Source organism: Ciconia boyciana, chromosome 8, assembly GCF_034638445.1.
Source record: "Ciconia boyciana chromosome 8, ASM3463844v1, whole genome shotgun sequence".
Lineage (NCBI taxonomy): Eukaryota > Metazoa > Chordata > Aves > Ciconiiformes > Ciconiidae > Ciconia > Ciconia boyciana.
In genome coordinates this window covers 32,797,603-32,869,691 of record NC_132941.1, presented here as the reverse complement: position 1 = coordinate 32,869,691, position 72,089 = coordinate 32,797,603, and the positions used below count along the sequence as shown (strand labels likewise).

Below are 72,089 nucleotides of genomic sequence, written 5' to 3'. Positions count from 1 at the left end.
GTTCTGAGCTGACTACACTTGAGTAGTTCTGCGACTCCATGCCCTTCTTACTCCTTCCTTTCCAGGGTACAATGCTGAGTTGTGAGCTGCGTAAACACTGCAGCTGCAGTCAGCCCTTCACAGAGAAGGCAAGCACTGATATGCTCCGATACAAGCTTCAAGATTTCTCAGGAGTGTGGGGAAAATATAGGTCTACTAATGGCTGGACATGGAAGGGAAGAGCTTGGGAATCTGTAGGGGCTGACCCAGAGTGGAAATGGGTGAGTTAGTAGCTTGCACTTACAGTGCCCATTCCTGTTCTAGCTAACTTCAGCGACGAGGTTAACCATCTCTTCCATGCCTCTCCCGCCTCTTCCCTTTTTTCTCCTGATGCCCCCACAAGCTTGTCATATCATCTTGTCCTTTGTTACTGGAGTTAAAAAGTCACAAACACTTCAACTCTTCTCCTCCCTCCTGCCTTCCCTCTCCTCTTTTTCTCCTTTGAGTCTCGCTGTACTTCCTCCTGTTTCTGAATCCTTGAAAATCTTTGGAGGTTAAACTAAGGCAAAAATGTACCATGCATCCATTTTAACACCCCTTTATGGCCCCCCAACAATGTCTAATATTCTTGTTCTTATTAGGAAATCTGTTGATTTTCCTATCTTAGTTTTGACTACCAAGCAAAAGAAAACCTTCTCAGTGAAGCCTAGGCCAGGCGGGGGGGAACACAGGAGGCAATAACAGATCTGCAGAGTGTACCACCGTGTACATGCATTTTAGTTGCCTAATGGCGCCACTGAGAAATTGTGTATCTAGACCCCACCTCCTCATCGGCCAAACTTTAAATTCACTTTTGGATTTGCTCTATGTTTCTTATTCTTGCCAGGGTCTTGGATGTGGTCTTGGTGGTGGTATCTGAACCCTTCTTTCTGCCATTTCTGCTGACTTTGATATTGTGGCTCGCTTTTGCTTTCCCCTTATTGTCTAGTCTCGGTTTCTATTACTATCTCCGTACTGCAGTGTAGAGATTATGTGCATTAGCTATGTATTTTTTTAAAACATGAGTACTATAACTGCAAAGGCTTTTACCCAGGAAATATTTGGATCATTTCACAGCGGATATCTGAATCCTATTAGTGGGTAGTGAAGGTTACAAAATTCTCATACTCTCTCCTAAAAATATTTGGAAGAATTTTATGCGTGTCTCTGCAAAACCGTTTAATTCTGCATTCTGACTATCTGGTTATAAAGTTGATTGTATATTAGATTTGGTTTATGAAAAAGAGACAGCGAAATTCAATGGATTGAATTAAAATCCTGAATAGGAAATGAGATATAAAGACATTCCTCCTGGATATATTGAGTTGTGAGTTCTGTGACTGAATATTATTTTCTATTTATATTTAGTGAATTATTTATTCCAAACAGGTTAATTACAAAGATGACTCTGAAAACAAAACAAGATCTCTCAACATATAGTTGCTTGATTTGGGAGGGGGGGGGTGGTGTTGGTGGGTATTTTGATTACCTAACCTACTGAGAGAATCCATGAATCTTTATTATACTCCTTAATGGCCTGGAAACACATTACAACAGCATAGGAGCTTATTTATAGCTATATAAAGTTAAATTACTTTTAATGAGACATTTGCATACAATTATTGCAATCACACTGAAATGGAACAGCTACCTCAGCACATTTTTGAGACTTTGAAGGATCTGAGGATTTCCCTTTGCAGCTGCTGGAAAAAGTAAAGTTCTGACCCATTCTTCAGGAGGCAGAACATGCACTACCACTGTTTCTGGAAGGAGGGAGCCCGTGTTGTTCCAAATTAAACTGTAAACACCGATTCCCCTGAGAAGTCCAATAGGCTCGGTGCAAAATATGAGTAACTAATGTTTTCATGGATGTCAGCTCTCATAGTAAGTCTGTTTTCTATTTCAATTAATATTTTGCATAAATCAGTGTCTCAGTAAAATAAGCAATACCAGACTGAAAAGAACACAAGGCAACTGTAATTAAGCCACATGTTTAGTAATGTGCTGAACAAACAATGGAAAAAATTACTCTTTGGTTACTAAATCAATTGTAATCAACCTCATTCCGCCCACTCATCCACCTCTATGAGGGGATAATACAGCTGTAGATATCAGGAACAAATCCAGCAACTAAATTAATAAAACAAAATTGGTGGTTCAGCTACACGTGTTGGCATGAATGTATTACTCCCTACAGCTTTATCTCTACAAACATCTTTTTGCTCCCAGAGGGCACTTTAAAATACATACTATTAAAATAAATGTAAAGAAATTACTCAGCCTTATAATTATAGCATCTTTTAAGAGTTTCTCTGCCTGTTGCCAAATAGTTTGAAATATGATGGATTATTGCTAACAAACAATTTATCTCCAATAGTCAAATATAACCTATGAGTTTATATTGCTTTAATCTATATGAAGTGAATAAGGCTTTCAGAATGTCTGGTGTCAGTTTGCTGTCAGGCAGTTTGTCAAGCTCAAAATGGTCGCATAAGATAGGGGATTCTGTGACACAGTGACTACCATCAAATGGTATGGAATAACAAGTCAGTATGATTCTGCCACTTTGATGTAAAAACAAGATAGTACAGGGTCATCATTCATCAAACCTTCCCTAATAGATGTGGCAGAGGAAAGGCATTTCCTGCCTACCAGAGTGAGGGGGAAGATGCAAAGGGGCAGGTTTAACATCTTCTGTAGCCTGAAGCCAAAAATTACATTCTTGTTAGCTACATGGAAGGCTTGGCAACTAGTCATGGCTGCTGGCTGTTCTGCTGTGGTGTATCGCTTGTTCCTGCCAAAAAGGAGTGGTGCTGATAACTAGAAAAGCATAAAAAAAGTGACTGCTCCATGTCCATGTGTTTGCAATAAGGAGCAAGGCAGCATCCTTGCTGTAGGAGAGGGAAGTCATTATCTAAGGCACTGGTACTCAAGTACCCAAGGCAGCTCTGCTGCGCCTGTCCAGAAGCTAGTGTGAATAGAACTGGACCACAGACCTGAACCCTGACATTACATTTAAAATGTGTCATAACACACAAACATTGGTGGAATACATACACAAGCTTTTATAACCCTTGCTAACTGCAACAAGGGAAAGTCAGCTGAGTCACCAATGACTGTAGATGGTTATCTGGCAAACTGCAGTATTCACGTATGGTATGAAGTGTTTGGGAATTCATCCCAGGTGAAAAGCACGCAGAAAGTGTGCTTAATGCTTTTATCTTATTAATCTGTAACTATTAGTCAGTGAACTGTTCAAAGAGCTAAGTACTATTTAAAAATAAAGGGCATCCCCTTGCCAGCTATTTGGTAGTCTTCAAAGAGTAGAGATGGCTTATGGGCATGAAAGAGAATGAAAGAAAGAAGCAAAAGTTTCTAATTCCTGGGTTGAAATTCCCTGGAGGTGCTTGTCCAAAGAGGGAAAATCCAGATCCCCGGAGCCTATTCCTAAAGAGAATACAAAACTGCATTACTTTTCTATATTTCTTATGTAAGAGTCTACTAATCAGGATTTCCTGGATAAATTAATGTCAGCTAAATCTTAATTTTTGCAGGCTTTCCACAGAGTAGCGATTATTAAATCCAATAAATACCTCCTACAAATATATATATGCAATGCTAAAAGAGTAATTCTTATTGTAGGAAAAAAGCTTTGCAGCTTTACTTGTGGTTTATAAATATTAGTGAAATAATTTTTAGTAGACCCTTGTGAACTTAGAAGATATCTAGAAAATGTATGCAATTATTACATAATGAAATCAAGAATTTGAAGGAAGTGGAGACAAATCTTGAAAGAAAATTTAAGTTTGCATGAAAGGTTGAGAGACACACCTTCGGTGATTTTCAGAAACACTCTGAGGTCAAAGTTACATTAATTCCTTGATGCTTTCGAAAATCTTGGGTGCCTATTTTTATATTGAAATCACTTTTTAAAACTCTGTTAGTGGCTTGACCAAAACCACAAAAATGAGTGAGAAGCAAAGTTAAGAGCCAGAAATGAAAGTCCTCATTTTCATTTTTAAGATCATTCTGCCATAACCAACCTCTGTGTGTATTGGACTGATTTTGTTCCAGCTTTCTTGATTCCAAAGACCTACAAATGTTGCCCATCTAACTGTCCTGAGGTGCCAGTAGGTTCAGCTTTGAATATTCAGCAAAATGATGCCATAAGTTCTGTGGATGACGATGAGTCACCAGGCACAGACATCACCGGACCTTGTGATTATATGCAACCAAGTCAGCTGAAGTGCCAACTCCAGCAGCAAGCTTGTGCTCTTGTGCACCTGCTTTGAACGTTTGGTGACAGAGGCTACAGTAACAGCTAGACAAAGAAAACATTAAACTACAGAGAAAGCATAATAGTGTGGAAGAGTTGTCAGTGCCTGTGGCTGTGTTTGCAGATCTTCAGTGGGAAGTGGAATAGGACAGGTGCCCTACAAGCCTATTTATTTCTTTCAATGTTGCTGTCTCATAAGGTAGTCAGAGTAATATAGAGCATGCAAATAATCCTGGCATTGGAATGCAAAGCTACTCCCTTGGCATAGGATTGCTCTTCTAGGGAGGGAGTTGGATGCAACAATGCAGATGCTGCTGCACTAAGGAGAGGCAGGTTTACTGATGAGAAGCAGCTGGCCAAGGCAGGAGCCCAGATAAGTACATCTTTCTGTACTGTATAGGCATTAAAGGCAAAGGGTTAATAATAAGCCCAAGTATTCTCACCAAACCTGAAGTCATTCCAGAGTGAGTAGCAGCCTACCCCTTCTTTCAGTCCACCTTTTCTTTACTGGCAAATGGAGAGTATGTGAAATAAATATTGTGACCATATGAAATAAATCCAGGTGAACCTGTATCTACAAACTTACCATATGGCAACTTGTTTGAGACGTCAGTTCTGTGAGTTGGTAGAAGCGGCCACATTTGGTTTGGTGTCATCAGCTGGCAAGGGGCCAAATGTACTGCTAGCAATCATTTACTGTTACATTCACAAAAGCAATGCCAAGAAGTGCTCATGCAACTGAAGGATGGGAGGCTGAACGGGATGTGAGTCAGACCCTGAGTCAGCTATCCTCCAAACAGCCAAAAGCTGCTTTATCATGTATTACTGCCAATGCACTTGAGAAGTGCATACCGCTCTAGAGGGACACTGGTTACTGCTGGGGAGGGGGATCCTGGAGGAGCTGTTACACCTTGTTCCCTGGCACCCTGCTAGTGGGTGGCTGTCGGCCCACTGTGCCACAGCCACAGCTCCTCTCGGCTTTCTCAAGCTGTGCTTCAACCCATTTAAAATCTTTGTGTCTTATGGTGGTACAGGCACCGTGGAGTGAGGGATGCTCAGGGGAGCGTCTGAGTCTCTCCCAGCTGGACTGGTGGGCTGAGATGTGGGGTATCAGCTACCTCCTAGCAGTGGAAACGTCCTACTGAAATCACACAAAGCTCAGTGGTCTTACAGTGTGTTTATATGCGTTTTAAGTAGTGAATCAAATGGAAGTAAAGGATAAAAAGAACAAATGTTGACTTCATCAAGATTTATAACATGTCAAAACCCAGGAGAAAAATTTGCAGTAATGATAAAGCAGATGAAAATAAGTTGCTTTGCATTACTAATGGACAGTTTACATTACAAAGCCACTATCCCATATTACACAATATGCATACATTATACAATGTCCTTCCTATCTCGAGTGGATAAATAACATTAGCACAAAGCCAAGAAGATTTATGGCAAGAATGTATCTCTCTCTATTACTCTTTTCTGACTACGTTTCTGTAAGTATTTCTATCGCGTATGAACTACTTCACTGGCCAAGCTAATTCCTGGAGTAACTCCCTTGGCTCCAGTGGAAGCACTCCAAAGATGATTTTGTAGCTGTACACTAAAATAGGTCATACACCGAATAGATGGATGTTATAAAACAAAGTACTCATGCTAATTGGCAATGACATCATCCCATCACCCCAGAGCAAGTGGATTGCTTCTAGCCTCCATTACAGCTATTTCTATCAAAGGCCAGTCATTTCTTTTCTTTTTCTATTTTTTGTATTCTAAAGCACTTAGCTCCTTAAGAACTATTTTTCCTTTCATCTGGAGACAGATTCTACTTCTGCTTATGTTTTTGTGTTACTAGAAGCCAATGTGACGTGACTTGTTCTGATAGAAGCATACCATTGTACTTATAATGCCTGTCACCTTGCAACTGAAGATCTCAAAGCACATCACCAATCTTATGCCTCATAACACTCAGAAAGTAAATAGGTACTTTTATAGATATTTAATAGACAAGAGAATTTAAAACTCTGTCTCGCCTTGAAAATTCTAATGAGTTTGGAGTGCTTGCATGTTGGGAATAGTCCTTGTACATTCACATACCAGTTGTTCCTTCTGGTAGAAATCTGAACATTCCTTGGTGGACTGTGCATCTAAACGGACTTCATGTTGTGGGCGGAGGTTACATCAGCACACTGACAGTTTGAGTATGGTCCTGGATCTGCTGCAACAAGCTGTTACATTTCTTCCTAACACGTGTTTCAGATCACTGCAGAATTATCACATCATCATACAAATGATCAATGCTGTTTTGAATTCAGGAGGGAACCAAATATAAAAGGAAACTGTGCATACACACAAGTTCAGAATTTTAAATGGGAGCTGCTGCTAAAAGACTCATAGGAAAATCCTGCTACATACTGAGGTGAGAAAAACGTCCTTATAGTTTTAAAATTTCAGATCAAATTTTTCCAGAGAGCTCAGCAGCATTAATCAAGATTTTAAAAACCCCCCAAAGTTGTGTTAATTATGCATGTACAAAAATCCAGGAAGTGTGGGAAATCTTGAAATTATGAGAGAAGAGTTTGATGTTCTATTTAATATTTAATTTCATTGACACACGCCCATAACTAACAAAGCTAAATTGTTCCTGAACTTTTTAAAATGCATATGGACTGACACTAAGTATGAACATTTTCAATCGTAAAGGAATAAAATTGAGAAAATGGCAAGCAATCAGAAACAAAAGTTACATTACATGCCCAACTATTGTATCTATAGTGGCCACTACTACTCCTATTATAATCCACAAGAGAATTTGAAAGCATTTAGATTTGCTTTTTCAGCTGACAATCTGCTGCAGGTGCTGCGCTATTATAAATAACTATTCAGCTGTTATGCATTATTGTCTAAATCACCATTTTGAACCTGAAGTATAAGCTGTACAACCCATAGATCAAATCTAAGAAATTGGCTCTTGTTTACAATGTAGTCATTTTAAAGGAAGAAAATACCCAGGAAATCAAACTCGCAAAGAATTTTAATTATGCTACTTGTTCCTAGGAGCAGTATTACAGTTTTACATTCCAACACTGTGTGCATGGGAAATGAAATACACAACACCTGTTAACAATAAGTACTCTGATGAATGCTTGGCTAAAAATTGGTTCCTGATTTTTTTTTTTAATTATATAGGGTGGGGAGAAAGAAGATTGAGTCCATTTTTTTCCATAACCAGACAAATATTATCAACTTAGTGTAATGATTTACATTTTATTAACATCAGATGAAATCATATAGAGAATTTTTTTTGACTGATACAGAAATAATTATGATTACCGTTATTACATGAGTGATAATGGGATTCATGAATAGCAGCAAAAGGTGTAGGTAAGACTGGAAAAATGATTTCCATTAAAATCCCCTACTTGCAGCCTCTGATTTTTAGTTCTCATTTGGCATCAAAAATTTACATGGCTGAGTTCAACTTAAAAAATGCTTTATTTGGCTTGCATTCTATTCCTCTATATTTTCAACAAAATAACTTTTCACTGTGGCTATGAGAAAAAATATTTCTCTTACATGTATATAAAACATCCAGTTACAGTTTATACTTTAAAATGCGGCAGAGGCAGTTAAAATTTAAATAGTCATTCATCAAGAGTAATGTCTTTGTTGGCTTGGGTAACATGGAAAAGGTAGTTACCAAAAAGTAATGCGTGATCTGTGTGATACTGTAAAAGCAAGAGGTAGAAGAAAAATTAGATTGTGCTTGATAGACCCAGGAGATAAAACTTTAAGTCAGTTTTGTGTAGGAAAGTCTATAATCATCTTTTGAAGCTAAATCTGGTTTTGGAGCTTGATCTTCTTTACATCAAAGGGAGTTTCAAAATTTACATCAGAGGAAGTAAAAAGGAAGAAATCACAGTTGAAAGAGCATCCTTGATCCTCCATTTTTGGGACTTCCCATTTTTACTGCATTCAAGTTCTAATTGCTAATTTTATAAATAAGTAGTGGCTCAGTCCTACCATCCTTGTGTAGGCTGAACTCCTCTGGATTTTGCTGTAAATTGAGAGCTGCTCAGGTGGCTGCAACGCTGAGTTAGGGGAGCCCTGACTAGGGATGACAACGGGCAGGTGCATTGCTGGTTCTGAGCAAACTCAAAGGTTGAGGAGAGCAACTGGAAATATTACTCATGCAGCCTAACAAAGACCTGTGCTTCTGAAGACAAATGCTTTCACTGTAGGGTTCCCAGGGAACAAAGGAAGTCGTGGCCTTTACAAAGTACACAAACGGAAGAAATACTTGTGTACAAAGTCTGACTCACAGCTCATGTAAAGAATATGACAAACTTCTTAGTCTAATTCATTAACTCTAAATAATGCCCTTTCAAATGCCATCCCCAGAAGCAGTTTCTATCGGAGCTATTTTTTCTCCTTTTGCCACAGATTGTTTGTAAAGAATTATGGGAAATGACAACAGTAGAACCAAAGTTCGATTTTTTTTCACAGATGAAACTACAAAATGCATGGAGTAATGTAATCCAGTCAGACAGGTGAGTAAATTACATCTTGGTTCCAACAATGCACCACTTGCTGAATATCAATAAGGATATGTTCCCTTCTTTACAGTAAAAATAGTATTTGCTGTTAATGTAAATGGTTCTGAATGTCCATGGCAGTATATGCACAGATGCCAAACAGCATTAAAACTTGAGCAGAATCTCATACGTTTCATTTGTGAGGAAGACTGTGTTCACAGATGTTAAAACAAGGAGAATGATTCATTTACATTGCTTTACAATAATGAAACTCCATTCACTTCTATTATCTTCCTTCAAATTTCTTCTCAAGTAAATGAGAAAAGCATAAGCTCACGTTCAAGGAACTTTGTCAAACAGTACACCGAGGTTTTCATTCTGCTTCTAAATTTCCCAGGAAATTCCAAAATATGCCATTGTTCTTCATAACTCAACAGTCACAAGTATCAACGGAGTATGTCTGGGTGCTCAAGCTGAGGGAAAGACTGGCTGATGTGAGCTGTGCCCCACCTTTGTCTTCCTTTGAATTTTGAGTCCAAGATACTGAAGAACTCAAGAATGGGTTAGACTGGGTTAGACTAATTAGATTTTCATCTCCAAGAGGCTAATTTTAGATTCTGCCTCAACTAAATCAATAAATTACTTTAATAAATATCTTATGGAAGCATTTGACCCCAGTTCTAGAAGAAATCTATGAATGTTCTGTATGACATCACAGGCAGAGCTGGTGTGCAGTTAAAGTGATATTCTTAGCACAAATATATGTGCTGGCCTCAGGTCCTCCGCTCAATGAGTTTTATTTTTACTAGGAGTAATATACTTAAGCTCTCTAGAGCTCTGCAGATTCATTTTTTACATGCAACTACATAATCTTTTTGGAGTGAATATGGACATGAACTCCTCCTTGCAGCGCTCTATAAACATCTGCTTGCACAGCAGATATTTCAAATTCAGAATCCAGGAAGGAAAGTGCTCCCAGGACTGATTACTGAGTTATATACCCTTTTATTTTAATGTACTCTGCCAAGATGAGTCCATAACCTCAAATGAGTCAGGGAAGAAAAGGGGAAGGGCAATAACAAACAGCTTCATCGTAATTTTAACCATATTGCCTAGTGATCACAGAATAACCTTTATGCTTAGGTATTTAAGGAGACTACATGGACACATTCTTCCTGAGTGTGCTCATCCACTCATTGGGATTTGTACTCTGTGATTCCAAGTACACAAGGAGAAGACACATGTGCCATCTACTCCAATTTTGTTACTTGGTTCTGTTGGCAGGGACACTTAGGATTTTTTGCTAGACTGCATAGTGACAAATTTCACTCTCTTGAATAGACCTCACTGTAAAGTGGAGATACACTTGCCATACTGACCCTCCAGGTATAGCTTCTATACTTGCGATCCTGCTCCAAGACATCACTTAAACATTAAGTTATGTCCCAGTAATTCAGGCTCGCCAGTCCATATTAAATAAGTAAAGAAATATCGAGACACCTTGGAAGCTGTTTGTGTAGTCCAACAAGCAAACTGTTCACAAATGTACAAAGAAAAAACTCAGTCAATTTAAACTGGAAACAGTGACAAGCTTGAAGTTGCACACAGATCCAGGCTGGCATAAAAGTCACAGGGCATTTTTTTTCAAAAGATGGTTTCGTAAGCTCCAGTATACAAGCCAACTTGTGTCTTGGGTAATTATAGTCTCTCTATTGAAAATCCCCCTGTAATTTCAGCTGGATGTATTTTTTCACTTACTGCCCTAAATTGTTATATGTTATTCTAAAAGCTGGTTAACATCATATGGAGAAGGTGGCAAAAAATCAATAGAGCTTCACAACAAAGACATGAAAGAAGTAAAATATGAAATCTCTGAAAGAAATGATGTTCCCATTTGGGGGCAAAAGGGCAAGGACAATGGAATCAGTGAATTTATATTCTTTCGCAGGCTTTGCTATGTTATTAAGATGTAATAATAGTTTCAAGCTTTTACTTTACACAGTTGTGCCTTTCTATCTTCTTTGGTCTGCCAACAGAATGAAACAATAGTTCAAACTGAAAAGTCAAGTTTTGACTATCAAAAAGAAATTTGAAGACAGTTTGCCCAAAAGACGAATGCCTTGTCTTTTGCATGGATTTTAATACTCCAGTTCATGCAAACTTGTCACGATTAATGGTAGTTTATATCTTTAGGAAAGACATAGATGAGATGGGAATCTGAGCTCAAAAGGTAGTCTGAAGAAAGAATATATACATATGCATTATATAAAAACAGTGCTTACATATATATGTTTAATATATATATTATCTAATATAAACATATGTAAAATTGTATTTAACAACTTTTATCTCTGTTTGCCATTATAATATATTTTGTTGTTTAATTTGGGTTATTCCTTCCGGTAATTTTCCTTACTACATTAATTGGCATGTTCTGTACTGAACAGCTTGTCCCCCTGAAGAATATAGCTCTTGGTCATTGAAACGATGCTTTCCTATGCGCTCTCAATAAACCCAAAGATCTACATTAAGCTTCTGTTAAATTATTTGTTTGTTCATTGTCACCAGTGTGCTCACAGCTGTATAAGACTTAGAAAATCAATTCCTGTCCCGAGGGGCTTAGAGTCACTCAATGGTCAGCGCTGTTCTTTTTTGTCTCTTGTCTTGAATTTGGGAGTTCTTAGGGGATTGTTCTGGTCTGAATGCTGACTGTGAGGAGTCCTTCAGATCTACAGAGATTTTAGTTTTGGTTTAGCGATTGGTGACCTTGGGGGTAGATAGTCTGAAATAGCTGCGCTATAAATTATCCATATTGCTTTATCTTATGCATCAGGTCTCATAGTTGAGATTCTTGAACTAAAAGATACTTGGAAGAAAATCCCAAGCTTTCTTAGTTCATATTGATAGCATACTGCAATGTTATATGCACATTTACATTACTTCTACAGTGTAATACATAGTAAGGGACTGTCTTGAACTACTGGGTTAAATAAATTCATATTTCTTCTTGAAGTTCTTGTTGGCAAGAAAAAGTACAGGTCCCCTGGAGACGGACTACATGTCCTTTTAAGTCTTTTCTATCTAATTTCTAGGATTTCTATGAACCTCAATTCAATTTCTTGGCACTAGATATAGCAGTCTTTTGGCTAAGATCAAGAATAGAATCAATCTAATATTTGCTTTTATCCTTCATTGAGCCACTTCTTTTTACGGGGAGAGGATAATGGAATCATTGATAGAGTACATGTTTTACTTCTTTCGTTTCTCTGTATGCGTATTGTTTTGAATAATTTAAAATTTATGATTTGCTAAATACAACTTGTACTTTCTTATTGCTGGGCCAAGTACTAACGTTATGAGTTTCTCAAAATCACTACCAAGTCACATGGAAATTTTGCCTATGTATTAATTAAATAGACAGGGAGAGATTCTGAGCTAGATTGTACTGAAGAATGGTAGTTCAAAGAAGCAGCATTTCTCCCTAAATAACTCAGGACTCTGTCCATCCTACTGCTGAGACACTGAAGCAGTTATCCTCTTGTACTCATATCTTACTTTAATTGGATATTGCCTGAGAAATGGCAGAATTATCTTTTTGTTTTAAAAACAAGTTTCTCTGACAACCTGGGATTTATGTGTTTCTTTTTCTAGTACATATTCATGCCCTGAATTTTTCTCTGAAGATATATGATATGTAAAACAGAAGAACATTACCTAGAGGGAATACTGTTCCCTGGATAGAGTATCTGTGATGAATGTTATAAAGGAGCCAGGAGAGGATGATTAATTACTATGTTAATGCACCTACATACAATAATGCATGGACTCGTTATTAAGAACCGTGTAGCACTAATGTACTGTTGCTTTCACAAATTATCCATTTGTTACTAAGAGGGTCAAACCCAAATACTGTGTTCAAGTTCTCCATACGTGCCCATGGTTTTTTGATCCTTGTCCCACAGGGCAAGAATTTAAGCAATTTGTTGTCGTGAGGGCTGGCAGCCAGGGGAGCTGTATGTCCATCTGATATTGTTGTAACAAGCAAGGCTCCACTAGGAATTTCCATCTGCTGTTCCTCCTGAATTTGCCTACATATAATTAGTGTGCTTGGTGATGCTTAACTAAAGGTGAAGGGAAACAGGTTTGCAATAGAAGGTTTTCATAGGATCTCTATCAATAGGAGGATGTGTGAATAGACTTTGAGTTTACAAAAACTTTGCATTTTAAAAGAAGACAGCTGAAAAATCATTCATTTTCTTGAATTCACAAACTTCATCTACTGCTGAAATGCAGACCTCTGCAAACGAGTAACAAAATCAGACTGAATCACCTTGGGTATTAAAACCGGAGGACTCAGTGGAATATTTTGGAGCCCTCTTGCAGGTGCTGTTCTTGTTCCAGTTGCAGGTGGCCTACACCTTCAGTGCCCTGTAATGCTTCATGTGCAGCTGTGACCTTCTTTCCCCTTCTAACATGGACTTGGGTGATGCAGGTGAGTATGCTCCCTTCCCAAAAGATGTGATCTAGTGAGGAAGAGAAAAGTATTTCTAGGAAGACAGCAGTGTAGTTTATTGTGCAGGGAGCAGCTTGGAACTGATATATTCAAGGTATAGGACCAGCGCTGTTTAACATCTTTGTTGGTGACATGTACAGTGGGATTGAGTGCACCCTCAGCAAGTTTGCTGACAACACCAAGCTGTGTGGTGCGGTCAACATGCTGGAGGGAAGGGATGTCATCCAGAGGGACCTTGACAGGCTTGAGAGGTTGGCCTGTGCGAACCTCATGAAGTTCAACAAGCCCAAGTGCAAGGTCCTGCACATGGGTTGGGGCAATCCCAAGCACAAATACAGGCTGGGCAGAGAATGGATTGAGAGGAGCTCTGAGGAGAAGGATTTGGGGGTGTTGGTTGATGAGAAGCTCAATATGACCCAGCAATGTGCACTTGCAGCCCAGAAAGCCAACTGTATCCTGGGCTGCATCAAAAGAAGCGTGGACAGCAGGTCGAGGGAGGTGATTCTGCCCCTCTACTCTGCTCTGGTGAGACCCCACCTGGAGTACTGCATCTGGGCCCCCCAGCATAAGAAGGACATGGACCTGTTGGATTGAGTCCAGAGGAGGGCCATGAAGATGATCAGAGGGCTGGAGCACCTCTCCTGTGAAGACAGGCTGAGAGAGTTGCAGTTGTTCAGCCTGGAGAAGAGAAGGCTCTGGTGAGACCTTATAGCAGCCTTCCAGGGGCCTACAAGAAAGCTGGAGAGGGACTGTTTACAAGGGCATGGGGTGACAGGACAAGGGGTAATAGCTTTAAACTGAAAGAGGGCAGATTTAGATTAGATAGAAGGAAGAAATTCTTCACTGTGAGGGTGGTGAGACAGAAAGCCGACCGAAAGGTTGCCTAGAGAAGTTGTGGATGCCCCATCCCTGGAAGTGTTCCCAGGTCAGGCTGGATGGGGCTTTGAGCAACCTGGTCTAGTGGAAGGTGTCCCTGCCCATGGCAGGTAACTAGATGACCTTCAAAGGTCCCTTCCAACCCAAGCTATTCTGTGACTCTTTTATGATGCTTCCCTGCATCATTAGCAAAATGAAAATCTGAGGACCTGATGAAAATTGAGGAGAGCAACCAGCTCTTCACCCAGCCCTTGCCAGGGCCACGTGGTTATCTTTAACGGGCTAGAGGTGGCCCAGGCACCATGAGCTGAAGAGCTTTAATCAAAGACAGAAAGAGGCGGAGGAAGGCGTTCCATCTGACATACATGTGCTGGGTGATACTGGCCTTGGCAAAACAATCTCAGAAACCTGAAGCCTGGTTGCTTCTCAGATAAGTGGAAGAGTACTTATTGTGTAACACTGTGTAAGGCCAGATTTTCAAATACGGTCTGTTTAAATTACACATGCTGGAACCGACACTTTCAGGGAACCTTTGCAGCTAACACAGCTACATCAGTGGAGAAGGAGGAGCTCTATAGCAGGAGCTGCTGTTCTCCTCTGACCTGGAGTGTCTGTGACCATTAGCAATCATAGAAAATCTACTGTGGTTACCTATAGTAAGAAAGGACTAGATCAGAGTTTTAAGATCACTAGTTCTGTGTTGCACTTCGTTCTGCATTTGAAGGAAATTAAAAAGCTGCCTTAAATACTCATGTGTGCATACAAATGTGGGGTTTGTAAACATGAAAGATCCACATGAAATTAGAAGGAATGGCTTAACGCTACTGTTGAATCTTTTTTGTTGGTATTTTTTTTTATATCTAACCTTTGTGACACTGACGATCTAAAAATTTAAATTGAAAAGTAGGAAGTTTAGGAGCTCACTACAGGAAATGTGGGCTGAGCTTCAATCAGTCCTCAGCTTCAATCAACCTGCTCAGTGCGGGTTTTGTGTAAGAAAGAATACAGTCCTTTAATATTGAGTAAGAGCAATGGAATTAGCTCCTTGTAAGGGCTTTGAGCCTCCAAGTCTTTCACATTGAAAACATTCATGGAAGTCAGTGGGCATTTTCAGTACCAGAGGAATGCAGGGTTAAGTCCAAAATCTACTTGTTACCAACTAGGTAACATCAGAATGAATCTATGCAATGTTATATTGCATCCAAATATCACATTTAATTCCCCAGTTTTTACACCTTACTGTGTGCAGTGCTTGCAGCTCTGAATAATGTTCTTATTTGGTTAGATTTATATACACAGTAAAAGGGAAGTAACTGCAGCTGTACTGCTGTCAGCTACAGAGCATGTCACAAATTGTAGGAATTCACAGTGTGGGCTCTACACAGAGCTAAGCAATTCTTTAAAATACTATGAATAGTTCTACAAAACACTGCAGGATCCAGCTCTCTGAACCTCATTCAAACAGATTTCTGACTCCTTTTGGAAGCGCGATTGGTGTACGTGTATCAGTGAGGGTCAGGGTGTTTGAGCAGAAAGAGGAGTTACGTACATGTTGAATCTCAAACTATAAATTGGAATCTTAGTGGGTAAAATGGGCAGGTTCTTGTCTCTTGTGACCCAGCTAAGGCACAGGTACTGTACTTAGTGGTTTGCACATTTTAAGAAACCGATGATGACAACCTTCAGAAAGTGGCAAACTGCTCAGAAACAGCAGCAGACTTTGAAACAGATGCAGAAATCCCAGGAGGCCCTTGCTTTATGTGGGGCACTGCTAAGAAATTGTTTTGTCATACCAGCTCCCTCAGCACATCAATAAACTTTGCCAAATAAGTTAGCTTTTTCTTTGTTCTCATTACTGTTCACTCACCAAATGCTTGCATTTTACTTGATCTTGCAGGTAAGTGCTATTACTCTGAATTGTTGCTGCTGCTGCGAGCCTGCATGCAACAAAAATCTGACAGAGAAAATGTTTCAGCATAGCTTAGTTTATTAGTCTTCCAAGTTTTAAAAAAAAAAAAGAATAGGGCAAGGAGGAGAAACAAGAAATACCGATGTATATCACAGTGAAAATGCAGTTCAGTCTCTAAGTCTTCTTCCATGCACTTGTAAATTATTCCTAAATTGTACATAAAATATGAACATTTAAGTCCAGATCCTTAGCTGGAGTAACTCTGTATCCCTCCATTGGTCCCAACAGACGTGCTGATTTACGCCTGCTGACATCTGAGCTACAGTAATTGGTGTTGACATTTTTGGACTGTATTTAGATTTAGGTATTTAGTTTGAACATGGTTTTCAAGAAGCAAAAAACATTGGAATGTTGTTAGGGTAACCACAGGGATAACTGCATGATGCTATCCTTATAATTGTTATTCAAACAATGCTTACAGTAGTTACTGCCGCTATTTGGATTAGGAAAACAGTAAGATCTAAATTAAAACGGGCATGGAAACACTGCTTCATGGTGTGTGATGTCCCTGTGCCACTGCCTGATAAAGTCTCTCCACACAAGCCTTGAGGCAGTGGTCACTGGATCGGGAAGGCAGACATAGGCATTGGCCCTGAGGCGGCACAGCCCTCGGTGCGCAAGAGTGCCTCACACCTCCTCTGCCACCTTCTCGATGGGGACTGGTCTTCTCACACACCCCATAGCACTGTTTTTAAGTACACCACATCCTTACACTCCTGTGCTCTCCTTACAAACACCACCCGTGGTGTTTGCTCTATGAACCGTGCAGTTCATTGATGCCGGCATGACAGTGACTGGCTGGACACACTGCAAACAACCAAGAGGATCGGATGGAGCCATTAGGCAGACGGATGCCTCCTCACACAGGCTCCTTTCCAAGTGGCACCCCACCGGGCACCCGAGGGACCCGTGAGCTGCGTGGGCAGGGGCTGTGAAGGCAGCTCACCTCGGCCCTGCCTGCCCGAAGCCCCGTGGACAATGCCGGGCTCCTCTGCAGGCATGCGCCACCGAGGCCCGCCAACCGCCCGCTCCCGCGCCGCCGCCGCTGTGACCGTGCTGCACCTGGGCATCCTGAGGGGCGGAACGACCACCCGCACCCCTGCGAGGGCGCGCAGCAGGAAGGCCCCCGAGCAGCCAAGATGGCGCCCGGCCAGGGTGAGGGCAGGCGACCGGGTCCCGGGGGGAGGAGCTTCGCGCCCCGCCAGCGGCCCGGGCCCCGCCCCCGTTCCCTGGGCGACGGCGACGCCGAGCCGCGGGCAACATGGCGGCGGCGGGGCAGGTACTCCTCTCCGCGGTGCTTGTGCCGCGGCGCGCTCGGGCTTCTGCTCGCCCCCCGTGCCTTTCACCGGCGTTGGCTCATCCCGCGGGACCGGGGGGCGGTGTGAGGGGCCGCGGCGCTAGCGCTGCCGAGGCGGCGTGCTGCGGGGGCAGGGCTGGGGCAGCGGTGCCCGCGCCCTCCCCGAGGCGGTGCCCCGGCACCCCGCTGCTTTCGCCCCGCTTTTTTTTTTTTTTTTTTTTAATAATTTATTTTAAGTGTCTTCGCTAAGCTTCAGGGAAGGTAAAAGGGGTGGGGTGTTAAAAATGGAGCGTGGGTATACGTACCGGTGTAACCTTCGTCCCCAAGAGAGACGGCGGGGTGATTCCTCCGCCAGAAAGCCGCGGGGGCCTCGGCTGGCACGGGCCCGGCCGGGGCCCGTCCCGCGCCTGGCCTCGCCTCGCCTCGCCTCGCCTCGTCTCGCCCGCCTGGCTTCTGAACCGCGGCTGGTGAGCTGCTCCTCACCCGCCTTCCGCACCTCCCACCGCGCTCGCCAGTTCTCAGTCGGTTACAGATTCTCGTTTTTAAGCGTATAGCTGTTTCTTGGCTTATTCGTGGTGGTAGGAATCTCCTAACTTCTGATTGCTGAGAGAAAGGCTTGCAGTTTCCTTTCCAAGAAAGAACCCCGAGGGGGTGGAAGCAAGCTCACGCCTTGCTTCCAGCAACATCACGACTGTATTTCTCACCTTTCATTGCTCTAGGTAGCCAGAGCGCTCTAGAGGATTTCACAAATCCACATTGTTCTCCTTAATATTTGCTTTTTTTCTTGTCTTTGGCCTCCTCCATTTTTTTTCTTGTTTTCTTTTTTTTTTGCATTGCAATTTTTGACTTGGTTGGCAGAGGTGTGATTTCTGACAGTCAGGCAACTCATCTCGTGCTGCACGTCAAGAGAAATACAAGAATACAAGTTATTCCTCCCAAGAACGTACGAGGTGTTGCGTCAGCTCAGAATTTCTCCCTCAAGTCTGTCTATATAGTTGTAGCTACTACGAGATAATTTTCTTCCGATTGAACTGCTTTGTTGTCTTAAATGGCCTAGAAGTTACTGTGACTGTTGTGGAAGTGATTAACCGCTTTTAGTCAGTGTAATGGTTGCATCCCTTGGCACAAAGCTACTGTAGCGATTGTCGATACAAAAGCTTAACGTTTAGGTTTTCTTAAATAAATAAATCCTCTTCCATGTGAAATGTGTAATTACATATTCTAAATGCTTTATGAAAAATATATGCATCTCATAGTATTCTCTGTTAGTGTTCTCTGTAAATATTTTGGCAGTTGGAACAGCGTAACACTGAGGTAGTGCAGTCAGATCATAGTAAAAGGATACAAGATGTACTGTATGGGAAACGACAGGCTGTCAAAAATATATTGTACATCCGTTTGAAATGTACCACTGAAATTTTCGTCATTTTTACTTCATGGCTTTATAAAAGGAATCCTTAGAGGAATTCAGTGATTTTTTTTCCCCACATATTTTCTGTTCCTTATGTATTGAACTTTGTTCTACACATGAGAGCTTACGTTTGTGATATTTCTGACTATATGATTTTTTTTTATTGTAAACTCTGTGGAATTGTGTGTTTTTATAAATCAAATTATATAGTCTCCAGTTTTTGCTGAAGCTAGCTTTGCATGGTCTATACGTAAGTTGTGGGGAACACTGTATTCTGCCACTATTTTTGTTACAGTATTTCTTAGATCTTGAGACAATTCCTTTTGATTTAAATTGAATATTTTTATAATTCTTCAGACTTGTAATTACTTTCAGCAGAAAGCATATTAGAAAATCTGAATCCTGATCTTAGCGAGTCTTGCCGCTGGAAAAATTGTTTTTTCCAATAAGTAGTCTGCAGCTGTGGAAACATTAGTAAAGTTTAATGTCATAATACATTTGGTCATCCATAAATCTTGATGTTTGGACTGTATGAAATTTTTGAAACATATTTTGTTATTAAAAGGACACTGTCAGCATCTGTTGTTTATAATGGTCCTCTGAAAGCTTTCCTTCCATATAGGTTTTATCTTTTGCATTTGACATATCTGCATATTTCTCTTTTGAATGTAGCTGAAATTAGTGTTACTATTTTTATTTCCTTATTTGTTTGACAACAAAAGAAATATTATGACTAAAAATAGCAACTATTGATTTTAACTTCCTATTGTGGGAGTGGACAAGTGGGGCTTTTTTAAAACAAACAGGAACAGTGAATGCATTTCTGTTTCTGCCTTAACTATTTATGTAGACAGCTTCCAGATTTTCTGCTTCTGCTGAAGTATTTGACAGCTTGATAACAAAATACGTATAATAATACAAATAACAGCCTGTGTTGCTGGTGTGGGTTTTTTTTTCATTCCCATTTTGATTAAAGTTGTAACTGATACGCAACACTCTTTCAGGGTACATCTGTACTGCTGTCAGCAGTATCGCTCAGACAGAGGTAGCTGAGCTAGCTTTAAATGAACTAGCTCAGGTACTGGAAACTAGCTGTGGCAGCAGAGTTTAGTCCAGTCTAATTTCCCTGATGGAGTCAGGCCAGGAGGATCTTGGGTTCCTTACAACTCAGGTATTGCTATAATTTAAGAGAGATGGTAAGCTATTCCTTTGTGAATATATGTTTGAAAGTCATGATTTTGCAAAGCATGGTGTGGTATTGTCAAACAAATGCAAATAAGTAACGTCTTCAGCCAGTGCAGAGGGCTCATCCCAAAGGACAAGTTTATTTTCTTTCAGGAACACTGGTGCTAATTTCCATTGCTATGTTTCAAGGTTTTGCCACTCTGGAAAGGCCCTCACTGCAGATAGCAGGGCATTTTTTCTAGCCAGGGATGACTCACTTGGGGTTTGGGTTTTTGAGAGACTTTTCTTCCCTACCCCCCCAAACACAGAGGTTTTTTGCAGTTTGCTATTTAACTATATCGCTCTTCTGCTAATATTTTCTCCTTCATGGTGGTTTGTGAACATTGGCCAAGAGATTCAAGGAAGATCTTATTCTTTTGTTTTAGAATATCTGATTTGGTATTTTGATTTGATGCTGTTGACAAGGGGAGCCCAAATCATTTGGAGTAAGGTATTGAGCAGCCAGAAACATATTATAGGTTCAGAACAGCTAAAAATTCTTTGAAGGAAAATAAACCAGCCACAAATAATTCTCTAATGGTAGTCTGTATTTCAATAGGTTAAGTCTACTGCTGGGACTATTTGGAGGATTGGTTTGGTTTTTTTTTCCCCAACACATGGGGATAGTGATACCAGAATTAACTCACCTTGGATTTCCTCGGTCAGTCAGTACAGTTAACAGTAAAATGAGTAGTAAATTCTTTGACATCAGTCAACACATATGTAAAATAACTTCTCTTTGAATTTTCACTGGTGGTTAAAGACAGCAATCAAAAGACAAAACAGTATTCAATCAAAATAATTATAAGCTTTTAGTCATGCGTTTGCATAGGTTCTGCCCAAACAGAAACTTTCCACAAATATGGGGTTGTTCAAATGATTCATGGACTTTCACTACTTTTTTTAAATTACAGAAATATTGATAATTTTAAAAATTAATTTTCTAAATTATGTACTTTTTCTCCCATAGTTCCTCATTGGTCATTTGGAACAGTATTTCTTATTATCCGATACCTGTGCTTGCTGTAGCGGACAGCGGTGCCACAAATCCATCCTTATCATGAGCAGTAACAAAGATAGCAATACACTGGTGAGGAGTGTTGCTGCTGGAAATATCATTACAGACATTAGGTGATGAAACAGTGAAATGGGAAGCGTTCACCTTGCCATGTAAACTGTCGGATTTTGATGTGCAGATTACAGAGCCTTATCTGCAATGCTGAGTTACAACAGCTTGAATATCTCTTAAGTTTAAACTGCAAACTTTAGTTGGTTAAATAATATGTTTCTAATGCTAGAGGACCTTTAAATGTGTCGAAAGATATTATAGGTGACTGAGTGCAAGGCACCTGGAGTTATTTTTAAATAAATTTTTGTAATCTTATATATTGCTATAATACAACACAACATACTAAGACATCAGCAAATTTTCCCAGAGGTCCTTCTTGCTGTTTGTAATTCAGAGAATGAGATGAACCTTAGCATCAGCATGTTAAGTGTGCTGGGCCTGACAATACGGTGTGGGTTAGAAAGTTTCATACTGTAGTAAGCCAAGTATATACTGGAGGCAGGAGAAAATTCCTTTTTTGGACAAGCTTTTTCTGACATGATGGATGTTGCCTGATACCTTTCAAGAAGCAGTGAGGAATTAGTTTGGATAAGATTCTTAGGAGTTCAGGTGAAAAGTTGCTTTCCAGAGTGTTCAACTTTTTGCCTACTAACCTGTTCCTTACAGTATGAGATGTAAGCAGTGAGAGGGAAAAAAAAAGGCTTTTGATGCACCTCTATTTACAAGGCTACTGCTGTGATCTTGAATGGTGGAGGACTGTCATGCAGATAGTTGAGAGTGTTATAGGAGGGTCTTTGTTCTTACTCACACCTGGCCTGTAACCACAGAGGAGAAGCTAGAAGATAGCTTGATGAGAACAAAAATACTATGCCTTGAACTTTCTTATGCTTTTCTTTCTGATACAGTGCTAAATTCCTCATGCTATACTGATAAAGTCCATCTGGGTGATTCCTGTAAAATGTTAACATTTTGCCCTATGAAGAAGTATGGCCAGGAAGGTGTTGACCGACTGACCAGTAAAATGCCATTTATATAATGGTGCAAAAATACATAGTGAAGTATCCTGTGTATGGACATCCTGAGAGAAAGAGATGAACTGATATTAATTCAGTTTCTAAAACATCAATATCAGTTATTCTTTTAATTCAGCTCTCACTACTTGTAAAGAATCTGTTGTTCAACAAGTTTTTAACACCACTGGTCCCTTCAGGAAAGCACTCATATTTTTCCTAATTATTCAAAAATATCTTTCAAAAATATTAGCATGTTGAGCTATTAATTTTTTTTTTCCTAGCTAGAGCATGCAGCTTCAATTATATGAACATTGCTGACTGTAGGAGTACTTCTTTTTATACTGCATGAATTATTGCTAATAAAACCAAAAGCAAACTAATGTCATGCTCCTAACTATGTGAAGGAAGCCTTCGTTTACTTTATTCCTGTTGTTCTGATGAGACCTTGTATCTGAGACTAATTCCTTTAGAGCTGGGAACAATAATTTTTCATATTAAAGTACACGTGAAAGTACTACTTAATTAGAGGAAAAAAACTAGTCTGTCCACTAAATGATCTTTGTTGCTGTCAGTCTTGTTTCATCAGTCTTGAATGTCGTAATTCAGCCGGTCCCAGAGTTTTAAGTATATCTTGCAGTTTGGCAGCAGCAGGGGGAGTAGTGTAGCTTTATTTGGGGGCTCTCCTTGACCAATGCTAGAGGTAGTTGATTGTTAGCCCAGAACAATGCTGTTCAGGCTCAAAAATCAGCTCATGTTAGGAAATCTTCCACTTCTCTCTCTCTCTCTCTAGGTGAGCTAGAAACATTATTCTGCAAGCTTTGCCTTTCTGCACTTCTGTAAAGCCCAGGTGCCACAGATGTAGAAGTGTACCTGCTACGAGTAAATTATGATCAGGTTTTACTCGAACTTTTTTGTGTCCTGATGCAGAGGTGGGTCAGGCCAATTAGACTCACAGTCATGAGGCTGGAAGGGATCTTTGGGACATGAGCTGGTTCAGCTGCCTGCTCAGAGCTGGGCCAGCACTGAATGCAGACCAGGGCTTTGTCCAGTTGGGTCTTGAAAACCTGCAAGGATGGAGATTCTTGCACCTTTCTGGGTAACCTATTCTAATGCTTAATTATCTTCATAGTGAAATATTTTTCCTTATGCTGTCCCATGCTAATGTATTGTAGGTCCCTTCCAAATGAAATATTCTATTCTGTGACCATTGTCCCTTGTTCCCCTGCCATGCACCTCTGTAGAGAGCCTGGCTTATCCCACATTTTATAATGTGCTTTGACACCTCACTTTGTTGCCTACATATTCTATTGCAAAACAGGGGGGGTTTTCCCACTGTTTTATTTATTTCATACATTTCTTACTGAAGTCTGTGGTCGAATGGTTTTGGTCAGTGACACACACTAAATAAAATATCATCAAATGTTCCTATTTTTTGTAAGACCATTGCATTGTTAGTTCATGCTCAGTTTGTTATCCCCTATAACATGTACATCCTTGTATTTCCTATAAGGAACTGCCTTCTGTATTACAAATATACAGACCTTCCCTGAAATCGTAGTGTCAGATCCTTGTATGGTTATCATTGTGTTGCAGCAAACATCTTGGACTTTTTTTTGGTTAGGGAAGGAGTAGTGTAGACAATAAATTTGAAAATGCAATAGAGTACAGGATGGAGAACAAATAGCTTGTTAATGTTTATGTGTACTCATAATATCTTAAGCAGAAACTGATTTTAAAATTTAATTACTGTGCAATCTAGTATCACATTGGTCAAATCTAGATTCATAGATTTTCTTTGCACCTTTATATTTCTACTGTTTTTACTTGCAAGTTTATTTAATCTTGTGCTGCACATAATATGTCACTATATTCCCACATGTATTTAAAATAAAAATATTATTTTCCATCTACCTGCCTAGCTTTTCTCTAGTGAAAATATGTTAGGGTATTGTGTTGCTGCCATATAATTATAGCTGTGTTAGATTTTTGGCATTTGTTGAATGAATCCCTTGCATACTTCCTCAAAATAAAAATGTTATTTAGATAAGTTACTGACATAATAAAATAAACCTTTAAAAATTATATTCCTATATACATATGTGTGTGTAGGAAGAAGACCAAGATCAGGATGCCATAGGTGGAAAGAAGGTTATTAATCGGACGTTTCTTTCTCTTTCCCAAATTACTGCTTTGTCAGAACAAAACGTAGAAGGCGTTCAAAAGTAAGTGGCAATGATAGCGATGCTAGAACCAATATAATAAAATGAAATAAAAATTATAGACCATTTGTTAGATTTCTTTTGTGATGGTTATGTCATTAGTCTTTAATTGTTCGGTTAAATCATTGATATTTAATATGATTCATGACAGAAAAGAAGAAATACTGTTGATCTCGGATCCACTTTGTTTTACTGTGTTTCCTATATCTCTTGATTTTTCTTTGACTCTTTTTTTTCACTGATATTTCACGTTGATATGGCTTCTGAGTTTACAATAGTATTAAATATGCTGTAAATTAAATGCTAAGATATAAATAAGAACAGGCCAATACTGAGCTTTTTTTATAAGTGTCACTTGGTAACTTTTTTGCTAAAACATTTAAGATTCTGTACTGTAACATGAGTTATTGAAAAATCAGAAAGGTTTTAAAAGTTCAGAAAGGGATGGAAAGCTTAAGAAGGTATTAGTAGGTAGCCATTATGGTGCACTGGGGAAATAGGAGGCAGCTAAAGACTTGTGATGTAAGCCCATCTTGTCGTTCCTGTAGCAACACTCTCCCTTGTTATTAGTGCTTAATAGCAGCTAAATTTAGGAGGCCAGGAGTTCAGCCTGAGACTCTAGACTTATATTTTAAGGACGGGATTCTTCAGTAGTGCCCAAATTATTTAAGGAGCACTTGTGTCCCCTAGCAAATTCTCAGTGAATTGAAAGCCAAAGGACTGGACTAGTGTGTGTGTATGGGAGGGAGGATAAAAAATCCAATCTTGTCCCTCTGAATAGATAAACCATTTAATAGAGATTAAAATATTACTCCTGAAATATATTCTGTTCCTCCTATTTGTCACTGGTCTGAGGGGGGAAAAAAAAAGTTATTTCTGGGATTTTTTTTAAGAAAACTGGAAAGAAAATTTGTTCCCATCAAATAATAATAAAAAAATTTCTTTCATTTAGTGTTTTCTCTTGCACAGTAGGCCTCTTATTTTAGAGGAGGCTGAAGCGTACAACTCACTGGAGACTAAAATGTGCTTAACAACGCAATTTATGGTGAAACTTTCTCATTAAGATTAAAAAGAAAAACATTGAAAGATCAGACATTTCTTAGTCTCAGCTGATCACATATGTATTTATATATATAGAATGTACAAGTGGAACGTAAAGTATATACTGCATCTGACTGAAAAGAGGATAGTTACAGGGTATTTTATGCACTCTAAGCAGTTTAGCAGCAGCATTGAAATTTTGTTAATTTACCACAGTGCATCATGTCTATACACAAGAGCAGTTTGAAGGCCACAGCTAAGGTTAGAAAATCAGAATAGATCTGATTCAGTATGAGAATTTTGATGCGCTGTGTTCCCATCTATCATGGAGTTTTATACTGCTGTCCATCTCCGTAGGACTTGAGCACCTTCTGTGAAGGAAGAAATAGCAATCAGGGTAATTAGGAAATCTAAATGCCCCATCATTTCCTAATCGTTTATAGATACTGTTGTCAGTGACATGCCTTACAGAATATTGAAAAGATGAGTACTGGCATTGTTAGCAGCATCAGAGAAAATCTAAATCCCTGAGAAGCTCTGATTATGAAAACACAGAATTGGCAGAAGCTTCAGAAAGAGAGGATATGGACTGTTTCAAACCTTGGAAAGCTCAGCTGGCCACGTTCCACTTCTATTTCAGTACACAGTTAAGTGTTTTTAACCGACTTGCATGTGTACAGTCTTACAAATTTGTCATGCAGAACAAAGGAATACATGTTTTAAACAAAACTGATTGGATTATCTGCTTTACTTTATTAACTATTGGGGCTTTAATTAAAAAGAGACACTGTCAAATAAGATGAGTTTATCTCTACTGGCTTGGTGAAAACCCTGAAAAACTAATGGTTGCCTATCAGTAGGTCTGAGATTAATGCCCTTCTCAGAAAGAAGGAGAAGCCAGGGGAAAGACTTTGCTCTTTTACAGGGGACTAGAAACTGCGATCACAACTGGCATCTGTATCGTCAGGTATAGTTAAGAAGCCAAGGATTGCTTTAATGTAAAACTTAACTACCTGAGATGTGGCTGAAGTTATACTGGAAGAACTGCAAACTGAAGTCCTAGCCCTGATTCCTTCTCTTCATGTGGAAAAATGTGCACAATTATTATAAAAGACATAGCTAATTCTATGTTTGGATAGAGTAGACATAAATGTGTCAGCAACGGGCATGGTCTCCTACAAGGGAGTGTATTTTTTCATTACTTTTTCAAGTTAAAGTAAGTGGAAAAAATTCCACAGTGTGCCAGTAAAATGGGATGAGGCTCTTCTTAAATGTCTTGACCATTATGAAAGTGGAATTTAAACTTCTAAATATTTTAGGTACTTTCAATAATTTTATAGTATATTATTTACATGAATTTTCAACTGTAATTTTTCTTCAGAGGCTACATGAAAAATAAGCTTGAAAGGGAAGCAAGATCTTTTTAGATCTGTAAAACTATCTCAATCAGAGTGAAAGAGTGGTAGTAGAAAGTGGAGACTAATTGTTCCATTTCATCCTACAAACCCCTTCCTGAACAAATACTTATTTTTCTGTGGGATTTTCAGTGTATTTCTCTTTGGTTTTTGTAATACTCTTATTTTTGTTATTTCATTAATCATATCTTAACATTTAGTGTCTGTTGAAACCTGTAGGTGTTTGTTTACTTTTTTCAGTTGATATGTCATCTGATCATAAATGTTCATATCTAGAAATTCATGTTCCAGGAAGATATATACATATATGTAAAATATAATAATAGTAAATATTATAGATATAATTACAAGCAGACTAAGTTAAACTTTGGAATCTGTAATTTATTTTTTAATTTAATTATTTTACTCTGCAATTTCTTCTAGAAAGCTGGAAGAATTTCTGAATTTTAAACAATTAAAGACCTCTTTGAAAGAAGCTATTTTGCTAGATTATTATACTGCAGGATTTTGGTGGGCTAAAGAAATGAACTTCAGTCTTATACAGCTCTCAGGATTCATGGATCTATTAAATTTCCTGTTGGAGAACCTCAGTGGTAAGTATAATTAAAAATTGTAAAATAAATATCTGACGTGGAAGGCAAGAATGTTTTCCAGTCGTTATAATAAAGTGATATTTAATTACAAGTGATTGTAAAATGATTTATTTTCCTCTTAAATTTTGGCATGTTATACCTTGTACCTGAAAATAATTCTTATTGGCAGACATTAAACTTTCATGAGAGAGGACTGTAGTCTTTTTAGCAAAATATCCCTCATTCTTTGTTTGTACAGTATGTGGTACAAAAGAGCCAGGTCCTGAAGAGACCTCATCTTTGCTATGGTAAAATAAATAATAATTACAGTAGAGTGAGAGCAAGGAGCTCCTAAATTCCAATTCCAGCTGTCTCAGTGACTGACTCACTGTAGCCTTGGGTACATTTCTCTGCTGTTTGAGATATTCAGTACATCCTGTAGCATTACAGCAGGTGAATTACATTTATCTTATCCTTGGAGGTCAACTCTCAGGCAGCTTTCTATATGGCAAATGCTGCACTTCTGGCACAAAATATATCAGTTAACTAAAGACTGGTGAGGGAAGTAAACTGGCATCACTGCCAAAGATGAAAAATGACAATGAAAGGACTGTAGCTCCTGTGGCTACAAGGAAATTTGCAGCAAAGCATGTAGCTTGGGTCTAGTGAGAACAAAATAGCCAGAAAAAATGGTAGCAGCATCCTCTAAAACCCATTTTTCAGAGATCACAATGCTTACTTAACATTCACTTTGAAGGTGATTATGTTCAGAAAAGTCCGTCCCAGAGGAAGAGCGAAAGGACTCAGTGGTTCCATTCAAAGAGAAGATGAATATTTAAAATCAAGCTTATAATAGTTGTTATACTCTTTCATTGTAATTTAATTCAAGGGCCTTTCTGACTTGGAATTTTGACAGAATATGTACGTGCTTTATGATCATTTGAATTCCAGTTGTCCTTCCTGTCTCCAATGAGAAAGTATCTTAACATATGCTAACTATATTAATATAACAATGGAGAAGAATGGAAGCATGTCAGAAATTAGTTTTATGAGACTGTATGTAATGCATGTGTACTAGACAGGCTGGTAGCACAACCGATTATTAAAGCTGAGTGACGTTTTTCAGGAATGTGATCTTAGTTGCATAAAGCTTTGCCAAACTTTAACTCTTTAAACTGAAATTTTCCATGGCCATGTCTGCCTCTGATTAATTTTTATGTATAAAATTACAACTAAAACAGTTCAATGGGTTTGCAGACAAAGGCTGTGGAAAAAAAAAGTATTATTTTGTGCCCCCCCCCCCCTTTTTTTTTTAACAGCTCTAATACCCCTATGGTTTGAAGTAAAGGCATAAGTTTTGGCAAGTAAGTGTTGTGAATTTGCTTTTTGCTGTCCTGTGAAGAGCCATTCAGATTTGGCTAAGATACATGGCTTTTAGGGAAAGAAAATGCAGTTTGTAAATACTTACAGGAGACTTCTTATATTTTTTTCGCAGCTAAGTTCCCCAAATAATCCATCTTATAAAGTATGCTCTAGCCCAGGGCTGAGATGAATTTCCTTGTAATTACTGTTCTCAGCTGGTGCAAGTTCCAAGACCAAACATTTCAACTAAGAGCAAAATGCTAATGTCTTCTATATTAATGACCATTTCCTTTCCCTTCGCTACACTGGACCCAAGCGGCCTGGAGAATTAAACTGATTTGACCATAATAGCAAGAATAGCATGGAACAGGAAGAATGGATTTAGAGAAGGAGGGTAGTGGAAACTCATTTAAGGCTGGTAAAGGAGAGAGGAAAACTGAGGTTTGGAAACTGGAGGCTTTGGTTGATTTGGAGCCAGGATTACTTACTTATGTGATTTGGTTCATTTTCTATACATTGAGGGTAAAGTGCTCGTTACCTCACAGAAATACTGTGAGAGCCTTCCTGAGAGAGGTAGTTGGGCCTGAAAATCAGTTGTGCAGAGGAGAGAGAAAATTTGGACCAGCTGGCAACAGACCTGGGCCTGGCTGTTGTGACTTCTCATGATCTTGTTATGTGTCTTCACTTACCTACTAACTGTGATATTTCTGGTTCTATTGCTCTTTCTCATTTCCCATGGCTTCTATTCTATTCCATTCTATTTCCTCCACATTCTCTGTATTTCTTCCTTGTTTCTTCCATTACGGTTATTTATATTGTGCTGCCTCTGTTACTGAAAACTGAGGTGAAATTTTCAGGGTTTTGATTGCTGTACCACTAAAGGGCAAAACTATAAAGACCAGAATCTTGTAAGTTTTTTCATTTGTTTTCTGAACAAAGAACCAAGGATCAGATCAGTAGAGAATTAAAACAATAAGGAAAATAAATCTATTTCACCAGTGGTGGATATTTCCCCGTTTTCTACTCTAGATTTTTTAGGCTTAAAAAGAACAAGTAAATTGTGTTCGAAACTTTCATTTTTAAACTCCACCATGGTTCTAGTGATGGCACACACTGTACGCAAATCAGAAAGATGAATCCTTTCTTTTTAAAGGTTCAGCAAACACTGATATATTTCAGATTTTCCTCTTTGTCAAGTCAGTTAACAAAAATAATTTAAATTTTTATTCTAAGCTGTTTTGGCATTGGTTTTGATTTCCAGGGTAAAAATGTAAAGTAATTATCTATTTTTGAGGGGGGTGGTGGTGCAAAAATGTCTCCAAGTTTGATGATACATGCAGAGTATTATGCATATTCATATTTAATCAATCATGACTGTAAGCACTTAAAAAAAAATTTGTTACCCTTTTTAACATCTGTTCCTGTATTACTGGTTTATATTGCAAGGGGCATGGTCCAAAGAACAATCTTCTACAATACATAAACAGTAGTAAATTTATTTTAAAGATAAACATACTATGCATCTCGAATTTACATACTATTCTGCCTGTGGTTATCGCTGCATAAGTAAGAGGCCAAGCTGTATCATTTTAAACACCCATTATTGTGATCCTTATATTGTGAAGGTGGATCAGTGCTTTTGTTATGGAATTTTAATGGACATTTTATTGATAAGAATAATGGCAACAGACAAAAATGTTCGCTGCTGCTTTTCACGTTTCTACATGGCTCATCATGCAAATTCTTAAATTTCAAGAAGTCTTATAGTTAAAATGGGCCGAAAAAACCCTGTCATGTTTATACTTAGTTTTTGTACTTTGGGATTACTTTGCAGACAAACATATGACCTTAGGAGATAATTTAAAAGAACTTGGAAAAGCAATGGCTGGAATAGGAGAAACTGATTCAGAAAGAAGCGGTGACTTGAATTTCTTCAGCATTGAGCAAGCCAAAGCAGTCATTGATTACTTGAATATCAGGTATTTATTTTTACAGGATCCGTTATTTCTTATTTGAATAATTTAATGTGGTGGGAAATGGGCTGATAAAATAAGTTAAAATTATTTAATTAAATATGTTCATACTGTGCCAACATACTGCAGACATCAAACTTTAAAACATTAGGAAGAAGAGAGAATATGCAAGTGACAGTAAAGATCTGGCCTCAGATGTCAAAGCCCAGGAAAGAAATTTAGACTGGAAGTTTATCAAAATGTAAGATTGTACTGAAAAGCTTCCTTCTGGGTTTTGTTTTGGGTGATAAAGGGAAACGGGAGAATACCGTATAGAGAATGTTCTTGGTTTGCTGTTAAAACATTCTACTTTTAGATTCCAGCTGAACAAAATCCTAGGTCTTGTCTATAACTTTAAGTATTTGTCTGGCCTTGACAGCTGTAGTGGACTTCTCAAGTGGTTTAAAGTTATGTACTTTACAGAATTAAGGCTACAGTCATATGAGAGTCACAAAAATGCTGCATTTCAACATTAGCAAAAGTTCAGTATCTACATGAAAAGGTTTCATGACAGGTCTCTGCTTTGAAACAGAGACACAGAAAGAGATGCAAACAGCAGTAATTCAGTTATTTATCTGAGAAAAAAATTAAGGGTCTGATAGCAGCCAATCATACCTCTCCATGTAAAGTCTTAACTATACAGTAACGTATACAGACATTTCTCCACTAAAACGCCATAGTTAGGAAAGTGGCTATACTCATATACCACTGTTTCCAGTACATGATGGACAGAATGGTTCTCAAGCTGTTGTATCACCCATGAATGTCAGGGGCAAGGAGATGGAAAATGGAGAAGGTACTATTGTAATATATGCTCACACGCTGTACTACATCTGTACCTTTCAGCTTGTTTTCTGACCTGAATGGTGGTTAGAGGGAGACATTTTGTGGCAGATGGGCATAAAAAGTAAGGTCATGACTGATCTGTACATAGAATTGTTGGGAATTTTCTGACTGTTCTTTTGATAGGAAAAGTTTAATGCATCAAAGAGGTTTCTTTAGAGCATTTTCTTGGATGCAGAAAAGTATTTCCTCTTGAAGACAGACAAAAATACTGGGACGGCTGGTAGCCTTCTAGTTTAGGGTACTCAGATTCAGGCTGGGGATTTAAACCCATCACAGGTGATTTCTCTTACAATCAGGCTATAAAGTTTGTCGCTTTCTCTTTTTTTTTCTTTTGTTTCTTTTTTGTGGAAAATATTAAAAACTTCAGGTTCTTCCCATATGAAATAAGAACATCTCTTTAAATCTCAAATTTCTGTAGTCAAGGCAAACCAATGTCCTGCCAAATACTAGCCCTAAACTAAAAGGAAACTTGGCATTTAACATGTCTCACTCAACTTCTTTTACTTCTCCCTTCCTGTCTGTGCCTTTTGTATATTTATTTGGAACAAATGTTCTTTCCAAATAGCATGTCTATAGCTCTTGTGTAAATTATCCATTGAAAGATATCTTGTCCATGAAGTAATTCCTTCACAGTCGCAAGAATTTCATCCAAGAGATTAGGTGCTCCATCCTACTATCACTGAAGTATTAACTGCGCAGGAATACAATCAAGCCACAAGACTTTTGCAGCAGAATGGTATTTTGGCCACCACATATGTGGTTGTATGTTCAAACTACTCAGTTTATTACAAGTATGTGCTGTTGCAATGTCATCGATATATACACATACACTGAAATGTGTCATATGTTTCCAGTTTATACAAGCCGTTATTTCAGTCATTTGAATTTTTTTTTCTAAATAAGAAGTGAATCAGCACACTTATGTGGGTGTATTTTGAACTTTATGAACTCAGAAATAGGTTGACTGAGTTTTATTACAATTCAAATTAATGTATTACTTCAGCATTTTTTCTTGTTCTTCACTTTTTTTGTTTAATTTTAAATGATAGGCCTATAGCTTTTTTTTCTACTCAAGATAGTATGACATATTTTAGTTCAGATCACATTTTTACAGATGAGCTATAAACCCAAGGGATTTATAATGGAAATGGGGACAAATGCTTAACCACATTGGCACAAACTGTGCAGCGACTATAATGACACCTTCAGGTTTGGTGGAAGGTGACAGTTATCATCTTTTTATCTTGTCTCCTTGGGCAAACACACATCAACATAGCTCTTGACATTGTCTTTCAGGAAGCAGTGGAGCTAGGGAAATATGTCATTTTTAATCACCTTCAGATTCTCATATGACATCATAAGAGGGTCTGTTCTTAACAATCTTACTTGCATGAGTAAAATTATTTTTGTGTAATTGCTAAAAACGTTGGTATGGAATTTTTTAATTGTTCACAACAGATACAAACAAAAAAGCATTTTATATAATGCCTGATAGAAGAAAGAAAACTGCACTGTTTTTTCAAAATAAATACTGATGTAGAATTTATGTGATTTAATATAAAGAGCATTAAATGAAGGAATTCTTTCCTTGATATAGGATTAAGGGTGCCAGGTTGAACACAGTTCTGTTTAAAAATGTATAAATAAATAAAATTCAGAAATGCCAAAAGTAATGACTTCTATTTTGGGGAATATTATAAATTATCTGTACCTGTAACATAGTCCATAAAGAATTTCATAATACATTTAGAGGGAAAGGGGAAGAGCTGATTTTCAGGTGCTGTAAATCTGGCTCCTTTCCAAGGCACTGGAATAAATAAAAGAAAAAAAGTTTGAAATGTTAAGTTCTCCCAATGCAGTTTGAAAGATATATATCTTATTTCTTGTGTGTCTGTGATGTTCATAAAATATTTTTTGTCTTTTTCAAATAATCCCTGTTGGAATTTTACCAAATAATAGGTGTGTATGTGAGGGGACTTGTATATTTCATAAATTGGTGTGAGTCATTTCCAGGTTAAGTCCTGAAATCTGCTTAAACATAATTCCTATATCTCCACTGAAACATGGCAGGAATTCTTTGGTGAAGTACTGCAATAAAAATGTACTGCAAATGAGATGGCAGATATTGTAACAATGTAATTAATTGCCTGCATGCTTTGGGTTTGGGAAAAGGGAACTTGTAGTTTATGGTAGCCAAATTTGTTATGCAAGTTGGTAAACAAATTTGGTTTTTAACTAATGGTAATTGAGTAACTGAATTAAATGTAACTGTAGAATAAAACTTTTATAAGGCACTTAAAGAATCAAATGTTCGATGAGGCTGCCATAATACTTCTCACCAAATTAGGAAATGCATCAGTACATATGTGCAAAAATGTCTGCACCTGTTTGGGTAAAAAAGTATTTGAAAGTTTCACAGATGCATTTGTCTAACTGCTGGAAGTTGTACTGTTGTCGTGTAAGAGAGGCAGGCTGTGCTGCCATTTTAGTCTCCTATTTCTGAGCTGCTTTCATGGGCTGGAAGAACCCCTGCTGTACGTTAGTCGGCACTTTAGCACTGCTTAAATTAGAGCAAATCATCCCTGGTCTGCAGTATTTCATGGAACCTCTGGTATTGTGGCAGTGGCCTGTGGCAGTGTGTAAGTACTGGTGGTGATTCCAGGAAGGACAGTCGGATAAAATAGTGCGTACTGAGCGTTGACTCCCACAGCTGGCTTCCCCGTTACCTCCCAGAGCCAGGACTGTATTTCAGACACCTACGTCTCCACGCAGCACCATGTCACTTTGCACGCAGCTGGCTGGTTGAGCCCTTCAGCCGGCCGTGCCAGGGTGCGAGGCTGCCAGGTGGGAGAAAAACTTCAGCGCCGTGGGATGGCCAGCCAGGGTGGCACCCACGGGGCTGGCTCTCCAAGAGCCTCGGGCAACGCCACGTCTCAAAGAGCAGCCTGTGCTGGGTTGTGTGGCCAGGCACTGGTATTGTAAACATGTTTTCATAACATTTGCATGATATTCTGCAGCTAGTAGCAGCATCTTTAGCATTAGCTAGATAATTGCGTATGTTGGGTGTAGTAAGTACTTTCATAGACCCATAGAAAAACTGAGGTTGGAAGGGACTTCTGGAGGCCATCTCACAGCAGGCCTCAGTATTCCAGATGTGGCCTTGCAAGTAAGTGCCAAGCAGAGAGGCATTGCCATCCCAGTTGATGGCTCTCTCAAGAAAAGAACCTGTGTCCTGTTCTTAGCTGGAAAGCACAGGAACCAATTACAGATGTTCCCTGCAAATATTGCTGTATCTTTTGTGGGTACATCAGGCAGAAGTGTGATAAACTCTTGGAATCATTCTTCAACCTGGACTTGCTATGAAATCACAGAGCTGTGTTTTAAATCATATGTCAAAATGACATGACAGAAGCCAGAAGTTCTGTATCATGATTTTAAGAGAACAAGTAATTGTAACAGATGGACTGTGACAAACCAAAGTTTTGATTAAACAAAAGCCATATCATTGATCATTAGGAAAGGGAACAAGGAAAATTATTTAAAACATGTGAAAAGGGAAGCCATATATGTTTTAAGGAAGATAAATATTTTAGGTCATTGAGAAAGTCTGCTTAAAGTTACTTTTGTTGTAGTACACAAAACTCCAGTGTGTCAATCTAGTTTTTTTAGTTTTTCTTTGAGGAAATACTATGCTGATTTTGAAACATGACCTTGAGAGAATAAATGCTTCCGTCCTTTATTGTTTTAGTGTTCCAAGATCAAACTTGCTCCCTGGACTGGCAGCCCATCCCAGAATCTGAAAGTTGATTTGGCTTTGTCCACTATTGCTGATATTAAAGGCATAAGTATCCTGCTGATACATGTTTCAGGAATTACTTTTTTCAGAGTAGAACTTTGTCTTCTCAGAGTTCAATTTCATAAGGACAAAGTGGATGTATTTTAAAATATACTGTATTTTCTACAGCCATCTGATAGTAAATCCTGTAAGTTAAATATTCTGTATATTGTACCTGAACTTAAACAACCTTTTCTTTTTAAAATTTGGAGTATTACCATGCTGGAGAGTAACTCTTAGTTTAACAGAATTTTTAATAATGTTACCTTTCCAAAGATTTACAGCTGTAGTAGTACTATATTCTCTTGTTTTCCAGCTTATTTAAACACTATAAACTATATGAGTACCTCTTCCACAGTCCTAGAGAAGAACTTGTGATAAGTAATGAGGTAAGTCATTTATATAGATGGAACTTATTATGCAGAGTTATTTAATGAATGCACTGTGGCATATGTTTTATATTGCTCAAAGCAACTTCATGTCAACATTACTGCATTACTAACATAAAATGGCTGATTAAAGAATACAAGTTAGATGTTTTGATCCTCATATTCAAAATTAATTTTGGATTTCAAAAAAGTGTAAATGTATTGCTTGGTTAAGATGTTAGTTGTGTTAAATCAGGAATACTTTTGCATATGTATTTATAAGTTGATGCATGTAATTTGAATTAGCAATGCATGAGTCTGACTCTATTTTAAAATCAATCAAAATCAGAAAAGGTTGTGTATCAAGCCTAGTCTGACCACAGTCCTAATATTTATGTGTGCATGTGTATGTACAGAGTTTTGTTTCTACTGTAGCCACCAACAGTTAATTATACTGACTGTAAAGAAACAAGCTAGCTAGAAATTCAGTGTTTTGAAAGCATTCAGTTAATAATAGTGAATTGGCTTGACTGTAAACTTTGTCTTGTATTCTAACTTATATGTGGAAAAAATACACAGGAAAAGGCATTGATGCAGGATATGGCCTTTAATCAAATGGACAGATTCAATTAATCAAATAAACCTTCCTTTAGCCTGACTGTGTTTTGAGGATATATGTTACGATATATTGAAAAGGATTTAAATTTATAATTTATATTAGGAGACAACTGGTTGCTCAGAGAGGCACAGTAGTACAATTTTTTTGATGGCACTTATATTTTAGCTCATCAGTACACAGTGAATTTAGAATTAATGCACTGGAAAATTTTCTTTACACTTTAAGCTGGTGGTTTGACTCTGTAAATGATGTGGGATAATTTCTTTCCATGTTGCTTTTAAACAGCCATATTATAAAAAAGAAGGGCTTTTCTTGACATGGATGCAAATATTTGGAAGTTATTCTCATCATTTGTAAGGTGGGTTAAAATTCCAGCTATGATGAAATCAGTGACAAAGCCATCATTAGTCCTGCTCAAGTAGAACAGGACTTCAGTGCTACTGTGTTAGGGTTGTTGTTTTATATTAACTAATCAGATCAGTGGCTGATTAGCACTTTCTAATTGGTAAAATTATTTTTAATGAGGCTTTGACTAAGTAATTTATTCTGTAAATTTGGGTAATGTATCTTATCAGTTGTAGACCAGCTTAAAAGAAATGTCTTTGAGTCTTCTTAAAACCCATTTCTGGATGGCTGAGATCAGTGTACACTGTCCCAGCCATGGAAGAGTGATTGCTTTGCACTGTCTGCTGGGGAGTACCACCTCTGCTGAAGGTACCACCTCCACTAGGGAATGGCAGAAATGTGTTTCTGTGGATTACTTTGGTGATGATCCATCAAAGGAACAAGTGCAATCTACAATAATAACTGTCACAAAAACCTTCATGACAATTTTCAGCCGTAATGCTTTTACGGCCATTTCTTACCTATGCGCCAGTTCAGTTTAATCCATCTGTTTTGTATTCTGAGTTCCATGGCAGAGAGTCTTTAATTTGTCCAACCACACTGCAATGCCCAAGAAAATCAATACTTATATTCCTGTAGAGTTTATTTTGATAGGGTGATACATTGTTCTTCAATAAGTAACAGTTTAAGGCATTGAAGCTACCCATACAAATTTATGGCATTATTTGCACTTGCTTTATGTGTTAAAATGTGATGAGAGGTGAACCCAACATAGACTTCAAGTTGTTTTGCTACAACTTTGTTATATTTAGAAATGCTTATCGATAAAGGAGAGCATTACCTTCTATGTTTGCAGTCCCTTAGATGAACAGCTCAAACCCTGAAAAGTTAGTGGGGCTGATGTGGTTTGGTGTGTATGGCTATGGCAGGAGCACACCTGGAGTTGCGTGCTCTGCAGTGCATCTGCTCAGGGAACAGAACAGGGCAGGAGATCGACTGGGAAATCTGCGTGCCGAAAGTAGACAATAAATCTGTGCTGAAAGGCTGACTGCTGTCTCGCTATGTAGATCAATGTCTTACCAAAAAAAAAAAGTTCATGTAGACACAGCACAGGCCACAGCTGGATGTGATCCTTTCCCTAAGCTGAGTGCTGTAATGTCTAAAAGGTTTTCTTTTAGCTCCAGCGATAAAAGTCTGTTCTTTTGGAAAGGGGAACTGTAAATTGTAATGGCCAGATTTGCTCAAATAACAAGAACCATGGTGTTCCAAGACCTTAATTACAGTATTATCTCCTTTTGCAAATGAAGACTTTGAGACAAGTCAGTGAAATGACTTGCTTCAACTGAAATGATTTGCTTCGACTGAAATGGCTTACTTTAGCTCAGTGAGTAAATTTGTGCTCCATGTGTGCCGAAAGTACTACCTACTGAATAAAAGTCCAACAGCCGAATGAGAAGACCTGCTTCTTTAAGAGAGATGCAGCTACAACAAATAAAAGCAGTACTTAGTGTTGTGATGGATATCCTTTCAGAGAAACCGCAGTATGTGTTTTCCAGAGAAATCTTATAGCAATGGATTGTAAACTCATTGGATTTTATTTTTTCTCTAGCACAGGCAATTATACAGTGTTCTCAATCAGGTTTCCTTTTTGATCTTTCACTGCAGTTATTTCCAAGTGACCCTGTCATTTCCTGTGTAGAATAAAATCAGACAAGAAAATGGAAATGACTCAAAACTCAGTTAGATTATGCATACAATATCTGTGGCCATGCCACTTAACAGAATTTAAGTAACTTAAATGTGGCACGTAATTAGTGGAGCTTCACAGTCTGATTAATATTCTGCGTTTGATGGAGCTAGCATAATAGAACCACCTTTGTAAAATACAGACAGTATTTAAGTCTTTAAAAAAAAGTAACAAATGCCTGGCTAATTTAAATATATTTTACGTTGGCTAAAGCCTTCAAACCAAACTGCCTGAGGTGATCGTATTGCCTAGGAAAAAAAAAAGGTTAAAACTGAAAGACATGAATGCTTGGTTAGATGATAAAACACACATCATACATCTAACCTACTTTGGCAGTATTTAAAATTTAAAACTTGCCTTTCCAGCTATCAAATCCCTTACTTCTCCTTCATACCAGATCTACAAAGACCTATATATTATGTATGCATGAATACCTGTTAGAAAACATGACGGTACGAGGAATTACTTAGAAGTGTTAAGATTGCCAAGTAAATTCGTTGCTTTTTTTCTGTTACTATTATGAGCAGTTCCCCACATTTAAAATGATTACAGGAGAAGCAGTGCTTTAGCTGTTCTGTGGCTATGATCCAAAATAAAATGCATGTAGCGCTAACATACCAGAGTTCTTCAGGAATATTGTTGTTAAAGGTACTGTTTTTTCCTTTTTCCCATTCTGGAGGTTTTACTCTCTAGCTGTGATTTAGTACACCTATATTAGCCTGCAATTTCAAAGAAAGCAAAAGGAGTACAGACTAAATCTTGATGTGCAGGGATTCAGTGGAGCGATTCCTATTAACACATGTCAGATCTTATAACAAAGGTTTAAATTGTTAATACATGAATTGTGTGGAAGTTTTTATTCTTTTCTATTTCTATGTTCAGTTAATTTATTTTGCTTTGATGGGATGATATATTACAGCACATCTTGTATTTTTTTTCTCACATTTACAAATTGTACCTTGTACTGCAGTTCATGTTTCTGCTGCTCTCTGTTGTGTATTTTTGGATGGAATGAGGCTAAGGTCTTTTGGGATTATGTCTGCTTTGAAACATTTCCTAATAAAAATAATGTGGTTGGTAAATCTAGTTTTATTCCTAGTTGCTTTAGCCAGCCTGATGGAGTAATCTGCTATTTTATGGCCCAGATGACTAGCTAAGTTTGACTTCTTGAAATAGTAGTGTACAATGTAATTTTCTTTAGAGATGTCATAGTGGGTCAGGTTGCAATAAAAATATCGAAGATTAAGTTTAATGGCAGTGCAGATTCAGTATTATAGCAGTCACTAGATATCATCCTCTGTACTTAGAGTTCCAAAACAGTTTCCATTAATGCCTTCTTTCCATGTACTCCTTACTTGCTGAAACATTAAGCTTTCGGACTATGTCTGGTCTTTATCCAATTGTGGGGGTTTGGGGTTTTTTTTGGTGAAAGTTTGAACAAAATCCTTTCTGTGTTTGAGTTTAAGGGGGTGGATAGGAAGAATATACTATTTGAAAGCTAATAAAGCTTTTTTTCTGATGGCAAAAGACCTGAAGTCTGGGACTTGACTTTGATATGTAATCCTTATTAGGTGTTGCATATTTAGATTGGTTAATCAATCATTGTTTAAACAAATTTGCTCAATGATTTCTTGAGAACGGCATTTTAAAGACGTATGAAACCAGAACATTTCCATAAGCGTATCAGTTCACACTAGAGAGATTCATTCCCCAGCTAATGGAGTGCATGCTTTTCAAAGCTTGGAGGTTTGTATTTGTAACAATATTTGTAATGCTTAAAAACCACTGAGCTGATTTTCTGTAGCTTTGTTTTGTAAATATCACCATGGCAAAGACATCAAGACTACTTTGAAGGAAATAAGACATAGGACTGGAAAGGACCTCTTCAATTGTCAGCTCTAGTGCTACTTTCTCATAGGAAAAAATATATATAATCCTCTTCAGAAACTTGTCAAACTGTGGCTTAAAACATTAACTTTTTTGTCTTTGCTCTTCCAGTTAGAAAGCTGCCCTGGTGCCTGGTTTCTGTAATGGTTATAAAACTTCTAATTTCTAGTCTAAGTGTATTCATGACAAGCTTATGTGCATTTGTCCTTGTGCCAATTTGTGCCAGTATTGACCTTTAGTTCTTGTTCCATCCCCAGTGTTTATTTTTCTAGTGTATAAAGAGACAGCAATCTTATTGTCAGCCTTCATTTAGCTAAACTAGAAAAGCCAGCCTTCTCTAATCTTTGCTTTTAAGTAGGCTTTTGATACATGCATTCTTACATACGTACCAGCCTCTAGTCATCCGGTTGGCCTTTTTCTATAATTGTTCCACTTTAAATCAGTTTTGTTTGAACATAAGTGACCAAATTGACATAATATTATTGCTGAGATAAAAGCAAGGCCTTGTACAACATCAATAGTGCTTTCTTTTTCTCTACTGGGAATAGCCTACATGATAGGTCCTAGAATCACATTTTATACCTGTATCATGTGGCTGCCTTGTTGTAGGTCTGCTATTCTGGTTCTCCTTTAGTACTGTATTTTCCAGCTGAGGTACTCCCAGTGCACAGGAGGTTTTAAAAAAATTATGTCCCTACAATGTCACCTCACAATTTGTCATTGAATACAAGAGTGAATAGTCTTCAAGTTCATTCAGTCCCATCTGTATGATATTCCTGGCCGCTCATGAACTGATCATGTCTCTCACATTTCTTTTGTCTAGAAAATTAGTTATCTTATTAAATAAACTATGAAATTAGTCTGGCATCATGTACCTTTGATAAACTGATGTTGTGATATATCCCATTTTTCTTTAATTTCCATGTCCTTATTTATTTTTTCCTTCAAAACATGTTCCTCAAGCCCTTACTGCTATGAAGGTCGAAACTGCAGCTTCAGGAGTAGGTTCATTATTTTACAATTATGAATGTTTAAAACTAGCAAACTGGTACTTTGTCTTTTGATATCTGAGGGGAAATTTTTGATGTCCATTATAGAAGTGTGTAGTACCCAGGACCGGATTACTGAAGTAGGCGACTGGAGAGCCAGTGGGTTTTGTGACAAAAATCACTGATATTCAGTCCTTTGATCTTGAAGCTTGCTATGGCTATAACCAGAGAGGTCTTGAAGGACTTGTGATTAGTCTGAATGAAAAGTGGAGTCTGTTGGAATTGTATGCAGTATTACTTGAAATATTTTAAGCATATCTTGCACAGTAGAAACCACCTTTGTTTTCAAAGATTGTCTTTGGTATACTCAATTGCCAGTAGCGGAGATGATATACTGACCTTTAGCAGTTATGTTTCCATGTAGGTCACATGCTGATGGAGTTCTACAGCAATTTTAACATTCCTGAGTTTTGGTAGCTGAACTGTGCTGCCCTGAAAGCCAGAGAGAACTCCAGAGAGTTAGTGGACTTCGTAAGCCAGTGCTGGCTACTTTTACAAATTTTGCTTTAGAGAATAACAAAATGTTTTTTAAATTATTTTCTTAGGAAACATCAAATACAAAACAAACCTGCTTTTTAATTCAGTAACATGTGTGAAGTCGTGAAAGTAAAAATTCAGGCAGGAAAAAAGCCAAATAGCTGACATAGGCTATGCCTTCAGTATGCTGAGCACTATGGTTCTGACCCAGCCAGCATTTAAACAAGTGCCTCTTTTTAAGCATTTGGGAACTTTTATTTCAATGGACCTATTCACATACACAGAGTTAAACTGAGAAGTGACTGGGGTCACATTGCTCAGCACCCTGGAGGATGAAAAGCTAAAGACACTAGAGCAAAAAAATTTTGAAGCTTATCATAACTTTTTATTTCAGTTGTACAAACTTTTTATGTCAGTTGACAAAGCATCACATTTTTTGACTGTATGATGCTAAACAAGAGAGAGAGGAAAAAAACTTGAATTGTTGGCAGTAAAACATTTCTGGAACTGTGCAGGAATTAATATATATACAGATGTGCTCTCTGAGTTTTTAAATTATTTATTTAGAAAGTGGCTTGATTTCTGTATGTGTGTATGTAAACATACATAGTTCTGATAACAGCAGTAATGGCTTATTTGTTTGCTGGAATGCAGGTCAACTAGGAATTGTAGGCTTTGACTGGAAGGACAGACAGTATATTAATGACAGCACATTTCTGCTATTCATCAGAATGTTGTAAGATCCAAATGACTAAGTGCTATATCGGAAGACTATAGCACATGTTTAAAAATATTTATCAATCAATATGTAAATTTTCATGGAAGACAATAAGATTGGTAGAAATGTATTGACTTGGGGAAATCTTAAAGTGGTTAAGCAAAGTACCTGAAGGTAGACTATTAGGATATGAATTTTCTTTTACTTTTCTAGTATTTCAGAATGGCTTACTCTGTTGATGCCCTTTGGGATTTCTTGTTGTTTTACTTGACCAGCATAAAACAAAATAATTTGAGCTGAGCAAAGATCAGTAATTTTGTTTCACAGAAGATTCTGAGATTTTTGCAGTTTTATTTAATTCCAGTTTAAAACAAAAAATAAACACTTTTAACAGAATTGCTATTCTGACATGTCTCTGTTTAAACTCCCTCATACCAAAGCAGCGCTCTTGAAGAGAGCACTTACTACACCCAACCTCCATCCTGGCATCATACAGCGTAGTTGGCTCCACTGGAGCAAGGTCCACGTGATTCTGGGGTATGCGATGTGCCCTCAGCTGTCCATAAGGCATGTTGTTGGGGAGCCAGGAATCTAGGTTGCTAGGTCAGCCAACGAGGCAAACTATGTCAAAAGAGCTTTGTACGTAAGCTGGTGGGAACCAGGTAAGCTGCTGCTGGCATGTTGGTAGAAAGTAATTTGCACAAACTCCATCCTAATTTTTTAAGTAGTTCAAAGAACAACATTTGTGAGGAATCTGCCAAAATTAAAAAAAAAGACACATTTTATTTGAATTAACCCAATGCATTATGTCCACTGCAGAACAATACTATTTTCAGTGTTAAACTCTTCCATGTAACGTAGTATGGATCAAGGAGTTATTCAAGAAGGTACTGTGTTTCATCTGTATTTTGCTGGTTCAAATTTAGCTGCTTTTTTTAAAAATTATTATTATTATTTTTTATTTTTTCCCAGCAGATACCATTTCGGTGCTTGCTGGTCTGGTGTGACTTACTGGAGACTGGTTTGCCAGAGCAATTGCCCTATTTCCAAAATTTCCAGCATAATTTTTGTTCATTGGCAGGCAGAGATCCATGAACTTATACTACCGTGGACAGCTATTTTTGTACCCCATACCTTTATCTGCAGCTTTTCATCATCTTGAAGATTAAATTGTATTCATAAAAGTATCTGTGGAATGGACAAGTGATGTTGTATTTCATGGGAATGTATCCCCATGGGTGAATATTTATGTATCAAATTCGTATATCTTGTGACCTTATGCTATGAATAACATGTTGACCTCATTCATATAAATAAACAGCATGGCATTTCTTTACTGTGATGATTTATAATCAAGATATATTTTTATAAATTTTTCTCCTTTTAGTTGGTGTTATGAGGACGAATGTATTCAAAGCCTAAATAACAGACAAGTTTTCCAATCCTTTAAAGTCCCTTTTTAAAATGCACCAGAAAGCTTGTATGTTTTCTAATTTCACCTTGAATTTTACGACTTGTCATAAGATACAACATAAAGTATTTTTACTGAACATTGAATCTGATGTATTTGAATATTTAATTCATAAAATGTTATTTTGATTTCCTATAAATTTGCTAAGCTCAGCAAAATGCGGTGTTACTAATTAGAAAGCTGAGTTTTATAGGATGTCTGGTTGGTATGTGAGGTAACTTATATTGCTACTTAGGCTTACATTTAATAAACCTTAGCTAGGAAAATTGTTTAAATTTCAAAGAAAAGATAATAAATAAAATGAGGGCATAGAATATTAATGTGAACTGTGCCTTTATTTTGTTAAAGCATTCAAAGTTAAATAGTGGTGGTCTGTTAACAATCTAGGGCTATTTGGCAAGTCTTTAAACTTACTCAATAATCAAAACATAAAAGGACAATGGAAACTTTTCACAATAAAAGAAAAAGGAGTTGAGTACAGAAACCAAACAAATTATTCTCTGCTTTTTCTTGGTAAGGAGGTGAACTTTATAGGAAGGGCAGCAAGCTCTGAGTTAGGGTTGCCTTTTCCTGTCTTTGTTATAAATTACATCTGTCTGTGAAGAATCCTCTCCAGTTACTTCGTGGTTCATGGCTACGGGGGAGGTGTGCGTGTCTGTCTGGAATGGAGCAGAGAAAGACAGATTGGGGGGGAGCCTTCTTTTAATTTTACTGGGGTTTTTTTCACTTAGGAAATGGCAATTCTTCACATTAATTTGCCTTGCTTACTAAATATACAGACGGATGAAATTCCTAAGATCCCAGCTGTGTAAATAAAATATTAACAAAACAACTGTTTTCTTCAATGTTTGTATTATTTGTTCTTTGTAGCTTGCTAGACTTTTGGAAGACTTCGACACCATTTAGATTCAGTGTAATCATTCAAAATGTTTGTATTAGGGCTTAAATGGGGAAAACATTTGGCAAAGGGATGGACTTTATCCAAAGCATAATGCTTGATTCTTTCATGAGAGTTCGAATACACTGCAACAATATTATGACCAGAAATATGGGAAGAAGCTGCTAAATGGTACTGGAAGGAGAGCCATATACTTGGGCTTAGTGCACTCTTCATGTCCTCCTTTCCCCGTACCTAGTGAGCATCTAAAGAGAATAAGCTGAGATAGCCTGTGAGCAGCTATGCAGATAGGAGATAAAGGGGCCACGACCAAGTTCCTATACTATTTCTTTCATCATTTGATCCTGACGCAGGAGTCATTTCCAGGATGCTAGCAACAGAGCAAAGGGGGAAATTTTGTCCTTCCCTATCCCCTTCTTCAGTGTGGGCTGATGGCCAGCTCCCACCAGCTCCAGCCCGCTGAGCTTCACTATCTCTTGTTCTTCTATTTTGGGAAATAGGTTCCTATCTGTAACTTTCATCAGCCTTAACTAACCTCACGCTTTGTGACTCTCCCTCAAATCCACTGCGTTGCTTATAGAAGCTAAGACTTCATTATGCATTTCCAGCTATTGCACTCAGAAAAACAACATTGAATAGGTAGACTATACTGTATCTCCTCAGGGTGGGCTTGAAAAGGCAGCAGCAGGAGTCTTTTAGAGTGTTTCATGACTAAGACAATTATCTGAAGTATTTTATGGTTTGGCTTCCCATTGCACTGTTGAAAATTTGGTAGTGAAGTCATCCTGAGTCTCCTCTTGACCAACTTAAAACAGCTGAGGAGGAATACTTAATTGTTTATACCTGATGTTTATTTTTTGTTTACTTTTTCTTACTTGTAAGAGTGGGCAGAATCTTTGGCTGACCTTAAGATGCTAAGGTGGTGAGTATTTGTATGAACTTTATTTGCCCCCCCCCCCCCCCCCCGATTTTACCCTCAAATTTTGTCTTTGTCTCAGATTGCAAAGCCTATGCCAGAGCCCCCACAGGTTCTGCAGAGTTACACTGCAGATGGTGCTGTGTCCCAGATAAAACCCAAACAAACATGGATGTTTTCAGCTGAAAGACATTAACATTGTGCTCTCCGCTTTTTATGATGAGTGGTCCTTCTGATCTTTTGGTTGGTTCTACAAGAATCCAACAATATTGTAAAAACATATTGCAGAAAATATTGTTACTGCTCTCACAGCACAGAACATTTTGCATGAATTACGTGCTAATACATGTATTACTCTATTTTCTTAGTGTTAGAATTCATGTGCTGGGTAAAAGTTTTGTTGTCTCTGTTCTATTCAAATAAAGCTACACAAGGAACAATATCTTCTGTGCAGTTGCTCTCTAGTTTATTTTGACTGTGCATATCAAATTTGGCTTGTGAATACAGTCTAAGGAAATGGCATAGATTCTAAGTGATAAAGATGAATGTTGTGTGCTTCATTTATAGCAAGGCCATCCAAATATGGTCTCAGAGTTGTGAAAACATCCCGTGCTTGAGAAGTCTTGAATTTTGGATCGATCAAGGCTGTGGGCAAGTTTCAAGCACTAACAGGCTAGAATTCAGGTCTATATCTTCAGATTCACTGGATGTTGTTTGTTGTGAATAGATTTGCAATACGTTGCGACCATTGACAATACGTGTACTACTCTTGTTTAATAAAATGGAGGAGTGATAGGGATGTTCCTTAAAGCTTACTCTACTTTGAATATCTGCCTAACATTCTCTCAGAGTTTTTCTTCGCATTCATTTTGTATTCATGACAACCATTTATCATTTTCATCTCTGTCTGTTATACATTCAGGACTCTTAATGATTTTCTTTTGTTCTAAGGAAAATACTTTTCCAGCTTTTTGTATTCTTCACGAGTTAGGATATAGTTGAAGATTTACATTTGGAGAAATGTTAAATTACCTATAATGATCATATTTCAAATGAAGTATTTAAGGGTTTTACCCTCCCTTAAGCTTGTCGCAGGAGACTATTTTCAATTTTTAGCATTACTGTTGTCCCTGCAGGCCTAGATTAAGAGAAAGTGAGGGCTAGAGGCTAGGTTGCTGACTTTTTTCTTTTTTTTTTTAAAGTCCTACCAGTGGTGCATTGTGGTGCCCTCAGGTGGGGTTTCTAAAAACATCATTACGTTTCTGTCCATTTTGAGAATGACCCCTTGAATCTATTGATAGGTGCACGTATGCTGGTATGTAACTCAGTACTGAAGCATTAATTTCTGTTTAATGATCACATTTTGTTTGAGAAATCAAGAAATTGTCAAGATGGAAGTAAGGAGCCAAACGTTACTCATTTTGCCATGACAGAGATTTTATCTTTTGTCCCTTCCTCCTTGCTGCGCTTGCAAATATAACTATCTGAATTACTGAATGTAAAAATAATATCCTTTTCTTTGCATCCCTGGCATAGCAAAACACAATAGAAGTTAAAGACAGGATTTCAGTCTTATCTCCATGTTTCCTAACTACTGCTGGTTTGACTTCAGTTCCTACTCTTGTTATTCATGCTGTTTTTATTGCAGTGTATTTAATTGTCTCTCTTTGCTCTGATCAATCCTCAGTTAAATGGGTAAATAATAAAAGAAAGAGGGTACATAATCAAATTACCAGAAGTAATTGGTCAGTCCAAGCATTACTGGAACTTTGTAATGAGCGGAAATAACAGGGCTTTGGTATCAGAGTCATAAAGGCCAGACCTTTAAAACTGACAACGCAAACACATTGCTACATTGGCACATTTTTTGTGAATTTAAATTACAAATTATTGTGTATAATCAGAATCAGAGCAACTGAAAAATCATACAGCATGGATAGACTTTATTAATTTTGGATACAAATGACAGACATTAGACAAGCTTAGAAGTCTGACAGACTAGGAGAATCTTAATATTTGACAAGTGCAAGATAAAATGAGAACTTGTCTTGTGGATTTTTTTTTTTCTTTCATAGTAGCAGGAACATTACACAAACTAATAAGCAGCAAACCATATGCATTAGAATAAAATGTAGAAGTCTGCGGTAAGGGAGCTTACTTAGGAAACAGGAAAGTTTAAAGACTGTACATGAAACAGCCAACAGGACATGCTATATTAAACAGGGGACTGTGGGTTGCTCTGGAAATTGGGAATTAGACACTAAAGTTTTTCAGTGCTCGATTGCCATTTTAATACATTTACCACTTTGCAGACTATAACATGAATTGTTCTTGTTCCACTTTGTAGTGAATAAATACAATTAAAAAGACAACCTGCTTTCTTCCTTAGCACTTACCTTACCTTAGCACTTACCTTCCTTATCACGTACTACTAATTTTAGAAGCAAAATTAATTGCTTAATCAGATAGTTATCAATAACTCCAACCTATACAGAACTATAGAGTTTGATTTTTTTTATTTTTATTTTCCCTTTTCCTTTTCTGTCAAATCAATTGGGGAAGAATGGATGAAGAGTAAAGAAAAGGTAGCATGACTGTTAACAAACTCAACCCTGCTCTTTGGAATTTAGTTGTATAAAAGGCCATTTTTATAGATTTGTGCCACTTACAGGATACTGTGTGTTAAGTCCAGTAAGATGAGTATGGCAGGGGGAATAAATAAAGGTTCTCATTAAGAGTACACTAAACTTGCCCAATGCTACAATAAACAGTAGTGGTGCAGCGGGGTATTGCAGCTTCATTTTTACCTGGGGATCAGATTGACTCTGCCAACTAGTTCCCTGTTTAAGACCCAATTTACTTGGGCTGCATAAGAACTTCAATGTGACACTAATATTCTATTGAACTCTATCTTCAGGGAACAGTAATTTCTACTCATCAACGACATCTTGAATTTGAAAATTAAAGAAATTGTTGAGATGGACGCTTTTGGACAAATTCATCATGGGATAACCCATGAGAAGGCTTTTAATGTCTGTGTTTCTTTTACTGCTGTCAGGTATAAATTTTGAATGTGCAGTTAGGATTTACAATCCAATCCACGTATCCTCAATCCACTGTACCCCAAGTAATTTCAGGGGATCTACTAGGATTGTATCTAAAATAGACACTACATTGCCATGGTAGGTAATGGTAGCAAAATTGGGCCTCAAACTGAAAACTATTAAATTCAAAAATATTCTTGCAAAAATGCAAACATCCCATATTTACAGTTGTATAAGATACTGCTATAGCTTTGTGATGTGTGTGTATGTATAAGTAGAGTAGAAAGTGCTGTATTAGTTCATCTTGTGGATCATTCCCAAATAAGACTTCATATTCAAAACATTTTAACTAATTTTGCTTTGTAATTTCTGTAGTAAATTAAGGACCATAGTTTTCAACATTGAGAGAAGGTTGCTGCAGTATTTCTGCAATATAACAGGAATTATATTTGTTAATATACTTTGGGAGCATTTAAATTCTAATCACACAGATGAAAGGAAATTTCAAGTAATGGCAAGTAAATTTAAATTACACAGCAGCAAAGACTTTCATACCTTTGAAAATATTTCAGCACCGGCTTTTTTTTCCACTCACTTTGATTATCCATGATCATAGCAGCAGAATTCTATTGCTGTTGCCATAATTTCTAAAGCATAACTGTGCTAACATGAAATATGTATATATAGGTATATTTGCCAACTTGTTTTAATCTTTTCATTCACTTTCCACCTCATGTACTGGGAGGGGCTGCTGATCAGTACACTGGCTGAAGGAAAATGCAGAATTGTTGCAGGAGAAAATGGAGATACGCAGGCAACATTTGCAGAAAAAGTAAGCTTTTTTACTGTGGCTTCAGAGTGAAGAAAATTAGGTTTCCATCCCATAAAATCTGCCTCTTAGACCTCTGGGATCCCTCAGTACGCTAGCCAGCATTTGCTGGCCATGCACTTGCAAGTGTCTCACAAGCACTGTGTAAAAGAGTATTTTTATGCCACATAAACTTGCCAGGTTTGCACCCATTGAACATTACTCTGGATCAGGCCTCATAAGCTATGGATGTCTAGTAATTTAATTCATATAGCTTGGCTCCTTCTGCAAGCCGGGTCTTGACTAATATAAAAAGCTGCAATACAAGACACTTAGTGAGCATGGGAGGGAGGAAGATTCTGTCCAAGGAAGCATTTTCCTACCCTTCTCCAGCTTGATGTCCTCCTGTCATGAGACTTTCCACCTCTTCAGTAGCACCTGCTTATTGTAAAAATGCGAAGGGGGGACTAAGCACCACTGTGACCAAAAATAGGATTCCCCAATTTTTTTTATTGCCATGTTTAACCTCTGTTCCTTTAATCATATGCACAGCAGGAGAAAGGGGATGTGCTTTAACAATTTGTCAGGTATTAAGCAGTGCAAATTTTTAGCTAGAAATCATGCTATCAGTTGGAAGTAAACAATAAGGCCACATATATTTAATTTTTAATAATTTTTTAGTTATGCTATTCTTTTAATTACATCAATCAAGCAGGCTCCAACACTGCAAGCCTTAGGGCTTGAAGTGCAATTTCAATGCTTTGTAATAAATTTGCCGAACTTTGGAAAAAGATGAAATGGCTTAATATTAAACATTTGCTTGATTTAAATTTTACTAACCCATGCACTTTATAATTCATTTTTTTTCAGTGCAATGTACTGCCACAGCAGAATGATCATAATAGTAATTGTGAGTAAGCGTTCCTTTTGCATGCAGGTTTTGCTTATAAACTAGATGAATAAAGGGGCCTGGAGTATCGAGGGAATGCTAAAGATCTACAGAGCCTTTCACTTCAAGGTCATTGGTTCAAGCACACATTATTAAAGACAGAAAGTTAACATCTGACTGCTGCTTCATAATATACATGAAAAGAGTTAGTGGTGTCAGTGGCGACAAGGAAAGGATACAACCAGTTTAATAACAAGAAAAGAGGTAGGACTAACGCAAAAAAGATTAATCAGGAGATACTGAATTTACCAGGCTCCTGTCTTCCCCTGCATGCAGGCCTAAGGGCTGTATTCATTCTTCAGCCTGTGAAGGTTAGAAAGCTTGTAGCCACCCTACTTGGTCTCATTTGATGTCACAAGCTTAATTGAGTTGAGTCGGAAAGGATCCAAGGAAAAATCAGGTAGAAGATGGTTTGATGATGAAGTAATAGTGAACCTGGTTTGATGCTGCTAGGGCACTGCACAACAGGCTCTTTGACGAAAGCTGCAAAACTGATATCCTGACCACTTGCCATTACCTCAAGCATATAAATCACAAGCAGAAAACTGTTGGCCATGGTGCCCTCATGCCTGCCTTCCAAGCGAGTAATTACAGCCTGCCAATGTTAATTCCCCAGTAAAGTTAATCGAATGAGGTACTCTCTTTCTTGATCAGCTGTGCAGCATTATTGTTGTTTAAGGCTTTTTTAAAGAAGTAGTTGCTTTTCATTGATGTGATCCCTTTATGTGAGACCTCTAAGAAGATTAGGTGTGTTTAGAGGAAGGAGTGTGTGTAACATGGAAGTGATTTTTATTAGCCATTTCATATTTAGTTGTCAAAATGAAGTAAATTGCTTCTGTCTACTGTTGTAAAAAGTGCATTATTTTTCCCTTTTGTTCTATGAACCACTGAGATTTTAAAGGGTACTGTTCCATAGCTGTCTTTTCTTTTCCTTTGGTCTTCTTGTTGTCATTGTTTATTCTGAAATCTGGGCTGAGACTGGACCCAGGATGCCATTGTTCAATGTACATGGATTTTAGTGAAATAAATTATTTCAACCATTGTAAAAGAGCCCTATGACTTCTCCTTTCCATAGTGGCTTTACTTATGAACATATACAAAAGTAAAAAAAAAAAAAAAAAGCTTCACATAGGTAGCTACTTTATTAATAAGCTCTCTTAAAAACATTTTATGAGTAAGAAAGGAAATAAGGTGAGAAAGACTGGAGAAGGAGAAACTCAGCCTTCTAGACAAGGGGAGATACAAAGGAGTTTGCAGGAAAAATATAGAGATTTGCAACCCCGGCTTGGTTTGGTTTGTTTGTTTTGCCCTTTAGCCCTTGTTACTTGTATACTTAAAGTTTTTATACCTTTGGAAGAGGTTTTAGTCACAGGTTTTTTTATGGTTTTAATATGTGTATACTTTGAAAATATTTAGTTATATTTTATATTTAATGTGGGATTTTATTTTTATTCTCAACACTTGTCTGGAGCAGAAAGCATTTTTTAAAGAACTCTTACCCATCTGAGCCATTGAATTAGTCTAATGTAGCAGTTGTTAATTTATAGGTGGTTTCACTTAATTGTAACGGGGAAATGCTACTGGAAGATTTTGTAATACAATTTTATGAACGAAATAGTGGTTTACTTGTAAATAAGTATGTGATGCTCAATGAAAGGATCTCTGGAACTTGCCTGAATTTTTCATTCAATAACCTTAGCCCATGTTTGTTTCTATGAGGAAAGTGAAGTTCCAAGCATTTCATTGAAGAGGCTAGATGACTCTTTGAATTAATATGTCATAAAGTTCTTTGTAAAAAATATATTTCAACCTCTAGGTATTCACATATTGCAAGAGTATTATTTCTTTTCATAAAAGTTTCCATCTAAATTCACATCATAACTTTATTTTTGGCAGTGACAGTTTTTAAAACCTAATCAGGGTTGAAAAAAGGAAGGAGTCAGAGGTCAAAAATTAGACATTTTTGCAGTAGTCCAGGGGGAAACATGCATAGTGTATGTCAGTGCTCTTCCTGAAGGAAAACATGGTAATTAATCTTTCACTTTGCACCTTGTTTTTTTGCCTCCAAATTTGAATACAAAACTTTTTTGACATAAAAATCAATTAGGATTTAAAATTGTTGTCATCTCTGCAAGAAAATGACACAGACTTGAAGTAATTTAAAAAAAAAAATTCTTCAATCACAAGTTATGGCAACCTGCAATATTTGGTTGGAGGATTTTTAGGGTTTGAAATAAAAAAATTGATCCAACAGAACTTTTACATTGCAAAATATTAGTGCATCAGCTTTATTGGAAAAAGCAAAATTGTTCAAATGACCTCAGTAAAACAATTTGGACTACGATTCCCGGAATGCTCGTGAAGCTGACATGTCTGCATGTTCTTAAAAAGTCATAATCCATCATTCTGATGCTAGATCGATGGATTATGACTTTCTGATGTCAGATCTGTGAATTAAGGCTTTTTTGAGTACAGCCTGCTATCCAATTATTGCCCCTATTCATATATTATAAATCATTATTCCTTCACCAGGTAGTCAGCAGTTTCTATTTCCTAACGTTTCAGAGCCTTCTTTTTTTAGCCATTGTGGCAATCCCATTGAGCAATCAAAAACGGAGAGTGCTGACCTGAAAAATAAAGCTTCTATCACAGCAAATTGTTGAGGGAACAATATTCATTTCTAATTCTTGTAGTTTCTGTTGAAATAAAGGGAATTAGATTAGATTGAAACAAATCTCATCCGCTTCCTGCACAAACAAGCAATATAATAAATTAGCACAAAAGTTGTTGGCATGTATTGACTTCATTTTTAAGCGCTCATGCCCGAGTTTCTTAAAAATGATGCTTTCTTCAGATAAGTTGATTTTTCTTCTTTTAATATGAAGACAGATCAGCTTCTGATTTAAAGCTGAAATTTGCCAGCATGCTACCTTAAGTGATTGTGTCTATTAGGTGCTGTTAAACTGAAGTTCCTTTGAATGAATTATTTATAGAGTAATAAACTTACTTCTAATGCAATGGAGTATATGATAAAAGTAGAAAATGCTTTACTGTAACCAGTTTTGGTGTGTCAAATCAAAATGCATCTTAAACAACTTTATTAAAAGATATTCAGAAAAAGAAGAGCTTTTTTAGGACTTATCATGCATCCAGAGAAGTCATTAAATGAAATGTAAACATGCTATGTTGGAGAGTTATCTCAAGAGATTTCTCAAGCTAAGGAAATTTAGGTCTAGTCCATATGTGGATGGAAAAAATCAATAGCATGATCTTGTTGTTTTTTATTTCATTTTGCTGTACTGATGGTTCTTCATTAGGATGCAGTTTTCACACTAGATGGCTGTGCATAAAATATGTCCAGTCAGTACATTGCTAGCGGAGTTGTTGTCAAAAAGGATGGTAATCAATGAAAGGGAGGGTGGTATAATGAATGTGGTAGAATTTGTCTTTTAATAACTATTTGTTCTAGTCCTGTGTCTGTCGTGAGAGAGCTGTCACAGCACTGCCTTGTGCCTCAGTTTCTCCTTTAGTTGAGCAGCCACATGGATTCTAAAATCTGTGTCCCAAGGACTGTTTCTGTGGCACTTTTCTGAAAAACAGATTTGCATATCTCGTGTTACCCCTGTTGCTATTCAGTCAAGGGTGTTATCTGAAACTGCATGAGAAAGTTAACGTAGTATTTTGCATGTCCTGTCATTGAGTAGTCAGGGGGGTAATGCTTTAATATGCTGTAGCTTAATTCTTCTTAATGGAAGATATTGTCTTGGCATATTCATTGCATTTCTTATTGTTTATTTCAGGAGCTCTGGACATGAATGGCATCCTTGCTCTCACCTTCCTTTTCTTGTTAACTCTTTTACATTTTCAAATTTTGACCGTAAGACTTCCAGGGTGCTGCAGAGTGTTAGAAAGAGCTGGTTTGTTGGGAGAGCACAGAAATAGATAGTCTATGAATGCTTCTGGAGAAAACATGATTTCATGGGCAAGTGCGAGCACAGCCATGGAACCACCATTGGGGCTTCAATGCCTTTCTTGCTTCAGATAGATTTCCAGTGTGATACAGCTTCAGAGCCCAATTCTGCTGATGGGAAGTCTAGCGAAGCTCCTTCTGCCATCCGTGGAAGTAGGCTCCAACCCATTTTCAAATTTCCTGTAAAATGCCGTTGCCCACTAGATGGAGACATAATATTTTATACGTTAGTGGATATACAGATGGTAATCAAACCCACCAGCTGCTGCCTGCTCTTTCCGGGCACCTTGCCAATTTACTGGCAGTATGTTGACTGGGAAGCAGACAGTGACACACTTTGATCGAAAAGCTTGTATGATGATTTTTTTTGTTGTAATATTATTGTTTTTTTAAAAAATGATAAAAGAGATCAAGATGTGTATCTTGATCAAAGGGTACTGCTGTCTGCTTCCCCATCAGCAGCTTCTAATTTATAGAAATCAGATTGTGTGGAAAGCAATCAGCAAAGGTTTGAGGTCTTTCTTGTTCTCACTGCCAAGAGATGCTGACAAGTGAGAAAATTAAAATCAGAGAAGGTAGGGAGAGAACCAGTAAAACACTGGTTGAAATATAATTATTTAAAGTTCACAATTTTAATAATTTTAGGGCTGTAAAAAAATCCAGTTAAAGTGCTCAAATTGGCTATCGCTTGCATTATAACAGCACCTTAAGATCTTTCTCTGATGGACAATGTTGCTTTGAGACTAATTTACCGTTGAGAGACAAATATATCTGTTAAGTTACTTGTCATGGAGAAATAACCTGTCTCTGGTTTTGGGGCCAAGTTTTTCAAAGGTGTCTCCTATCAGCTCTATTTCTTCCACACAGAGCTGTGCATCCAGGCTGATTTATTAGAGTGTATACATGATATAATGAACACCTGCAAAGAACACTTAAACCAGTCAGTCCTATAAAAGTGAAGATAGTGTGTGCAGAGGGACTATCCTGAAAATCTGTCTATTATATTTGGTAAGTTCTTTTCTCTTTCGGGTCTCTAGTAGGGTCTTTTCTCTTTTCAGCTCTTGGTATCAATTCCTTCTTTAAAGCCATTTTTTGTTTGGGATTTTTTAGTCCTTCTAGGCTTAAACAACAATTAGCAATTACATATATATATATGTGTGTGTGTGTGTGTGTGTGTGTGTATATGGATTGTGTCAGCTGGAGAAAGACTGTGTTTCAGTGCCTAGGTGAATATTTCTGGCCAGCATAAAAACACAAACCCAGTGGCAGTGGTGAGAGTTGCTTCACATTCTGCCGAATGTTAAAATCAAAATAAAGAGTCATATGACAGGAGGACCTAGGATATGTGACATTTTGTCTGGATGGAGCAAGGGATTATCAGAAGTAAATAGCCTGACATAGATAAGGAAGTGAATAGGGCCCACCTCCAGAAGTCTTTAGAGTGCCATCTTTGATATGATCTTCAGGTTATGAATCTATCGGAAAAGTAAGTTAAAATCTTGGTTTGGTGACAAGAGATACTGTTGAAGCCACACTAGACATTCAGCTACTTCGTGCAGTCTGGCATGCTTGGCAGTTGGGGCCAAAGGGGAGTTTGAGACTAGAATAATAAGTGTTACAGTTCAGCATTGCACTCTGCTGCCGGAGTGGTGAAGACGGATCTGTTCAGCCTCACTGCTTCCCCTCCACATGCGAGACATTCAGCTCTGTGGTTAGCTACTTCCCATCGCTCCTGCTCTCTTCCTCTGCCCATTGACCCATGCTTTTCCCCTAGCTGCTAAGTCTTTCCTTCCACAGGACCAATTTAATTCCTGTGTCCCCATCCACCCTGCCTTTCTCTCCATTGCCAGATGAGCTTTCCAGCCATTAGTGATTTTTCTACCCTCTCCTCAACTTCTTTGCTTGGCAATCCAGGCACATTTGATGTTCCTGATAGGTGTTTTCTTCTGAGAGTCATATTGAAAGACAGCAGCTTCAGAGTAGGCAATATCATGTTTCTGGGTATAGCTGTGCATTCTTAAAAGAAGGTGCTGCTGTTTGGCGTTTGCTCCCTCTAGATAGTTATTGTGTTGCTATTTAGGAAAGCTGCCAGGGAAAAGGTGCTGCTAAAAGAAATAAATAGATATATCCCTTTGACATCATTGCTTCATTTTTTTCCGTCAAAAGCTGACCATCACAGACACATTGTCTTTATCTCATCAGGCAAACTGTGTGCAAACTTTGTGATCACACTGTCTTTGCCTATTCTTGTAGAACAGAGTTTCTCAAAAAGACAAAACACAGGGGAAGGAGAGGAAAGCCTATAGTGTACAATTCAACCCAGTACCCTTCGTATTCACTTAGTCTATAGCCAACTCAAGATTTTCACTTCAAAGTTTGAAGCGTTTACTCTCAATTCTGACTTGTGTTGAAATTCTGTATGATTGTGGAAACCTTCTTTGAACAAATGTCAGATCTTTGTTGTGTGTGATTACTTGTGTGTGTGGTAATTTTCTAGAAGATGAAGTTAACTTGGAGTTTATAAGGGATAAGGAGTTAAGTGAGTGTTGGCTTTTTTTTTTTTTAATTTGGGAAGAAATTATTTGGTAGAAATGCTTGTTTCTTCTCATTCTTTGTTTAAACAAATTTTGAAATATCCATGTTTGATTATACGATTTGTCATGAGCTTCTTAACAAGTCAAAGCAGAATGAGATTTATGTGCTTTTCACCAGAAACCATTTCATGCCCCAACAGAAATGGAAATGACTCTTCTTCTCAGAAACCTTCCAAGTCAAAGTGGGAGGAAATAATCTGTAAGGAGATGTTGCCTTCTCAAAAACAACCTCACATCATCCAAGGTGTGGTTGGCTTTGGCAGTTTACCAAGAGGAAATTTATTAGATTTCAAATCACCCACCAAGCCAAGCTATGCTGAAACAAAGCTTTGTTTAACTCTTGCATTCAGTAGACTAACCCAGCCCCTGTCCACAACTGTATTTTTATTTAACGTGAATTACAGTATTATAAGATAGAGTTAAAACTAACCCCAGCATTCAAGCTGAGATGCAGTATGAACAGATTTATGCACAGGTACTGTAATAAAGAAAGCCTGTTTACAATGGGATATGAAATTCAAGTGTGATATAAGGAAGTGGTGGTTTCTTTTTGCCTAACAGGCTATGGTGAGAATACTGCAGATTCAAATTATATAGAAACACAATTGTAAAGAAGTACTGATATCTTAGGCTTATGTGGTTTTTTGTGTGTACCGATCAAATATTCTGGTGCTAAAATAGACTAGTTTCACGTAGAGAAGCGACTGAAAACTGTAACTCTGAAATTTGAGAAAAAAATTGGCTTACTTCTGCATTCCCAAATTGGAAAATGTATGTTAATAACTTAATTTTGATGATAAAAACATGAAAAATAAGTCCCTAAAATAGTGTCGAGTCAATTTTCTGATAAAGTAAATTTGTTTTCCCATTTGTGATTAAAATGACCTACAGTAAGATTTTTTTTTTTAACTAGGTGTTAATTAAAAATATGGAAATGGATTTAAAAAACATTGCAGTTCACAGTGGAAGAATTACCATAACTGATTTGTTCTCAGAGCCATGCCTGTTTTGAGATGTTTTTAAGATGTCTAAGTTACTGGTTGTTTTTCTGCATGATTGTTTCCAAAGCAAAATGTGATTCCGATAAAAACAGTAATTGAATTTACAGTCCACAGGACAAATTGTTGTTTTAACAGAAACTTACACACTCAGGCAAAGACTTTATGTTTTAGGTCTAATAACAAAGAACACAAGCTCCCCATTTTTATGTGACCGTATATCCTGAAAAGTTTTCTTATATAGCATATTTAAAAAAAAAATCTATATTGTAGTTTTTAAATTGTGTGTGCAATTTTTTTTCCTCTTAGCTCAGAATCAATATTCTTTAGGCTGTTGTTTGTTTTTTTTTTTAATGCAACCTTTTAAATGTTAGAGCAGCTTTTTTCTGTAGCATCAGCTAGGGGTGAATCAATATAGACAAGCCTATTCACATCTAATGCACCTGATGACTGAGAGGAGTTTAGAGAGAGCTTGTTCCTTTGTCATTTGGTGGTGCGGGAATGTACAGAGTATGGGGCAGTTGTGTGAGGGGCTTGTCCATGACCAGTCTTGCATGGAGAAAATGCTGGTTTCAGAGGAAAGGGATAGGAAGGGAAGGCTGTTCAAGAGTGGTGGCGGACAAAGACAGGAGGTGGGACCTCTGTCCAGCTTGAGCCAGTGATTACACATTACTGTATCAACAGCAAAAGATTATTTTTCTGCTGTCAGACTTTCTCAGCAGGAGCTCCCAATCACTTCTTGAACCATTTTTATTTCAAAAGTTTATTTTAAAGTTTTCCTAGTTTTTTGGGAATCTTCTTGGTGCCTGCCTTTCATGTACATTGTACTCATGTTTAGTTAAAGCCTAAAGACTGTGCTTACTGAACTGAGAGAAATCTGGTGGGGTAACATGCAGCTCCCTAGACACGCGCCTGCTCTAACTGGTGTGTACGCAGCATGAGACGTGACGGAGAGAGACATGCTGGAGATAGGCATGTCTACATTAGCATTTTTTGGCAGTCTTAAGGCTGACCGAAAGCCCTGTGGAACAGTAATAGTTGGTGAGACATTGCTGCATCTCGGATGTAACACCTGGAAAAAACAGCCCAGGATAGTGCCAACAGCCTGTCTGACTTTTACCGTAGGCGCTCAGGGCTGCAGGAGGAATGTGTGGTGCTGTTAATCCCTGCTGAGTTTCTACAGTGGGTCTTTGAATTGAAAAGGGAATATTTCATGTTTCCCAGCACCAGGCAAACTGGGGAGCCTGAGTGAGGAACCCAGCTTTCCTAGGTTCCCTGTACTGTCAGTGGGAGAGGTGACAGGCTGTGCTTGCTGTGGTCCAGGGCAGGTATATTAAGCAATTGTTAGGTTCTTAATTTATCTTAGTTGCTCTGACTCCCTCAGGAGATGCAGTCTTCTTTGCACTTACTACAAGGAGGGGTTTAGGGGGTTGACAAAGCCCCTAAAGCAGGTGTGATGAATACCACTCCCCTAAGCAATTTAATTCTTATAGGCCATTTTGTTGCCAAAGGTACATGCTCTCATGCAAATTGATTTTCTGAGAGTATGAGACTGCAGCAAGTCTTTATAAAATGTATGAAGCCTCCTCCCACAAAGAGGTACCAAAATGGACCTGGCCAAGTATGCTTTCACATTTTTATCATAAGTTTTCAGCATTCATATCAGATCTTTCCTGATTAAATGATTTGGAAAAAGAGATGTACAACAAGGAAATGTAAAGCTCTGGCCTGATAAAGGTGTATGCAGCCAAAATATTAGGCTGCCGGTTGTGCATTGGGTTCAACACAACTTACTTTCATGGCTTTCTATGTGATCACATGACTAATTAAAAAAAGCCTTACTTTTTTTAGTATTTGTAGATCCAGCTAGGTGGTTACTGTGGGAAAGATTCTTGCGGTTTTTGCGGTTTTTTTAATGGCTTTAGATCCCTGTTGAGTATAACTGTACAGCCAGAATAGGAGCTGCCTGCTCTTTGCTTGTTTGACGGGTGCCCTTAAAGTGGAAAGGGGGGGCTGACACTTCGGAGAGTCCTGACATGCAAGAGTTGCACTTTCAGGTACTAAAAAAAAATCCTTCACCTTTCCTCAAAATCTGTATGCATTGGTTTTAAAAGGGTTTTGTTAACCTCAAGCATTTAAAAAGGCGAGGTAGATCCCAAAAAATCATGAGACTTGCTTAAAAATAATTGTTGTTTTGTTCCTTTTGCTTGCAGTCTACTTTTTGAGCTTTCAAGATTTATGTTTTCAATCTTTCCTCTGCAACCATAAGAGCTAGACACTAACTTTATTTTTAAATGAAAGCTGAGATTCTCTTGTAATCCCATCATTCTAGGAGATTTGGCAATGCTAAACACATGGTGAATTTAGAGTGACCATTCCAAGGTGAATCATTTAGTGATATGTCCTCAGCATGAAAGCCAACTGGGGATTTTTTTTTTTTTTTTGATGTCTCTTATTTTGTCTTTCTAAATAATCTGTGAATTGGCAGTAATAATTGGAAGCTTGGTAAAAGCAGAAGTAGATGACTGCAGCCCGGTAAAATCCGTATTATTTTTTTTCTGGTATGTTAGGATATTCTTACAGAATCTAGGTATTAAGGGCATTCTGCATTAAGATATCTCTAGAGAGGAAGGCTTTGGTTGTTTTTGTAGAAGCACCCTTTTCTACTCAGTCGAGCATTAAAATTGGCAGCAGTTCCTGGAGTAACAAGAAAATCCTGGTGGTTGCCCTCATATAGTTACTGAGAACAGTAAGAGGATATGTAAAAGCTTTAACTCCAAGGAAGAATATTTATAACTGTGACAGTGTGTTTCCTTACAATAATTTATGGGCAAAATGTAGGAAAGGAGGAACACAAGCTATAAATAATATTCTGTATGTAAACATAATGGCAGTAGCAAATTCTTTTTATTTAAAAATTAATATTGATGTTCATTAATATAAATTACCACATTTCAGATGACTCTGATGTCCTTGAGGCCAGATGTCACTGACTGATTTACAGCTTCCTGGGGGGAGGAGTAGATCCTGTTTTGTCAATGTAGGCACCAAATTGCTTCAGATAGCTATTTTGGACTAGATTAATTACTGATGTATTGTCAACAAAGTTGATTCACATCTCAGCTCAGAAACATGGAAAACTCTTGTTAAAACATATTAACTTGAACTCGGAAACGCAGGAAAAAGAGCATAAAGTATACCTTTGACTTACTGAACTTTTGTCTCATTTAAGGAATAGTGGTTTGAAAACTCCTGCCCAGGAACATGCACACAGAATTTCCATGTACATCATTAGCAACTGGGGAACACACGTCAGAGGCCAAGTTTAGTCCCTCATTGGTCTTAATTCTACTTTAAATATTAATACAAACATGTACAGTGAAGGCGTTCAGAAGGAAGCTCTATCATCTCAGTAACACTGCACAGATCATGTATCTGGATTAAGCTTTTGAGTGCTTCATAATATCCCGTGGTCCTGTGGAGCTTACGTATAGCATTGCTGCAAAACAGGATGGCAGATGTATTTGTAGAGCTATCAGCAGCCTCCCAGAAACCTCCTCACCTGTAAGAACACTGGTGGGCAATGCCTCAGAAGGCAAGTAGGGTGGATTTGTTGTGTTTGCATATGCTGGCAGGTTAAAGGGGGGTGGGGGGGGAAGGCGGGCTGGTTTGAGTCAGTGTGAGACAGTGCACCTCTGTCCATTAGTTATTCATTCAAATTCAACCACATGAAATACAGGCAGCTAACAAACCATATCTTCTAAATGCCTTTTATTCCAGCAACTGAAAGTCCGCGCATTTGTAGGTGTGCAGCTGGGCATGCTTAGCATGAATGGCAAACTAATGTAAATCCTATATTAAATATTTTGGTTCATAGTAAATCTTACATATGATCATATGTAAGAGAGAAGTCTGTGAAGGTCTCTGGTAGCATAAGGTCCTTTGGCATACAATTAGAAACTACACAGATGATATGAATACAGAGAATAACACACAGAACATCCTTTTTTAAATCCATCTGTCATTCATATAAAATCAAATCCATATCCATTGAAAGGCCATTGAAAGGCCATTGAAAGGCTTTGAAAGATGTTACAAGGCTTTAGAAATGGTCTGTGCTGATCATGGGATATTTTTTCCAATCCTTATAAATAATTATTTTCCTACATTTGGTAAGATTAGCTACAGAGAATTTATGTTAAGACTCTGTGGAGAGGAGTACAGAATTTCAGATAATATTAAGCTGAAAAGGTGGTTTTAAAATGTTTCTATGATATAAAAGCCTTGTATCAAAGAGGCAAACGCACCACCCCCTCAGTCTCTTTTCTCATCTATGAAATAAGTAAGCATAAACTATAAATTCTAATTTTCAGCAAGTATGTTAGTAAATCCAAACTGACCTTGACCTTAGCTTAGCTAATTTCCAAACTGATATTTATTTCCCGAGTAGATTGTTTCCCTTCATACCACATACATAAATACTGCAAACCTTTCCAATGACTTGAATTAGAGTGTAAGTAAATAGCTGGTTTTAATCTACATAATATTTTGAGAGCAGACGTTCTGTGCTATGACTATTAAGATATACCCAGCAGCCATTTGTATAATACTAAAACCTCTTACATATATTATTAAAAGTAATGCTATCAGCCAGGGCTTGTTTTATGCCACAGAAACTTAAATAATAAAATACAGTGTGGATAAAATCTGCAATAATAATAACTTAAGCAAAATTAATTTAAGTAACAGATAACATCTGGGGGAAAATGTAACGGTATATTGGTAAGTTATGCAAAGCTAATTTTATAATAACTACCACATCTGTGGAACTCGTTTATTAGAACACTTTACCAATCTTCTTTCCTGCCATTATCCTGTTTTAGAAATTTTCCTGTATACTATTTTATTGTCTTTGCTCTGCCTACATTTGTAAAAAGGTAATTTGCTAGCTCTCAACAAGAAGAGAGTGTGGGTTTATGTACAGAACAACATGACACTTTCTATACTTACCTCTCTTTAGGCACACTTGTACTAGAGAGAATTCCAGAGAAAAACTGTGGCATGGGGCAGTACATTGAGAACAATGTTTGAACACCAGCTACAGTCCTCAGCTGCGACTGCGCCGAGGCCTGATCCAACTGGGGTGGGAAAGTAAGGGTGACGCAGAATGATATTTCCTGCGTTAACCTCTGCTGACTGTTAGAGCAGCCTCTAGCCTGCTCGAATTTGTCCAGATTCAAGTGGCCTTTTGGCACCCCACCACACCTAGGAATTATAAGAATATTGCATTTAACTTCTGCTCCCTCCAGTCTCTTTTGGAGCATCCTTTTATCTGCAGCTGACACTGATATGCCCTCTACATTTGTGAAACTGCCTTACAATTTCTTTATGTTTGAATTCTCATGGACCCGTTGGACCGCAATGTGCAGGAAAATATTGCCAATTAATTTTAAGGCATTATCATCTTGCCAAACTGTTTCTCACATTTCGATAGTTACACTGATTCAAGAGGACACTTTGCGTAATACATCTTTGTCATAGTGAATAATGCTCACATAATGACAAATCTTCAGGAATTAAAAAAAGGAGGATGAATTTTTTAATGTAGGTCAGTGGAAGTAATTCACCATAAATTTACTCAGACTTCAGAAACTAGCAACATTTTTTAAAGCCACTGTAACTGTATAAAACTTACTGTGTCTCCTTCTCTGCTTTCAAATAGATTTTACTACAGAGCCATTGGTGCTATTAAACATGAGGTTTTGTTCAAAGGAAATACAAAGACTTAATTGTATTTTTTTAAAGGAAAGTATTGCATCAGAAGGATTAATTTAAATACGTTTGTTGGCTTCGGGCCCTCACCACAATTCATTCATTCTAATTTTCCCCTGGACTTGTTAAGGACACAATGTATAGGAAGGAGCAATGCAGAATGGCATTTTTAGGTCACTATATTTTGGCTGTAAACTGTAGTGCTGCTTATAAACTTATTATTACTCAACAAAATACTTCATATTCTACATTGAAGTTTCACAGTCTTTTAAAAAAACTTTTGGCTGAATGTTGAGACTATTATGGCTCATTAAAGAGACTGGTTCTGCTGTAATTTAGTTATTTCTTAATGATCCAAGGGTTATTATTAGACACGGAACAGATGAGTAAAGAATGGCTCTCTTTAAAAGGACGCAGTGAAGTAAAAATATTATTCTAAAACAGAACCTCTGAAAATCTTATCCATGCTACAAAACTGTATTTGAGCAGCCAGGAATTTATTTTAAAAACCCATTCTAGTTTTTTTACATTATTTCATTTTTTGAAATTTGGACTGGAGGGAATAAATGGAATAATGATTTAATCTAAATAAAGAAAATATTTTGAGTGAATAGTTAACTAACTAACCAAAAATGTTAAAGAAGCAGAAAGTAATTGTGAATTCTCATCCAATTCAGCTAATATTTTTAAAATAAGAAAATATAAGGTAAGAAATCAGAGAAAATGGAAATATTTGCTAAATCAAAAGAACTCTAGTTAAAAAAAAAAAAAGAATTTGAAAACAAAGCTTCTTTTTATTTTAGAAAGAATAACATTTAGCTCAACTTAAGGCTTTTTCATTTTGATGCAAAAACTTAAACTTTCTGGCCATTCCTGTTGTGAGTCTGTAGGCACTAGCACAGTGCTGTAAAATTTGAGTCACAACTGATACAGGAAAATGCTTCTATAAAATCTGGTTTTCTCCTCACTTAAATTCTGGAAATCTTTCTGTCAGCCTTTTGGGTTCTTATAAACATGGGCTAATACTGTCTACCTTTTTTAGCAAGCTCACACATGACAGGGAATCTTGAAGATAATGACAGAGTCCAAACATAACTTCTGAAAAGCTTTTAGGACTACAACAGAGATTTTTAATGCAATAAAGTACAATGGCTAGGTCTCGCTGTTTATTTTCAATTTTTGCTATCGCTTTTGCAAAGGTATAGAACTTTTAATATTTTCAGTATGTTTAACTGTAGCAAGTAACTAAATAAACCAAATATCAGCCTAGGTATGATTTCAAAGGTATGAGGAAATTAATTTATAGAAGCTGCAATTACCCTGATGTGAATTAATGTAGTTGACTTACACCATCCAAGCAAAATCGTGTTTGTAATAGCTGACTCAGAACTGGAACATCTGCCTGGTATTCTCGGTGAGCACTTGCCATTGTAGAGGCCCCAAACATACACTTTTAGTATTATGCCCTGTTCCTTGCTCGTTCAAAAATGCCTTTTGTCACCCTGTTTGGCATGTATGTCCTGTCATCTGATTTTTTAAAAAACAACACCAAACCTTGTCCCTTTAGAGGTCTCAGGGCCACCTTCTGCATCACTCACGAGAGCCCGAGCAAGGACTAAGTGCTGCATCCAGCTACTCCGGGGGGGCGAAAAGCCCTTTCCTTGTCAGAGCATTCCTGGAGCTTTAGTTCACACGCCAGCAGAATACCAGCGTGGTTCCCATGTTCACAGGGAAGAGAAATGGGACCAAGTTGATGAAGCAGCAAAATTTGGACCGTTAGCAGTTCTTAAATTATAGTCACATATTAAAATATTTTTCTTAGGGCCTTATTTGATGCAGTGTCACTACAACTTTACTCAGCTGACTCCTTTGAAAGAATACCCTGGTGGTCAGCTGGGCCCTTTAATTCCAAAATGCAACAAGATCCCTGTTCAGAAGTGACAAATTTGCATTGGGAAGACTGTGTGTTACCCAAGCTCTGTGTTTTCTAAACTTAATTATCCACATGAGTAAGAAGCTGTAGTGTTATGAAATTATGAAAATCATCTGTTTTTTCCAAGTATTATAAAGAGGGCCCCTTGAGATGCAGCTAGAAATTAAAGCTGATCTATAATCATTTGCAGTATGCTTTCCAGTTCTGAGCACCTGGATAGTAACAAAAAAGGTATCGTTTTTTGTTGTTTGCCAGCCATTTCATTTCCATTTTAAAAAATCTGCAATAAACCTCTGAGCAATAATTAAACCTGAATTACTTTTTTTTTTTTTTTTTAATACTGCCAGTATGTGATTGAACTTGCCCAACCTGCAGTTCCCCACTTCCCTGCTCTGCTGGAAGAAGGTATACCTTCGGATAGCTATTCGTCATTCATAATATCACCAACAGCTGCAGAGACAGAATCTAAGGTATAGAGTTTTGTTCCTTTTTTTTTTTTTTAAAAGCTGTTTTTCCATGAGTCTCCTACCTCATTTATTCCCGTTGGAGCCCAGTCACTAATGATATTTATTCCCCAGAATATAGCATACATTCTCCTCTAAGATTGAATGAAGTTACTTTTAATGCATTAAATAGTCAACAGAGGACATGTGAGTCAGCACCTCTGGGCTCTCTCCCCATGTGACTTCATAACCTCAGGATCTGCCTGGCCTGGGCAGTGAAAGAGAGACACTGACCGTCTCTGTCAGAGCAGGAGCTCTCAAAAGCAGGCTTCGTGTATTGTTGCATGGCTTTGGGCTGACGCTGTCTGGTCTTGTAGAGAGCAGGAGAATGTTCTAACTCACGTATTTCTTGTGGTTGGTTGCTGCTAGGGGTCTGATCAAGAGGGTTACCTGGAAGAGCCCTGTCCAGAGGTAGAGTCCTTCGAGGCAGATGCTGTGGCTGGTGTCACTGCTGAAGATCAGAAGTCCGCAGTGGGTGAAATCCCAAATGAAATTATTGGCAACCTTGAGGTACTATTACTAGAAAGCTATTCACTAATTCTGTCTATGGTTAATTAGCTAGCTCAGCCTTAGTGAATATAAACTGTATTCATGCTAAAGCTGGCAAAAAGCACATCCATATGCTGTAAAAATGTGAATTAGCCTCTATAAATAACTCCTAGTTTAGTCAGCTTACATGTGATAAGATAAAAAATATTCAGTAATATAACAACATATATCTTCAGCATTACCATGTGTTAAGAAACATGGGCCAAATCCTGCTCTCAGTGGTGTCAGTGATAAAATTCCTTTTCGGGGGTTCAGGATCAGCTGCTGTGATGGAGCATATGTAATGTGTGCCTAATATAAATTGTTAGATGCATCTATGTTACACATCCTTCAATCTGTGTAAGAAATAACACGTTTATGCCAATTCTAGACTTTGGTTGGTAAGTGCATAACTATACAAGAGTTGCCTTAATGGAACAGATCAGGCTTCAGTATGTTGTCTGCAGACTCTGAGGGGTCCATGAGTTCTTTCTATGGGGTTCATGAAAGGGAAGGAAGCTATTGTCAGTGGACTTAAATTTGTTGTAGGGTGATCTGCTTCTCTACAGGGAGGTCTATAAATTGAAACATGTGGAAAGCCAGCAGAGTAAATCATTGTTATTTTGTAAACTGCTCCCTCAAGCATATGAAATTATTGAAAGCAAACCAGCTAGAACTCAGTTCCAGCAAGGAACTGGTGGAATTTGGTCTTATTTGCAACAACCAGGTGGCATTAGGCACTTTAAACTTTTGATGCAACACATTGGACATTGTTGACCAAGCAGCAATTTATTAAATATTGAATATTGTCTGAAAATAGTGTGATATTGATAAATTGCTTTACATGGATTACATATGAATGGAGAATATAAATTGGAATAATGATGCCATCATTAGATCTACCTATTCGATTTCATATTCCATTTCAACATGTCTTTAGAAACAGGAGGGAACCTGGCCTATGTTGTCTTATTCCTGTCCCTACCTACAGAAAAAATGAAATGCCTGGTTTTGACTTTGATTTCATTAGCATCAGTCTAAGCTTTTTTTCTTTAAAAAAACTGCACAGATTAAAAAATGCCCTTTTTTTTTCTTCTTTTGCAACTCTGGTTATATACACAGAAAATAATTTCCTTTTAGTTTTTAAAAGTCCGCCACCAACGTATCACTTAATTTCTCAGTTTGTTGACCTCTGAGGTAATTTTATCATTAGATTTTTACCTGATAAATGGTCAAACTCATACCATTTTGTTGTTGCGTGAACTGCGATTTCACAATCTGCATTATGTCTCCAGGGGACATGAGGCACCTCTTGCTCTAGTTGAGTCTAAAAAATAACTTTTAGTCTGAAATCACAGTGCTGACACTCAGTGATCACAACAGCAGCTGTAGTGAGTATGGTGGCAGCTGATTTTCACTGAAGGTAGAATCAGAGAAAGAGGGATATAAAAACTGGAGAAGAAAAGGCAGCTGGGGTGGCTGGGAGAGGATTAGCCTCGAGGATCAGTGTTTCACAGCAAAGCAGCTAAGTATACATATAATGTAAAGGGATAGGGACATATTCATTGATACTTGAGGATGGATTGAATATGGTGAAGGCTATCTCTAAAGATACAAAGTTGAGATAGAAATTCCAGCTTTTTGATGCTAATCTGAGCTACTGAGAACTTTGAAAACCTTTTAGCTGTGGTTATCCATTGATAGGTTGCAGTATAGCACTAGTAGGGATTTCTAGGACTGACAAGCCAAAAAGTTCCTAAAATGGCAAGTTACTGCAAGCTTTTCTGGGCCAAATCCACTCACTTTATCAAAATTACATGAAGTCCATTAGAATGTAACTCTAAGTTTTGTATCAGTATATGTGGAATCTGTAAAAGACCTTTGAGCCTGTTCCCATTGTTTGAACAAAACTTTGCAACTCTTGGAAAGACTGTCATTGTACTCTTTCCATTTCTCATGTGTTTTTGCAGTGATGAATGCTGATATTGAGCAATATACATAAATTCCCCATAAACCCCCAGTATTTGTGGCCTTTTTTCCAGTGATCCCACATTTCCAAATGCTATAGAATTAAAGACTGCTACGCATTATCACTGCCAAAGATTTCACTAAAATATGTCACAGCCCTTGTACCTTCCCCACAAATGTTACTTTGCAAATTAAACACTCAGTGTCTACAGCAGTCTGGATTTCCAGAATGAGATACACATTCATAATTGTGTTTGTAATTAAGAAAGACAAGCAACATCACAGAAATATGGTTTTTTTATTGTTCATTTTCAGTAATGCTTTCTAATTCCAGCAGTGTTTCAATAAAATGTATTACACTACAGAACAAACATCTGCAGCAAAGGAAAACAGTGGCAACAACCAAATCCCAAAGCAATTTTTCTGATTTGGTGTTTATTGGTAAAGGCTGTCTGCGAATACAGGCAAATTAGCCTATCTCCCAAGACAAGGTTACATGAGAAATGGCTGTCCCAGATCACTTCCTGTTCATGGCAGCCATACCATACATCAGGATTGTGCACAGTAATATGATAAAGTGTTATCATGTAAGTACAGGCTGAAACACCGTTATGTCTGCAAAACAGGAAGGTGTGTAGGATAATGTCTGCCTTACTACACTACAGTGTGTCAAAACCACAAAGACAATGTGCAGCCTAAGATAGCTCCATCATAACCACTTTTTTCTTCTGATTTGCTTTACAGGCAGAGATAAATGAAAAGCTGCAAATGCAAGAAGCAGCTTATACTTTGAGAACAGAAAAATTAAAAAGTCCTAAATAGCCAGATAAGAAAGGTGATGTTGAATTTTACAGAAATTGGACAGTAGGGGCTGGCGCGCACGGAAGACTGGCTCCCTGCCTGAACGTAATTATTTTTGTATAAAGGAAAATGGTTCTGTTAACATTTACCTTGAAATAGTTCATCCCAGTTCCTCAAATTTACTGTGTTCTGCCAGCGTTGTTATTTAGTTTAGGCTTAAGTAGAAGATTATAAACAGAAGGATATGTAATTAAAGCATGTTGAAGTTCCGTTTATTTCTGAATAAAAATGCTGATTAAAAAAAAAGAAAAAGGTATAGTTTCTTTCTCTGTCCTTTTTCCAGCTGTGTAATATGTAACAGTTTCTGCTTTACACCTATGGCTGTTTTCAGGAAATTTTGCTAGAAGGAGAATACATAGGGAGAAAATATCATTTTGAGGCACTGTAGGTATAATAAGGAGAGAACTTAATTAACATGTAGTTACACACTTTTCACTGTAGTTATTTGCTAATAATATGTATGTTATTTTATTTTTAAATTGCTTCCTAAGCTTCAAAAAAAATTTAATATCTTACACTTCTTTATTTCCACCATATTAAAATTGCATAAATGAAGAGTTTGCACTTTTACCATCTTCCCAAGAAGCGTTCCTTTTGATTTCAGTGGAAATTTTTCTGGAATGCGTGTAACCTTTCATCTGAGAATGTTTCCATATTTTGTCAGACATTATAGAAGCGTTTCAAACTCAAAAGGATTCTAACCAAATGAATGACCTCAGAAGAACCGGTTTAACATCTATGTTTCAAAATCGTAGCCTGTACTAATTGTTGTGTTACAGAACTCTGTGCCCTAGAAAGCGTGTTGAATAAAAGTCATGCTTTCAAGCGTAAAGGCTGGGTTGGATTACATGTTGAGTGGAATATTTGAGAAGTAGAATGTTTTCTTCATTACAATTTCATATTTGTTTCCCATTCAGTAAAAAGTCAAGTTTTGTTTCATTTCATCCCCATTTTTTATGGCGATAATGAAAAAAGTTTGCACGCCTGGCTCAGCCCGGCCAAGAAAAGAAAATGGCTTGAAATGGTTTTCCTGAAAGGTCTCCTTGGCGCTGCCTGACTCGCAGGGGCGCAGCCAGACGGCGGCACTGCCTGCACGCTCGGCAGCCGGCAGCCTGCCGCAGCCAGGGACGCCATCCAGGAGCTGCCTCGGGTGCCAAGAGCCTGGACGTACTCCTTCGAGTGCGCATCAGGTATGGGCACGGGGCTCCTGTAAAGCCACGGTTTGAAACTTTAAGCGGGCAGAGTATTTTACTTGGTCTCATGCGTTGAGAAAAAGTCTTCCCCTGGTACGTGATCAGGAGAAGCAAGCTCTGTAATGATTCACTTCCAAGTTTTCTTGATTGCTCTTTCCAGCGCTGGCCAGCAGATTAGTGAGAGCTTCCCTTCAGCTATTAAAAGCAAACTGTTCTGCTTTGAACACTGAAGGAATTCATGAAGAGTTATTAGTTTTACCTTTAAAAAAAACCTTTGAAAATGTTTTAGTCTTTCAAAATTGTTAAGATTCCTGGTTATGTTCTTTGTTGTTTTATTGCTTTGAAATATGACTTTTTGTTATCAAAACTTTCTGAAATCAAAATGTCCTTTATTTTGATACATAAATTCATCTCCCAACACATTATGCTAATGTCACAAGTTTCCCTGGTTTTGAACTCAAAGGTGAGAACAGAACTTCTGAAGAGAGCTGTCCGTATGAAAAAGAGTATTTTAAATACTTTTTAGTGAAAATGTGTTATTGGCAATTTAGCATTGTTTAGCACTTCAGACTTAAATCTGAAGACTACAACATTCCTGCTATGGCGCTAAGCAGAAAGGGACTAACTATGATTTATGTTAAGACCAATGCTAAACAAAGGCTTTTGCCCATATCTCTTCCTCCCTCTCCCAGATTTTGTAGAACCTCTGGGAAATTTTAAACTGCTTTGAAGATGAGAAATTGTACATGAACATCAAATATTACTGCAATGATTTGTTAGCATTCAGTCTTAGTACATATGCATAACAGCTGAGGTACTGCAGAAATCCAAAGTGAAGTTCAAATCCCACAAACTGTATTTGTAACTATCTTTCTGCTGAACTAAATAATGCTACCAATAAAAATAGCCCCGGGGATGTTTTGGGAGTGGGAGGGAGGATGGTTAGGAAGCTGAAGGAGGGAGGGAAGACGAGTAA

At 37.7% G+C, this 72,089-nt stretch overlaps 1 protein-coding gene across 1 annotated transcript; it reads left to right on the top strand.

The window, feature by feature from the left end:
• Positions 1–17,762: 17,762 nt before the first annotated feature.
• CABCOCO1 (ciliary associated calcium binding coiled-coil 1) lies at positions 17,763–70,047 on the top strand. The gene is made up of 11 exons (XM_072870403.1): positions 17,763–17,945; positions 18,772–18,883; positions 19,894–19,967; positions 21,084–21,203; positions 24,305–24,417; positions 27,294–27,463; positions 30,639–30,783; positions 35,814–35,886; positions 66,408–66,530; positions 66,933–67,073; positions 69,804–70,047. The coding sequence occupies exons 1-11, from the start codon at positions 17,763–17,765 to the stop codon at positions 69,879–69,881; spliced, it is 1,332 nt and encodes a 443-aa protein (XP_072726504.1). The 3' UTR covers positions 69,882–70,047.
• The last annotated feature ends 2,042 nt before the right edge of the window (positions 70,048–72,089 follow it).

Excerpts from the sequence above, each read along its gene's own strand:
- CABCOCO1 (XM_072870403.1), top strand. The coding sequence starts at position 17,763 with ATGGAGCGTGGGTATACGTACCGGTGTAACCTTCGTCCCCAAGAGAGA. Across the intron at positions 19,968-21,083 it reads CTTTAAATGAACTAGCTCAG|TTCCTCATTGGTCATTTGGA; the intron begins GTACTGGAAACT and ends TTTCTCCCATAG. Across the intron at positions 30,784-35,813 it reads ATTGATTACTTGAATATCAG|CTTATTTAAACACTATAAAC; the intron begins GTATTTATTTTT and ends CTTGTTTTCCAG.